This window comes from Mustela nivalis, assembly GCF_964662115.1.
Source record: "Mustela nivalis genome assembly, chromosome: 18".
Classification (NCBI taxonomy): domain Eukaryota; kingdom Metazoa; phylum Chordata; class Mammalia; order Carnivora; family Mustelidae; genus Mustela; species Mustela nivalis.
In genome coordinates this window covers 28035506-28107422 of record NC_139037.1, presented here as the reverse complement: position 1 = coordinate 28107422, position 71917 = coordinate 28035506, and the positions used below count along the sequence as shown (strand labels likewise).

Genomic DNA, 71917 nt, shown 5'->3' with positions numbered 1-71917 from the left:
TTCCGCCACTTTAATGATCAGAGGACCTGGGCTGTGGGAGAGGCTTCAGGAAAGAGCCAAGAATCAGCAAAGGATTATGGGCTAGAGACTGAGTTTTTAATAATAAATAAACGCCCATATTGGGTCCTTCACAGGGAGAGCTTGGGGTGCCTCTAGCCAGCATGAGGTGCCCAGAAAGCCACCCGCCCTTGGCCCACAGGATTCTTTGCTTATCCTCCAGATGGTCGGTGGAGCAGGGTCTTGGGGGACCATTTTCAAACCCCAGAGGGGAGGAGAAGTGAATATTTGGGGATGATCCTTTTTTTCATACAAATAAAGAGGCCCTTAGAAGTCATATCGAGTGTCTGAATTTCCTGACCGTAGATTAATCCGCTTTCATGTGAATTATGCAATATTGTCGTGGGGGAAAGGAGCAGCTGGACGTTAGATGGGCATGCCGAATCAAAGAGGACCCATGCTGTGCTGTTGTCTCTGCAAAGAAGCTCACGGAGGCTGGGCGGCTCTGGGGCGCCCCATCTTCCTCAGGCCCATGTGGCCCACGTGTGCCCAGAGGGAGCCCAGGAGGTCAGGGCTAATGGGCCACCTCCAAACTACAGCCCAGTTGCAGAGCTGACATGCTACTCTAGTGAGACGAGAGACCTTCCGATTTTTCAAGAGGAGCCAGAAACCCAGGTTTTTACGGGAAGTCTTCCAATCTTCAAAAACTGGCGACACATTCAGGTTTCTAAAAGACACGACGTGAGCCAAGAAAAAGCCTCTGAGAGTCAGGATGTCAGAGGGGTGTCTGCGTCGAGGCTTGGAAAGTACGGTCTTTTGGACTTTGGCTGAAATTACCCAAAGACCTTGGTCCCTATCCTTTTTCTTCTCTTTTTACCCTCCTCGGATGCCTCTTGTTACCAAATTTGGCTTCCAAGCAGGCTAGAAGAAGCACCAGGCTAGAGGCCTGTCATGGGCTGAGTGTTTGTGTCTCCCCACATTGCATAGGCTGAAGCCCTACCCCTCAGGTGGGCTTATATTTGGAGATGGAACGTTTATGAAAACCCTTAAGGTAAAGTGAGGTCCTATGGGTGGGGCCCTGACCTACAGGATTAGCATCTCTCCTTATCACTGTGCACACAGCACCCAGAGGCAGGGCTGTGGGATGACACAGAGAGAAGACACCATCCAGAAGCCAGGAGGAGAGCCCTCGCCAGAAACAACGATGCTGGACCCTGATCTGGGACTTCCAGTCTGCAGAGCTGTGAGAAAACAGATTCGTGTTGTTTAAGCCGCTGAACTATCGTATTTTGTTACTGCAGCCCAAGCAGACTCATGTCCTGGGGACCAATGTCTCCAACCCACTGAATGGAGATCGTATCCACCTCTCGGGGTTTTCTGGTGGGATCAGCCATGGCCAGGAAAGAAGCTGGGGATTAGGTGGGGAGTGCTGACAATACCCGAGGACCCCAGCTTCCTCAAAAACACGTAACGCGTATGACTCTGTCTCTATATCCAGGTGTGCAAGGAGGGTGATCTTAGTTTTCCAAAAAACAGCCGAGCCTCCTCTCTTTTGGGTGAAGGCCATACTCTCAGGCAGCTTGTCTCACTCAGGGCTCAGCAGGCAGCCAGGAACTTCTCAGGGTATGTCCAGTAGGGAGGATTTCATTTCAGGAAATGGGGAAATTATGCAATTCTGGAAAGGTGGTAGGGAGGACGGGTTGGGAAGGTTGCTGGCGACCTTCAGGAACTCTGGACGTTCACGGATGGGGAGCAAGCTGCTGCCGGTGAGCTCAGCTGCACGTGACCCCGGCATGTGTGCTTTTCTGGAAGTCAAGGGAAGCCCGTCACTGCTAGTTCACAACTGGGGAACTTCCCTCCCCTTGCTTCTCTTACTCAGTGGATTGTAATGCCTATACCTGAGAACTGAAGCATTATTTTATTTTTATTTTTATTTGATTTTGAGAGAGAGAAAGAGAGAGAGGGAAAGAGAGAGAGCTGGGGGGGGGGGGAAGGGACAGAATCCAAAGCAGGCTCCATGCTCAGCATGGAGTCCTAAGTGGGGCTTGATCTCATGTCAAGAGTCCGATGCTTAACCGTTGGAGCTACCAGGTGTCCCTGAGTCCTGAAGTTTCTCAGGCAATGGTTGGAACAGCGGCTGCAGCTAGAGCACGGGGCCCCGAGTCATGTCCAGGCTCCCGGTCCAGCCAGACAGCCTGAACTGGGGTCATGACACTGTCTTGGTCCAGTCTTGGCTGGACCAAGAAGTATCTGGAGGGTGATTCTGTCCCGAGGAGTTGAGGACGCCTCTTGCTTTGGCGTCTTGCTCGGTTTTCACGGAGTCTTCCGAGGGCCGTCTGCGGCCGTGCTCCACTTCTGTGGGCGGAGTGTTTCCCCGCCAAAGTGTCTCCCTGTGGGACACAACAATCCACAACTCATCCAGGTGGCTGATTCCAGGGCCAACCTCCTTCTCTCCCCGCCTCCTTTCTCTTCTTTTTTTACTTTTATTTTTTTTAAAGATTTTATTTATTTATTTGACAGAGGGGAGGGGTGTGAGCACAAGTGGAGGGAGGCACAGAGAGAGAAGCAGACTCTCCACGGAGCTGGGATCCTGATGCCCGGCTCGATCCCAGGACCCCGAGATCATGATGTGAGCTGAAGGCAGACTGAGTCACCCAGGCGTCCCTTCTTTCTCTTCTTTATTATTTTTTTTTTAAAGATTTTATTTATTTACTTGACAGAGAGAGAGAGACAGCAAGAGAGAGAACACAAGCAGGGAGAGTAGGAGAGGAAGAAGCAGGCTTCCCGCTGAACAGGTTAGCCTGACACGGGGCTTGAAGCCAGAACCCTGGGATCATGACCTGAGCCAAAGGCAGACGCGTAATGACTGAGCCACCCCGGCGCCCTTTTCTCTTCTTTATCCCCTCTGTCTGTAAGTCAATATTTGTAGTGGAAGCCACACCAGCCGATAGGGTCAACCCAGCCCTGGATTTGAACCCGTGGCTCTGACTTTGGCCCTCACTAACCTCAACTTACTTCCTCTACCTACACTGGGCGGTCACAGAGCACATTCAAAGGGTGCCGACCTGATGGATGAAATGCTACCTCCTCTCAGCGGCATCTTCCCATGTTGGGTCCCCTTGAGTGCTCAGAGTGTGAGGGGACACTGTGGAAAGGCAGCAGATACAGAGCAGATAACCTCTGACCCTTTCAAGGAGCACCGCCACCCAGCTCTTTGCCATCATCCGAAGGCCTCTTGGCTCGAGTGGGGCCAGAAGGCTGAGGAGCAGGAACTTGTACAATCTGCTCGTCCAGTAGCATCTCAAACGCTTCATGGGGGCGTGAAGTGCTCTTACATCATAAGCCGCACAAATCCCGCAGCCTCGGAAATCTGCTCTGCCTCATCTAGCCTGGGTCCCGGGCTGCTGGTGTGAGCTGCCTTCCCCGGCTCTGAGTTTAAGCTCATTGTTATTGGATGCTCAGGCTGGGTGTCTGCGTGATAACCCCAGAGCGCGAACACTCAGGCAAGGGGCAGATGGGAAAATCCCCAACATGTGTCTGTTGTCAGATGATGACTAAGCCGCCCTCATCACCACCAGGCCTTGTCACAACAGAATCGTGTATGTCAGACCAAAATTGGAACCCTGAGGTTATCGCATAGGGCCAAGGGGTAGATGAAGAGTGTTTGCACTGTCACCTCTGATCACTTCTCCTGGAGGCGCGGAGATCCACGGGGGTAGGACTCTGAGACCGATCTTTCCAGCTCCGGCAGAGGCGAGAGGCTGGTCCTGGGGAAGCCAAAGCTCTTCCATGAATTCTTTGCAGAGAGGTTGATGGATTGAGACATATAATTAATATACGTCTCTATATTTATATATAAAAACCCTTACAAATCACATCCCTTGAGCCAGGTCTTTTAATAATGGAAGATGGTAGATTACTGCTTTATTAGTCCCTTCCAAAAGCTTATAAAAATTATCTTTTGCCTCTGGGAAGACATTTTATCAGAATTTATAGCAACTCAGAAAGTCTTGAGATATCAGATTCAGAAACGAAGAAGCTTTCTACGACTCTTTCTGCTGCAGACAGACCCCGGTCTCCGCTCTCCTTGTAAATTAAAATCTCGAACATTATCTACTTTATGAAATAAGACACTTGGCTCTCCTATCTTGAGTCAGCTCTTTAATTAATATAGACTCAAGGAGGCAAACGCCATCAATGCACATGAGTGGCTCTGGAGGGTGGGTTTGGGGGGGGGGCAGAGGGAGACCTATGGAATCTACAGAGAAGCACATTCAAAGCACACCCCTCCAGGGACAAGGCTCCTATGGGGGGCCACGCAGTCCACTAATGGCTTGGAGTGATTTTCTTGGGCGCGTTCCGTGGCCATGGCGGGAGGGCTCCATTATTCATCAGCCCAGCTTCTCCAAGGTCCTGCATCTTCCACATATTTCTTGCAAGGGAAAAGCAGACCAGCTAAACAGGGCAGGGCGTGCAGGGACCAGAGCCGAGCCCCAGACCTCCGTAACGGCTCCACCACGAGGTGAATGCAGAAATCCACAGGAGCGCTTAACTTCCAGGGCAACGGGACCCCGCCACGGTCTCGGGGTGCTCGATCCACGGAATGGTCTCCTTCAGTAGGATTCCGGCAAGTTGTGATGCCCTATGTTTCGTTTTTTTAGTCGTCCTTTTTTATTGTGGTTTGCAGATACGCACCACAAATTCATTTCTATGGTTCTCTAGAATATGTTCTGTCTGATTTTATTCATTTTTTATTTCTTTATTTATTTATTTTAAGAGGGAGAGGAGCCGAGGGAAAGTCTTCAGCAGGCTCCCCGCTGAGCACAGAGCACCACATGGGGCTCAATCTCACCACCCTGAGATCATGACCAGAGCTGAAATCAAGAGTTGGAAGCTTCACCCACTGAGCCACCCAGAATTTTTTTTTTTCCTAGAATATCCTCCAAGCAATTTTGTGTTTACTGAACTCTTTTCTAGGTATTTCAGGCATGGCTCTTGTGTTGTTTTCAAGATTCCTTTCTGGATTGGACAACTTCTCTAGTCATTCCCTTTTATCATCTCTTACAGAAGTCCACCACGAGTCAGATTAGAAACAAAACTGGCCTCCAGCCACAAATAATTTAGAATCATTAGAATTATTAAACCCCACTGGCCTCAGTGGGGACCCAGGGAGTGTCCGTGAAACCCTGAGCAAGAGCCAGTGGGTGCTGGTGACCTGATCCTGGGAAGGAGGGAGCTAAGCCCCTCAGTCCAGGACCAGCTTCAATCTAGCAGAGAAAGTAACCCAGGTGGGCTTCTGTCACTCACCCCTGTCTGCATACCCAACTTTTTCTTCGGCTTCTTCCCTCTCGCCCAGAGCATGCACGACCTTCGTCCTGTCCCATGGGAAATTTCATGGCCCCACCATCTCTGCTCTTGCTCCCTGTAAAAATGAACTAGTGACACAGAAAATCACTCTGGCAAATAATAATAACAATCCAGTTGTAGGACTCTTTTTACAGCAGGGATGCTGACAGCTTACCAAATATCCATGTGCTCCTCTCCACACCCCAGCCTCTTTGCCGTTAGGCAGAGTTGCGCCCTCATTCCAACCAACGGGCTACCAGTGGAAATGACAAGGGTCATTTAGGTTCAAAGCATCTAAAGTTTGGTGTGAACTCTCCAGACCTCACACCTCTGGGGCAGTGACTTGGGAAGCCATGATTTGAGATGATGAAGCCAAAAGATAGAACTCTGCACGAGAGAACTCATTCCGTGTTAAGCCACTGAAATTTCGGGATTTTTTTTTTTTTTTTTACTAGGGTACATCCTAACCTCATCTGACTCCTACAAGTTCACGGCTTCTAAAGTAGTTTTTCCAACCACTGTTTAATCGGATCTTCATAAGATCTCCAGGAGAGAGGCCCTGTAAAGACAACTAACTGGTCCCCACGGGTGTCTGAGACTCAGAAAGGGGAAATGATTTGCTTGATGACTCAGTTTATAAATGGCAAATACAGGAGTCTACACCCAGGTTCAACACTCTGTCCTAACCCACACTCTGAACTGGAGTCTTCTTGCTACAGGTGTTCCTGTTTTAAAGCAGGTGGCTTGCAGAAAGACGACCCACAAGAACCAGTGTGGAAATATGGAATTAATCCCTGCTTGGCCAAGGAGAGAATAATGCCCAGGCGGTAGATTTGTTGGTGGGGCTATAGGAAGGTAGAGGTGATTTAGGAGGTCCATATGACATGGACATAATGCTCCCTCCTGAGCCACACCAGGAAGATTTTCCATCTGGTCCCCATGTGTTGAACAATCTGTGGTGCCCAGCTCACAGCATCAGGAACTCAGATACCGCTTCTAGGGAGCCGGCTGAGGTCGGGGGTGGGGGTGGGGGTGGGGCTGATCCATCCGACGAGAGGTATGGAGGATTTGCAGGCAAACTCCATCTGACCTTGGCCAGCACTGCCCAGCGTCCGGTCCCACCTCCTTCCCCAAAAAGGGTGTCGGGCAGCCTTCCAAGATGGGTTTTATTCCTTTTAATAGAGAAATAGGAAATGAGCCTTAAGAGAAGGTGAGGAATTATTGCTGTTTAATTGCTCTAAAAATATCTCACCAGGGTTGGCTGTGAGTTCACTCCTCCTAGGTGCTGATCCATGGTTCCAGTGAGAAGTAGCCAGAGGCCGGGTGCAGCGCTGGAAACCAAAACGGCCGATCCAGCTGAGACCTCTGAAAAGGAAGGGCTTGCACGTGGCCAGCCCAGTAGGAGCAGGGCCCATTCACCTGACTTGGCTCAGCCCTGGGCATGGCAAGTTTCCCGGAACAGGACGTGTGTAACCTGCTCTGGAAGGTTCTGTCTCGGCTCCAGTCCTGCCTCTGCCTTAGTTCACAATGAGACCCCGGGCACAGCTCTCCCACCTTCACTCGAAACCCCCTGTACCCCTGTCTGTAAGAAGGGGTTGTGTGCTTTCTTAGGTCCGTTCTGTAGTAGACACCACTGGTAGCTTTCCCAGCACGAGGACAACACAGATACCATTCGGGATCCCTCTTCCCATTCCCAGGTCCAAGACAAGACTTGGGCTTCTCAGAGCCGGTCAGCAGGTGACATTCTGCAGGCTTCTTGCTGCTCTAGAGATGAGCGTTATATCTTATCTGCTCTGAAACCTATCACCACCTTTGTACCAAAGTCACACTTCCCACCAGCTGCTCCCAGCCAATGACCCTGCGTGGCCAGGGTGATGATTTCCTGAGATGCTGATGCTCAGACTCTATATTACCGGGTCTTGAACCCAGATCTTTCGACTTTCACATGACAACTCTTTTCCCTAAAATGCGAGATCCCAGAAACTGTGACTTCCCCTCCCCCAGCAGTCTTTCTTCAGCAAATGATACACAATTCTTTAAACAAACAGGCACTCACTGATAGACCCAGTGAGTCACCGAGGGCTGCTAGAGTTGGCCTTCATGCACGAAAATTAGCATGTTAGAAGTTTCTCGAAGACTCGATTCAGCACTTGGCTAAGAAGTCGGGCGACCATGCAGCCCTTGGCAGCTTTGCAAAACGCTACCACATGTTGCCCCAGGCCGCGATGTCCTCCGAGAGAGGTCCAGGCATGGTCGGGGCTGCGTCGGCTGCTCCTGGTCTGTAGTCGCTGCTGTTTTTATGTTTTAATTACGAATCGCTGTTGGTTTGGTTCCCTCGTCATCAGCGCAACTTGTGGCTGGCTGTCGGTTAACCCCACAGCATGTAGGGATGCATATTTGCACCAGCGGAGTGTGGGGCCTATCATTTTCCAATAACGACTAGACTCAGAAACATGTAGGTGTTGCCGTTTGGTTATGAATCACCCCCGTGCCCTTATTTCTGCAGCAGATGGCTGTGTGGACTCACTCCATCCAGTACTTCCACGGGGCTCCTCAGTGGTATCGCCGCTCTCTCTTTCCCTCCTCCTGCAGTGGCTTACGATGAGATAGACGGCCTGGGGGCTTTGGTCTGGCTGAAGTAGGCTGTGGACTCAACAGGCGGGAATTGTTCTAGAAGATTCTAGAACTGAGGTGCTAGACTGTGGAGGAGGGGGCAAAGAGAGGAGGAAAAAGTGGAAGGAACAAGGCTCTTGACTTCCACCTCCCCGTCAGTTAGAGACCCTCCATGATAGCTTGCCATCTGAGCTCTTAGTCCTGCGGGGGCTGGGTAGGGCAGGATGGGACCCGGGGCTGACATTCAGCAGGAAGTGTTTATCCCTAATACCTGCTGGGAGGTGACCCTGACCCGATCCTGTATCATTGAGTTAGGGTTTCCTTGTGGCAAGCAACCAACAACAGGGACAACGACTAGTTCAAAGACAGACAGGAGAGTGGAGTTAGGATGGGGCTTAAGATAGAAAGAAATACTCCCGGTGCTATTATGGAGATGATGATACTCATAATGGGCAGTCTTTCAGATGTGCTATAAACACTTGATGCATTTTTACTTCAGTCTGACAACAGTCCTATGCGATAGGAACCATCGTTATGCCCATTTTGCAGATGAACAAACTGAGGCACAGATAAACAACTTGCCCCACATCACACAGTTAATAGATGGTGGGGCCAATAGCCTGCCTTGGGATGGTCCTGCCCCCTGCCCCCAATGAAAGTCACTGCCAGTGAGCGTCCTCAGAACTAACGCTTTCCCAAAGCTTCTGGAACCTTCCCCCCGCCCATTTCCTTCTTGAAGTCTGGAGTCATAAAAGTGTTTCTCTTATTAGTCCCAGGCATCTCACTACAGCAAGTGGTTTCCTTACATCCTACTCACACCTTTGTGTTCCTTTATGAAAACCTCTTCTAATTATCTTATTTTGAATGTGCCATCTGTTATAGTACTACGAGCCGATTTCGGAGAATCCTAAACACCTTCGATCGGAGACCATACCACGAGTTCACGTTTCATTAAGTCAGAGGAAAAAAGCAACCCACGGAACAGTGCCACACTATTGATTGTAAGGCCAGTGTCAGTGTGAAAACGTGGGTCTAAAAACCAGAGAAATAGAGAATGACTCCCACTTTGTGGATGAAGGCATGGCAAAACAAAGCAGATAAACATCTCGCTTGAGTAACCCAGCCAGCTGACGGCCAAGCCAGGGTTTAGACCAGATAGTTTTGTTCTAGATCCCACACCCTTGCTGCCCCCACGCTGCTCTGAGTGTGTGGAGCAGAGTTCCAGAAACTGCTGTGGAGGCAGGGGGCTTGCAGCTGAGGCCAGCAGGGACGGGGGAGGGCCGGCCCCGACGACATGCTGAGGCCGAAGCTCTGGGGGAGTCAGGCCAGGGCTGCTGTGCAGTTTGGGGGGAAGAATGGGGGACAGAAAGGGCAGCTCCTCCCTGGCAGAGAAGCCAAACACTGTCCTGGACAAAGGGGAGGGCTAGGATGATGGCCCAGCCTCCCCAAAGAGGCCCTGGTCCCTCCGGCCTCTGCCTTCCAAATTCAGCGTGTCATCGGTCGACAAATATAGAGTAGGAGAAAACGAAGTAAATGAGTGGCTGTTCGAAGCCGCGGGACAGCTAACCATAATGGGGGTTTTCGGTTTTCTGCTCGAGACACAAACAGCACATTCCTCAGCTGAAATAGGCGGGTGGAGAAACAGGGCATCGTCAGACGGGAACACCCCCCCGGGCCAGGATGAGCCAAAGGAGACAGAAATAGGCCAAAGCTACCACATGAAGGGAGTTCGTCTGTGTCTGGCCCAGGGGGGTGGGTGGGGGGAGCACCAGCCCAGCCCCGCCCTGCCCCAGGGGAGGCTGTGTCACCTGGGGAGGCTCTGGCTTTGCCCCCAGGAGCAGGCACCCGTGTGCACGCCTGGGATCTGGGTCTATGGCAGCTGGGACAGCAGCCCCCTCCTCAGACAAGGGCGCTGGGGCATTGAGACGCGGTGTGGACCAGCTCGCTTCGCCCCCACCAGGCACACGCATGCACATGCCCTCATGGACTCGCCCACATGCACAGCACACATGCCCTCACAGATCCACGGACACCCAGCATGTACAGGCAGATCTGGGAACGTGGGCATAAGGCCACGCACGCACACAACACAGAGGCCCACACAGCTGCGACATCACACCCACATCCGTGTGCACATCAACACACACCCATGCACACCAGCGGCATGTGGGCACTTGGAGACCCACGAGACCGTGTCTGCTGAGCCTTACAGATACACAAACGCAGGAGCAGGTCTGTAGCACACAACTGCAAGTGCATACACGTACACCTGCCCACACGACAGGTACACACATACAAACACCCACGTGTGCAAGCCCGCACATGCAAGCCCACAGTCTCAGTCCCACTGTCCCTGGCTCCAGGGACCTCCTCTCTCCCTGGGTACGGTCAGCCCAGAGAGACCTGGGCTAAGGCTGCGGTCAGTTCATCTGAAAGAGCTTCCAAGGGTAGGTTCAGGGGGCTCTGGGATGGAGGATCAGGGAAAAACTACCAGAGAAGTCCAGAATCTCTCTTGTTCCATTCCCCCTCCTCCCAGCTCCCAGCCAACCTAACCTCACTGCATTCCCTGGCTCATCTCTGGGAAGGAGGAAACAGCAGACCGATTCCAAGCCTTCCCCGTAGACAGGGCCTTAGCATGTCCACGGCTTATTGGTACCCCATTTTCTGTGAACCTCCCAGAAGCTGTGGGTCTCTGAGCCCTGCGGGTCTCTACGGTGCCTGTGCTTGGTGCATAAATAAATGAATGAGCGAAGTACAAGAGCTTGGATTGGTATTCCCACTTCGCAGCTAGGAAGACTGAGGCCCAGAGAAGGGCAGCACTTAGCCAGCTATCCTCAGCAGAGCCACACCTTCCTGCTCCTCCTCCTCCTCCTCACACTCAGGCCTGGGCAGTGAGACCTGGACAAGGCCGGTAGGCAGTAGAGTGTCCCTGGAGTCCCATCTGGGCTCTGTCCTGGCCCATCCCCAGGGCCCAGAGAGGGCTGGCAGCTCCAGGACCAACACCTCCCATGGAAGGGCTGGCTGCCAACTCTTGCTGCTTGCTCAGCTCCCCTGCCCTCTCTCAAGGCTCCCCCAGACCTCCTCGTGGACTGCAGTTTTCTGGCCCTGAGATGCAGGCTGGGGGAGAGGAAGAGGAACAGCCGGAGACATAAGGAGTCAGTGTTTGTTTAGCGGAGACCATGCAGGGGTGTGGGGGGAGGCCTGGTGTCTTCCAGGCAGGGCACCCAGCAGACGTGCAGACATGGGTGTCAGATCCATGTGCCACACCCCCAGCCACAGCGCGGAGCTAGAAAAGGCAGCGGCAGACTCTGCCTGGGAGCCCACACTAGTGGGGAGGTGGGGGGCATGGTAAGAGACCTTCCGATTGCACTCAGTCGGGGATTTTCCAGGTTTTGTTTTGGAACAACAAAACCTTTTCTCGGGATGATTTTTTTTTTTTAAAGTTCTAAATTAAAGTGCAATTTACATTTTGTAAAATCCACCCTTAAAGCATGCAGTCCTGCTAGCTGAACAAACACAGTCGTGTCACTATGACCAGAGTCAAGGTGTAGAAGAGGCCCCTTGGCCCCACCAAAGTGCCCCAGGGCCCTCACCCCCTCCCTATAGCATTTTGTCATTTTCAGAATATTCTAGAATTGGGATCCTGCAGGATCTAGCCACTTCCTTCAACAACATAGGTAACCCTGCACTAGGACTTACCCAGGGCGCTGGGCACATCAGCCATCACATCAGCGCATCTCAACGCCCCATTTTTAATTGCTGAGTAGTATTCTATTCTGGGGATGAAGCCGGGGATATTTGTCTATCCTCCACACGGGGGCAGGGGGTGCATCTAAGCTGTTGGTACTTTCTAGCTATTCCAAATAAAGCTTCTATGAACACGTGTATACAGATTTTTATGTAAATATATCTATTTTTATCCCTCCGTGGTAAATACAGCGGGAATTGATGGGTCTGGGGTAAGTATATATTTAACTTAACTTTTTTTTAGAGTTTTACGTATTTATGTATGTATTTTAGAGAGAGAGAGAGAGAGAGAGAGAGCGAGCACACATGAGGGGGAAGGGGAGGGGCAGAGGGAGAAAAATCTCACACAGACCCCCTGCTGAGTGCAGAGCCTGATGTGGGGCTCCATCCCACCACCCATGAGATCATGACCTGAGCTGAAACCTAGAGTCAGACACTCGACTGACAGAGCCACTCAGGCGCCTCTATGTATTTAAATTTCCAGGAAACTGCAAAATTTCCGAAGTGTTTATAGCACTTTGCCTTCTCCCCCCACCAACACCCCGCCCCGCCCCGCCGGCAATGATGGATGGTTCCCATCACTTGGCATCTTTGCCAACAATGGGTACTGTTCCTTTCCCCCACGATGTTATAGGTTGTGTCAAGTGAGGTCTTACCGGAAACCCCAATCTACAGAACAGGAAAGTAGAGCTGCCCCGGGGCGAAGCCAGGAGACAAAAGTAGGGGGACTCAGAGTCCTGCACTGGACCCTCCCCACTCACGGTGGGGGCTCCCTAGTATCTCTTTGGGGCCAAGGCCAGAAAGTAAAGAGGGATGGCCCAAGGTGACACACCTCAACGAGAGGGAATGGGGCTAGGACCAGACCTTTGATACCAGGGACTTGACCGTGGGTGCATCCTGTCACTGATGGAAAAGGGGGAGTGGGACCCTCCAGCCACCTCCAGGGGCCTCTCCCCAAAGGGTCCTCTTTGAGGCCGACGACCAAGCTGCCTCTCTCAGGAAGTGGTGGGGGCCGAGCAGCAGGTCTGCATTCGAACTCCTCTCCAAATGGGGCCCGTCCTCCTCGCGGCCGAAGCCCTAGGTTGTTCTACCAAAGACCATGATTTACACAGTACCATCTGACACCTCCTCGCTTTATCTTCCCATAATTAAGCAAAGCCAGGTGGTGACAAATGCGCCCCACGCCCATGGCATCACGGCTCCCCGGGACCCTGCTCTCAGCCACAGGCCTCTGAAGCTAATTCATCCTTCTCTGGCTGCCCAGGTTGGAGTTGATAAATCAAGCGAGTGTGTGAGCCAATTACAAGGTCATCACTCAATGGAGAGAGAGGATTGCCTGGAGTTTCTGAACTTCATATTTTATTGGAAGAGCTGGCAGTGCTGGGCCACTGACCTCAGGAGAAGCACGGCTTCCAATCTGTCAGCACAGCCCACCTCTTGGACAAGGGGAAGCCTCTCCTCAAACTCTACAGGGCTTGGTGTTCAGCCCTCATGGAGGGGGTGTGGACACAGGGGTGGCAGGGTCCAGACTCCCTCCACTCCCTCCCAAAGCTACCCCATAGCCCTCTTGCTTTCTTGTCCCTGAGAATACAGCTGAGCATAGCCTAGCCCAATGCCTGGGGGCCGGGGGAGGGGGCTGGATCTTCAGCCTCACACAGATGTTTGTGGAGTATGGTGTCTACAGTTCAAACCTTGACTCCACGTTAACTTTCTGGCATAGGAGATGACATATGATGGGCCTGTGCAAAGTGGGTCCCTGCAGAAAGGCGCTGGGACCACCCAGTCTCCTTTGGGGGTCAAGGCTGTCTTTAGTGGGGGTGGGCAGGCTGGCCATCATGGCTTTGCCCTCCCTTCCAGCCCCTTGATCTCCTGGGTGCCAGGAGAGGAATAGGTAACACCCCTTACTATCAATTCACCCCTATAAAAAAATAGTAATCATATTTCTTGAGTGTGAAGCCCTTACCTTGCTATGTAAGTTGAGATTGGGTTTCAAAAATAAAAACTGGATTGATGATGGCTTGAACCAATGGCTCTCAAGGAGCGGTACCCTCACCCCCACTGTCAGCATCACCCAGGACCACGTTTGGAACAAAATTCTCGGGCCTCACCCCAGGCCGACCAAATCAGAAACACTGGGCACTGCAACCCAGCAATCTTTGTTTTAACCAGCCTTCCACGTAATTCTAATGCATACTAGAAGTTTGAGAACAGCTGTCTTCAGCAAACATAGATGTCAAGTCTCTACCCCTTAGAATAAACCCAAAAATAGACAGTCCAGAGGCCATGAGGTATCTCCACCTTTTGGTTCCACCATCTTCAGCACAAGGATCCATTCCCAAGATCACTTTGTACTCCAAGATGGTGGCTGGAGCTCCGGCCATCGTGTCGGCCTTCCAGGAAAGACGGAGAATGAGGCAAGGAGGAAAGAGCAATGGGCTCTGTCAAGGCAGACCCCTGTAATGCTCCCAGGAACTCTACCACCATGATCAGCAACTTTCACTTACATCTCCTGGGTCAGCCTTAGCTGCAAGGGAGGCCAGGAAAAATGATCTTTTATCTGGGCTCTTTGTTGGCCAAATAAAGAATGTTGAGGTAGGTAACAAGCAGACACTCCTGTACACCCTCTCCATTAATCTCCCAGCGACTCTCAGGGGGAAATGAGATCACTTCCCCCACCTTCCAAGTGACAGAAATGACCTTCAGAGAGACCAAAGCCAAGTAGTTAGAAGTTGCTAATTAGCCTGGGCCAAATGACTTCCTTCTCTTGCCCCCTACCCCTAGGGGCCTCTAAGGGCTGGGCTTATGTAATATTTCCCCTTCTCCAGACCCCAACGATTTACCTGTCCGCCCTCCCAGTGCCAGAAGGTTTCCAAGCCTGATTGAGTAGGGGACAGAAAGGAGAGAGGGGAAGGTTCAGGCCCTCTCCAGAGACAGGGAAGCCCCTTCTCTTTCCAGAGGTAAATAGTAAAACTTAATTAGCAGCTCACACTTGCCAGGCAAGTAATCCGCAGGCTTTCAGAGGCATCTGTTTCCATGGGCTCAGAGGGAATCTCGTGAGCTCCCTTCTGCCGGGTGTCGAAGCTCATGCAGCCTCTACCAGTGGGGCTCGCTCAGCTGGAGAGGGCCGGGGCCGGGAGCTTCCTTTTCCAGGCTGCATCCACGGGGTGCTTTCCCGTGAATCCCTCTGACCTAGGCCCCTTGAGGAGCCCAAGGTGTGGCCTCAGACAATACCGCAGTCAGAGCACTAACCACCGGAGACTTGTCCCTCGTCTCCTATGGACCCACTGAAATATTCCTAGAAAATGGGGCCGACTGGGAGTTGGGAAAGAAAGCAGGTTTGGAAACAAAGGGAACACGTCGGGGCCTCGGTTTAGGTGGGGGGTCGGGGGAGCCCCAAAGAGGTGAGCTGCGGTTGGCGAGCACTGGCAAGGCCCCCTCCTCTCCTCTGAAAGTTCTTCCCTTCTCTCTTGGCCTTTGACCAACTGTAGGCTTGACAAGTCACTCCTTGGAGTTAAGGCCTGACCTAGCTTTTGGGGTTAAGACGTACCCCATTCCAGGGCGACTGGGTAGCTCAGTCGGTTAAGCCTGGACTCTTGATTTCAGCTCAGGTCATGATGTCAGGGTCGTGAGATGAAACCCCGCGTCGGGTCCCATGCCCAGCATGGAACCTGCTTGGGATTCTCTCTCTTCCTCTACCCCTCCTCCCTGCTTATGCTCTCTTGCTCTCGCTCTCTCTCTAATAAATAAATAAAATGTTAAAAAAGAAAAAGACTTGCCCCATTCCTACCTTGTCAGAGTTGTACATCTAGTCCCCAAGTATACACTGGGAGGGAGCTTGGGGATGTTTTTCTGGATAAGAAGGCTTGAGTCTCTTTTCTGGAAGGATACACAGGATAAGAGACAGACACCTGAATGGGAGAGGTATACGGACCTGGGGGAACAAATACAAAATCAGAGTTCAAGTTTCCCTGCTTTCCCTTACCAATTCTGACCCTACATAAAATTTAGTGCATCCGGGCCTCAGTTTCCACCTCTGTGGAAAATGGGGATGCCCCAGTCATGTGCCTGAACTGTCCTAATCTTTGTTACCCACTTTTAAGTGGAACCTGTGTATTGCATATATATATATGCAATATATATATATATATATATATATATATATATATATATATATATTTAATTTTCTGTATATTGGGGGCACCTGGGTAGCTCAGTGGGTTAAATCCTCTGTCTTTGGCTCAGGTCATGATCTTGGGGTCCTGGGATCGAGCCCTGCATTGGGTTCTCTGCTTTGCAGGGAGCCTGCTTCCTCCTCTGTGCCTGCCTCTCTGCCTACTTGTGATCTCTGTCTGTCAAATAAATAATCTTTTAAAAACATTTCTGCATATTATGATGTTTTGACAACTTTTTTTTAAAAAGATTTTATTTATGTGACACAGAGAGAGAGAGCACAAGTAGGGGAAGGGGGAGAGGGAGAAGCAGGCTCCCTGCTGAGCAAGAAGCCCACTGCAGGGCTCGATCCCAGCACCCTGGGATCACGACCCGAGCCAAAGGCAGACACTTAACTGACTGAGCCACCCAGACACCCCTGATGTTTTGACATCTTAAAAATACCTTTCTGCCTGGGAGAAACTGCTTGTCTCTGGGCCAGCCAATTCTTAGAGGTAGCACAGGGCCCAGCAGGAGCCTGTCTTTGATATGCAAACTAGGCGATCCAGAGCTAGGCCTGTACCCCCACTTTCTGCCCCTGCCCCCGGGAGGCAATATTCCTCTGTCTTGATCAGCCCTGGGCCGGGCGCCCAGCAACCAGAGACCATGCCTACAGCCCAAAGCCCACGGAAAGGATCCGAACTACCCACTCAAGGCTGCTCACCTTGCTGGGCTTTGCCTTTCCCTCCAGCAGCCCCCTCCTGTCTTCTGCCTCTTGGCCACCCTGCTGTCTTTTCCATGTGATCCTACATGGTATGCCCTGTCTCCTGTCTGTAGGACCTGTGAGTCTAATCGACATTGCTCTTATGATGCATCATTATTTATTATCAAGCCTCTCCCATACCTCCTCTTGTGCTTATGTCCAACGGACCATCTCAGAAAGACTACAAAGCAGCCTGCCCCGAAAGTAGAGGGCATGGTGTCTCTAGGTGCAGCCATCCTGGGCCTTCAGCCGAGGCGGGTCAGGGGAACCTGACGGCTCAGAGGAGAAGTAATCGAGGCAGCAGAACCTGGGTTTGGGGCTTCCTGCTTCTCTGTTCACCTCCGCAGAGACCTAAGGATGGTGGGGCTGGAATACACGGTTGGGGGATCCTAAGAGTGAACGTCTCCCTACAGGTGTGAGCCTGGTTCCTTCCCACCTTGGCTGGATGCAGAAGCCCAGTGGGGGGTCCCGCCTCAGACACAGCCAATCAGCTCTGCAGCTTCCACTGACCAGAAGACCCTTCCACGCAGCCCACCCAAAGCCAGGCTCCAGATGCCGATTCCCGGAGGCCAGCCTGTCAAGCCCCAAGGTGAGTGCCAAGCTCCAACTCCCTCCCAGGGCTCCTCTTATCTTGTTCCCCCAATCCCAGTGCCTCTGCCCAGCTGCCTCAGGCTCCCTCCAGCCTCTGGTGGCATGGCAGGATTTTAAAATGTGTGCCAGGACTCTTGACCCCTGGTTATTCAATCAAACACTAGGCGAGATGTTGTTAAATCAGGATTTGGCCGATGGGATTAAAGTCCCAAATCAGTGGCACTTAAAATACAGAGATTATGAGGATGAGGCTGACTTAACCACAGGAGCCCTTTAAAAAGCAGTTTTCTTCCACTGGCTACTGAAGGGGAAGTCAGAGACTTCCAGAACGCTGGCCTGGGAGAAAGCAAGCATCCTTGCTGGGAACTGCCACGGGGAAGGGCATGTGTCAGAGCCCAAAGCAGCCCCCGGGTCACAGCCCCAAACACCTTTGGTCCAACTGGTGAGACTCTGAGTAGAGACCTCAGTACACGCCAGACCCAGACTCCAGACTCCAAGACCTGTCCGTTAATAAATGCATGCTCTCCAATCTGTTATGTGTGAGGTAACTGGTTCCACAGCAGTGGGAGAAAATACACGCTACCTGGAGCCCCTCTTTCTCCATCACCCAGGCTCTGCCCTCCTTTCCAGGCCCAGGATTAGCCTTCATTTGCAAATCTCCACATCTACTCAACCTCCAGGAGGGCCCAAATCAAATACCAACGGGGCTGTCCGTTTCCCCCAGAATCCACCCGAAAGCAGAAGTATCTTTCCACTCCCGTCCCCACCCATGCCCTGTGCCCCATGTTGCAGCCATGTTGGGCAAATGAACATTCTCAGGACGTATCACCCAGTTCTAAACTCTGAGGCCTTTGCACTTGCTGTGCCTTCTGTCTGGAATGTTCTCCCCTTACCCTGACCCCCTCACTGCAAACCCATCAGCATCGTCATCAAATCCTCACAGAAGCCCTCCTGAAGAATGGAAAGTGACTGCCACCTGGGTCCCATCAGTATTTGTAACTCCTTCGACTATAGAACTTTCCCCCTCTCTCGGGATGATTTGTCTGTCTGCCTACAGGAGGGTGGGAGTTCCTGAGCTCAAGAGGCCTGGTTTCATCCCTCTTTCTGGGCTGGATACAGCCAGCTGCTGCTGGACAGACTGCCCAACCCGACTAGCTTCCCCACGGAGCTGCATACTCAATTCTTGGGTCCTGAGTCAGGATTTGGCCATGCAAGACCCCACACCCCTGGTTATTTAGCTGTGTATCAGATTCAAAGAGGTCCCCGCTTGTCTGGCCTCATGGAGTACAAAAACAGCCTTCCATCAAGTTGCAGGGGAGCTGGGACAGGAAGGATCCCTGGGGAGATGGCTTGTCTTCCCAGGCCAGAGAACCCAGAGCCCACTGTTGGGTCGTCCCACTGTTTCCAGCTCAGCACCAGGCCTGCTCGCCTGAGGTCCACAGGGCCCGATGACATCCACAGCCAAATCCTCGGGATACTGGGGCCGGATTGGAGCAGCCGGTCAAGAAGCATCCAACTCCAGAGATGCTGGGCCCACTGAGGGAACATGCCTGGTGAGCCCAGTGCGGAACAAGGTCTCCAGGGGAGCAGAGGTCCAGGGCTTGCTGGGGCTAGCCACCCTCAGCTTCAGCAGGAGAAGCTGCAAAGGATCCCCCCTGGAGGCACAATGACCCTTTCGAGTTGCCTCCTGCACAGCCCAGGGCGGGGGGAACCAGTGACCTGCATGTAGCAACATGAGCTTGAGGGTCTGACTGCCTAAGCTTTGCCAGCTATTGACGGAGAGACTCAGGCAAATCATTTACTTTCTCTGAGCCTCAGTTAATGTGCCAATAAACACGGAATGCGTAATAGTCACTCCTCAAATGGCCATTGAGAGGAGGAAAGGAGATAATGCATGGGAAATTTAAGCACGCGCCCGGCATGTAAAAAACACCGAATAAATATTAGCAATGATGATGATGATGGTGATAGAGATGATTCTTTGATCCTCTGCTTCAAGAGTCTGGCATCTCCCGGTCTGGCCCTAACAACAGGCTCAGAAGGGAGCTCTCCAGACCCTGCGAAGAGTCCATGAGTCCTTCCAGGGATCGCCAGAGTTCTGAGATGCAGGAGGTGGGATGGCTTGTAGTGGAAGAGTTTCCCGCTCCCCTAACAACCCACATGTTGCCTCTTATTTCCCAGATGCTGCCCTCAGCTGATGTGATCAGTCCTGGGCAATGAGCTCAAGAGCTGAGTGTTAGTGATGGACAGCCGATGATTCTCAACCTTCTAGTTGTTTCCACTGTGATCATGGAGCCATGTTTTTGAGACCGTGCAAGCTGCTGGGATCATGAAGTCAGGGCAAGGGGACCAGGCTCCCCCCTCCTCCAAGAGCCCCTTCATCTGCAGAGGACTTTTCATGGGTGACAAACGAGCTCCTGTTGTGTCCAGGCGAGGGTACCTTGCTGCTGCGGCATGACCTAGCCCCTCCGGATCATGACAGGCTGGCTGAGCTACTGGACGCCATGCTGGCCATCGGTCGGTGGGAGGGGGAGGTGATTTCTAAGTGTAATGAAGCGTCAAATGAATGCTTTAAGAGGCAGACCCTTTTAAGAGGAGCCAGCGCCATTTGTCTTCGATGGAGTCTGTCCACTCCCAGGTTCCCAGGGAGGAGCGATAGATGATATCACTACGGGAGGACCAGGAGCCTACAGGGGGAAGGTTAAGAGATAGGAAAAAGGGAGCAACACCAAAGAGTGCAGAAGCAGCCCAACTCCCAGCGCAGGAGGCTTCATGGCTTTCCTTTCCCAGGAAAGGAAGAGCCAGTGCTGTCGACCCTCTTCTGTCTTGGGTGATTCTGTAAACAGCTTGTAGGTAAGATGATAATGGCCTCTACTCTCACTGTTTGATCACGATTGAGGGCATAACCAAGACTTGACATAAGGGGGGCCCCCATGGTCTCCTTTAAAGAGCATTTCCATCTTTAGAGTCAGAACAGGAGATGAGAAGGAAATGCAATCTCCAGCTGGCATTCTGCTACATGGTCGGGCCCCTGACCCCGGGGGTGGGGGCGGGTGGCAGGGGAGGGCACCCAGCACCGAGTCCCCCCACCAGGCCCCTCCTCAAGGCTGCCAAGGAGGGCAGCTCTCCACCCGTGGCCACCGGCCAAGCACAGCTCATTTGCTTCAAAACCTTCACAACAAACACACAAACTCCGAAAGCCAGGGCCCTCTGTCTCCCTCCTCCCTGGGCTGATGGGGGAGCGGGAGGAGGCTGAGGTTATTGAAATGCTATTTTAAACTCCAAGTCAGTGTTAACCAAAACCTTGAGGCTGATTAAACACGACCTTTGGGCCACGGGGCTCCAGCTCAAAAGGCAAACAGCTTCTACCCTCTCAACAGCTCCAGGCTTGTTTATTGGTTTGAAAGCCCTTAAGGGGCCCGCCAAGCAGAGGGGTGAGCAGGGGAAACTTTAATATCTGAAGGGAGAGATCAAAAGCAGTTGACATTTCTGGCAGAGAGCAAGCACGTATGTATCTTTATATGTATAGTGTTATAGCTGAGCAGAAGGGAAAAGGCATTTCTTCTCTGGGTTAAATCAAATCAGGCCACATGTTCTTGATCTTGACTGTGTTGTCTTATAATCTAACCAAATTTAACTGACATTGAGAATTTCTGATCTGAACAGTTAACAAGGAAATTTGGCCCAAATAACTTCATACACATTCTGAACATGAACTTGGTTTAGTCATCAGAATTGATGGGAAAGTGCCCTCCCAGCTCCCCTCTAGGGAGACTGGCAGAGGGGTGGCTGGCGGGTAAAGCTCCCGATCTCTGTCGTCCCTCCTGCTGATGGAGTCACTGGGGAAAGCAGCCCCTCAAGTGAGCAGGCTGTTTCCATGTCTGATCCTGGGGCCCAGGGATTATTTCCCAGTCACCCCAAAGAAGAGAGATGATTTTGACTTGGCAGAAGCATCTACAGGGCCACGAGGTCTGGGAGGATCCGTGAAAGGTGTCTTTGGGATTTGTCCACATGGAGGTTCCTGATAACCTTGTTGAGGGCAGTTTCAGTGTGGAGTTCAGTGGGAGGCAGGATGGCCTTGGACGATAGAAAAGATGCCCCTCCTTGAAGCTAGCCCAGCGCCTGGCACAGAGCAGGTGCTCAGTTAACATTTGCGGAATAGATTTTTTGAATAAATGAGTCTGTGATCAACTCAAGTAGCTGGTAACCGGAGAGCCATCTGCACTCCTTGCTCTTTGCTCATTGAATGCTGCTTTAGTTCCAGAAGGCAATGTCCTCAGTCCCAGGTGATGAGACATGATGTATGTAAGCTCATCATGACAATCCTCGTGTTCTCCCAGCTTCCTTTGTAGCTAGGGATGGGCCGGACGCATGAGCCAGCTCTGGCCAATAAGACCTAAGTAGTCAGTGCTAAGTCAGTGCTGGAGGGGTTGGCGGGGTCTGGGGGTGGGGTCCTACAAAAGCTTTTGCATCTTGGTTAAATGAGACAGAAGACATTGCAGGGTCCACTCCTTCCCCTCCCCCTTCCTCCTACCTTCAGGGAGAACTTACCATGACAAGTGACTAGTTGTCATTCAAATCCATCCTTTTCATTCTATGCTGCAGAAGTGTCCCTGAGAAGCACCTGCCTTTGTCTCCATCTGGATTTGGATACATCCCTACTTTTCATCAATGGGATATGAAAGGTGGCACTGACCCTGGTGGACCAAGATTCCCAGGAAGTGAGTGTGCCTTCTCTGTGTTCTCTCTCTCTCCCCCTTCACTGGATGGATACGATTGACAGAGATGAGGCCTCGGGAGAGAGCAGAGCTGCAAGATGGAAGGAGCCTGGATCCCCAAAGCACCACATAGTGGCCACCAGCCGGGAACCAGAGACACCAGCGCTGAAGTGATGAGAGGTCTGCAGGTAAATTGCCATTGTGCTAAGCACTAACATTGGGGGGATTATTTGTTACAGACCTGGCGTGATGCTGATGAATACACTTGATTTCTATAAGCTTGTAAACAAGTTATTTAAACTCTCTGTACTTCATTTTCTCCTCTGAAGTTGGAGATATCTGTAGTACCAACCTCCTAGGATGGTCAAGAGAAAGACATACAAAAGGCAATCAGCAGAGTACCTATTACACAGTAAGAGCTTATTATATGCCAACTAATCTCATGACCATTATTACCATTTCTTTTTTTTTTTAGAAGATTTATTTATTAGAGAGAGAGACTCTCGAGCAGATTCCGTGCTGAGCCAGATGCAGGGCTTGAACTCATGACCCTAAGCTCATGAGCTGAGCTGAAATCACAAGTCAGATGCTGAATCTGCTGAGCCACCCGGGTGCCTCCATTACTAGCATTTCTGAATCGGGAGTGGGCTAGATGAAGTCCTTTGTAGCTTTGAAAGGGTACGATTCTCTAGTCAGATCCTGCAAGGAAAGAGCAAAGAGAGGTGTATCTGAGCCTTTGCTATGTCTCCAGAGGAGGAAAAAAAAATGCCTGCAAAGGGAGGGAGAGATAAAGTATGAGGCTCTAACTTCTTTCCTACCAGATTCTCTGTCTCATCCGCGGGAGGACTCCTGGACCACGTTCATTTCTTAAGCTGATGAAATATCGATTAGAGCTGAGATCCCACATTCTGTAATCAATCTTTCCTCCCCATTTTTGCACAATTCATGCTATGAGTCTAGGATGCTTAGTTTTGTTGTGGTTTGTTTCTGTCAAGCATTCCTGGTACCCTTTTACACCCGGAGGGTGAGATGGGAATCATCGGGAGCTCTGGAACAGACCCTCACCTGATCCTGTAGTGGGGTGATGCCTCCTCACTGAACAGAGGGACAGAGAGAACCCCGATGAGGAGGCTGGAATGCAGCATTCCAGTAGTCCAGTCTTGATTCTTCCCCTTCACAGCTCTACTTGGGCCTCAGTTTCCTTGTCTGCAAAATGGGAACCATAATGTTTCCTACTTAAAAGGATTATAGCAAGAGGTAAATGAATTAATGTATGTAAGGTTATTAAAACTATAGCTGGCAATTAGGGGTATGTCCAGCTACAATTAACAAATACTCCTTCTACAGTAGCTTAAACAGGTAAGAGTTTATTTTTATCACCTAACCAAATGTCTATGAACAGGCATCCTAGAACTGTAAGTGACTCATCAGCAACATCAAGGACCTTAACTGTATCCATCCACCTTTTGCTCCACCATCCCTATCACCATGACCTTCATCTTCCATCCTGTAACCTCATAGTCACAATGTGGCTGCTCTTCTTCCAGACTTCTAGCCACATTCCAGGCAAGAGGAAAATGGAAGGAAGAAAGAGAAAGAGGTAGTGCATGGATTGGGTCAGCAAAAATTCTCCCAGAAACCCTCAGCTATGTCTCATGGGCCAGAACTGTGTGTATGGCCAACCCCAGCTTCAGAGAAGTAAAGGAAAGCCATTGCAACCCGGAACACAAAGTGGGGTTCAGGCAGGCAGCACAAAGGAAGAACAGATCTGGAGTGGGGAACCAGCAATTCTGCTTTAGAGGTGGAGGGTCAAAAATTATTAACCCCCTCCTGACAACAACCCCTGACTACTGGTGCCCCACAGCTCGACTGGAGCAAACCATCGACTAAAGCAAACCGAGAGCCAAGTATTAAATAGTTAGCATTTCACAATCACACACTTAAGAAGCAGCCCTCTGTTTTCTCTGCCACAAGCTATTTATAGAGCAGATTTCTAATAAACACAGATTGGCAGCTGGGGGTAGGGGGAGGTCAGCAGTGCACAGACCCGGCTTTATTGATGCCTTGTCAATCAACGGCTCTTATTTTGTTGTTTAATTTTTTTTAAGTGCATGTAAGCACTTTCCCTGCTAATAGCAGATTTATTGAACAGCCCCGCCATGGAGTTCATCTCTCCCGTAGACTGTGGCAGCTGGTTATCAACTTTGTGGCTTCGGGTCGGAGGGTAAATTAACCCCGTATCCGCGGCCCCTTCCAGGGGAATTACAGGGGTCTAGACAAATTCAATAGTGTCCAATAAAACGTCCCACCTCTCCCACTCTGGGCACCTCACACCGGGCCTCAGCTTTGCTGTCGAAGCAAAGGATGTAATTTGACAAATGGAACTTTCAGGCATGTGGTCATGCTGGCCGTTGCGTTCAGACCGAAGGAGAATCCCTTTATCTGAGAAGTTTGGCTTCTCTTAGAAAGCAGGCTTGCTCTTCCTGAGTGCTCACACTCTCCGCGCTGATCAAAAGAGGTCTCCCGGTTTAAAACCACATCCGCCCCACCCCTTGGCCTTGACCCTGCCCTTTCTGCCGGGCTCAGCCCCCCTCTTCTGTCTCATTTCCCCATCTCCGCATCTCTTATACCCACCCCAGCCAATTCGGTACTCGCTAACCTCCAAACTCAAGTGGGCATGTCCCTTGGCCCCCTCCACCCATCCTCCTCCCTGACCTGCCATCGCCCCCCACAACTTGGCCACTTGTCCAACTTCTTCCCATTCTTCAAGGCCCATGTCCAAATCTTCATTATTTAAGAAGGTACCTTTGCTTCTCAACAGATGAGACTCAGTTCTTAGGAAGGTCTGCTGCTCCGCGTTAGTGTTTCTGGAAGCCCAGATGACAATGACCAGATGATGTCGATGGTGATGGTGATGACAGTGATGGTGACAATGATGGTGATGATGGTGACAAAAGACAGAAACAGCTCATCTATCGGCTCTTACTAATGTGCCAGGCAAGGAGCTCTTCCTGTAAATCCTACCTTTATAAGAGCTCCAGGAAGTCGATGCCAACAGAATTTCCATTTCATAGATGAGGAAACAGGGACAGAGTGAAGCTCGGTGGTTTGCCCAAGGACCCTTCAGCTGGGACACAGGAGCCGTGTGCTCTAAACGATATGGCTCAAGGCCCATGCATGTGGCTTCCTGTCTTTGTGTCTTTGCCCAGTTCCCACCACACATCGCAGCTCAGTGTAACTACATCCCAGAAGGCAGGAGCTCTTGGCCACATATGACGGGCTAGCTCACCCACTCTCAGTCTACAGCATCTGAGGAAGAGGAACAAGATGAGAAAGGGTCAGGAAAAGTTTACTTGACCCCAAAAAGGTTGCCTGTCAGTTCTGTGCCCAGGGGGAACATTCTGCTCAGGTCTGTGCAAAGACCAGGGGGAAAAAAGTCTTGGCTGGCACCTCTGGCAAAATGAATCCCCAAGGGGCTTGGGATATGGTTCTCAACATTTAAAAGCCCCAAACTACAGATTTTTTGGAAGAGAGATTATCAACAGGCTCTCTAATCTGAAAACAATAGCCATCCGCACAGAGTTTACAAGACAGATTCTCGGAACACAACAGGTTTATGGTGAAGAATAACTCCCCTCCAGGGACAGTCTGGCAGAGAACTTGCCCCTTTCAGTCCGTATGTATTGCCAGCCCTTTTATTCCAGGAAGTGGGGCCACAGAGGCGATCGAGGCCCATTGCCTGGTGTCTGCTGTTCTTCCTCTGGTCTGCAAAGGGATGCCAGCGAAGATGGAAGTACTTAAAAAGCATCATTTTTTATGACCCAGATCAGGAGATTTGACTTAGAAAAGTATTGTCAACACCCCCTCCCAACTAACCCCCCTGCACCTTACCACTGAAACCAGTTAGCTGGTTGATCTTAGAGTGGACAAAAGAGCAGAGGACTTGAAGAAGCTGAATGTTCTGGAAGGAAAAAGCAAGACTGGCTGGATGGGGAGAAGGTCATCCCCATGTGGGATCTGGGAAAGCCACCTGCCTTTCCCATCATGGGACGGTGAGCAGTTACCTGGATCCAAGGTCCCCCAAGCGCACATTATCGTGCCAACCCAGCATTGAGAAGTCATTGAGTCAGACTAGGAGGGGGATGACAGGCCATTTCCTTTTGTGTCAGGGCTGGACAAAATGGCTTAGAGCAGAGGTGGCAAAGCCAGACATGTCACAGAGGCATAGCAGAAGCTCCTCGCAACCCACTCTTGGGGTGGGACTTACCTTTTTAGTTCCCTCTGCCCTCTCCCCTGCTAGGATCGGCCTCTCTCTGCCTCGGGACTTTCTCTGGCCACCGGATCTCTCGCTGCTCAAACAGACTGCACCCAGGACTGCACAAATACCCCATTCCCTCTCTGCTCAGGAGGTAAACTGAGGCACGTTCTGCGCTGACTCTTACAGCGAGCCCCTGCCAGATTAAATGCTAGCTGCCCACAATAGGAACTTGATTGGCCCGTGTCCCCACCCAGGGCACCTGTGTCCTAGGCTCACCTCCTAAGTAAACTACCTACTCTCCGATCCTGGTGTCATGATCTGCTTTGGGGGAAAGCCAGTCTCAGACAAGGTGAGAGTGGGTAACCAGAGTGGAGGTCAGCAGGGGAGGCAGACGGCGCCCTGCTGGGAGACGAGCCCAGGCTCCCGGATCCGAGTTTAACAGAGAAACTGAAAATCCACATTTCTCACATGAAGTGCCTGATTTAGTTTGGAAGCGGAGGGATCACAAAATAAAAATAGCAGTAACTTCCTGGTCAAACCAAAAAAAAAAAAAAAAGCCCGTGGGCAACCTCTGGCCTAGGGCAGAAAAGCGAGCCTGCAGGGAGGGATGAACAGGCACTTTTCAGGAGGTACGTGGTGGGGGTGACAGCCGGTCAGTCATATTTCCTCATAGGACTCTGAGACTTCCAGGGAGGCCAAAGGGACAAAGAGAGCTCCCTGGGGCCTTTCCACATGGCCCCTGTGTAAAGCACTGTCTCCTTTTCCATCTCATCAGGAGTGGTCACTTGGCTTCTCCTTACACACCTCTGGCCATGGGGGACTCACTATCTTTTGCATCATTTCATTCCGTGGCTCGGATGGCTCTTTTAGAATGTCTTGCTCTCTGTACTGACATCTCCCTCCCTGGAACTCATCCCCATTGGTTGAGTTTTATACTTAAAACAGCAAAATTCAGAGAGGAAGTGCAGAATCAGACTGGGAGCGGCAAACAGAATTTCCCGGACGGAGATGGTGTCAGGGGTGTCCCTGGTTTGAAAACACAAAATTCAAGTTATGATACTTAAAACCAAAACCTGAAAAATAAATTCTATTTTCCACAAGACCAGTAAGACCTTGGTGACACCTGGCTGATGGGACACCCACAGGGCAGAGCCACGGGTACCCGAACCCCCAGGAGGGACAAGATTTTTATTTTTATTTTTATTGAAAGGAGACACAGTGTTTCTCAAGACTGAAGACCCCGGTTTGATCCCTCCCTCCGTGTTCTGGTCACAATTCCTTACGCTTCTTCTCAACTCTACTCATCATGTACTTTTCAAATGGGGCACATGTACCAAAGACCATTGGAGATAAGGTCGAGATTGGGTAAAACTTCAGGGAAAATGTTGTTTTATGTATTTTACAAAATTTTAAAAAAATTTTATTTATTTATTTGAGAGACAGAGAACATGCATGAGAGAGAGAGAAAGAGAGCATATGAGTAAGGAGGAGTGGAAGAGGCAGAGGGAGAAGCAGACTCCCCACTGAGCAAGGAGCTCCATGCAGGACTCTATCCCAGAACCCTGGGATCGTGACCTGAGCCAAAGTCAGACACCTAACCAGCTGAGCCACCCAGGCGCCCCAGGAAAAATGTTATTTTAAGTAACAACTATTTTCAATATTAAAACAAAGCCTGCATTATCAAGTCAATTACACCAGAATAATTTTTTTTTAAATAGTTCAATTTCAAAGACAGCCCTGATACCCCCTTCTATCTTTGTCCTTACATGGCCTTTCCTCTGAGTGTGAGGGGGCTCTCTGCATTTCTATAAGGACACAAATCCTAAAAGATCGGGGCACCATTCTTATGACCTCATTTAACCCTACATCCTTAGAGGCCCTATCTCCAAACACAGTCATATTGGGGATTTAGGCTTCCACATAAGGATTTGGGGGAGACCCAACTTAGTTTAGTTCCTAGCAGCACTGCTGACCTTGGGGGCCTCGGGGAATGCCCCTCAATTGTGGAGATAATGAACGCACACTTCTCTGCCCTTATTGGTGTTTTGATTGGCAAGTCTGAGAAGTCCTGGGCTGTCAGTGTGTCACCTCCTGTGCAGATGGGGGGTGACGCCCAGAGGAGGAGCCAAGTAGAGGGGCCAGTAACCTCCCCTCTGCAGGACATGTGTAAGCTGTGTGTGCCTCGTCACACTCCTCTTCATTATTGGTCAAAGTCAAGCCAGGCTGGAGCCAGCTGTGGGGTAATACAGAGGGGACATTTAGAGTTTGGGAAACTTGAAAACCAAACCAGTGGAAATCACCCAGCCCAAATCTGGAACTCTGGCCCATTTTAACCCCTCCAGGTTCCAGACGGTGACAGGTCAGCTAATTTTTGTTTAGACCTCCAAATATTACATTTCTTTCAAAACCTTCTGTAATCCCAAGAGCATGTGGTGACTTCTACAGTGACAATATGTTCATTTATTCATTAATTCAACAAATATTTATTGAGTCTCTACCATATGCCAGGAACAGTGTTTGGCAAATAGTGCTCCCATAGGACCTACTTTAATGACTAACTAAAATCCCGTGTATTATTAGCAAACCCACCATTGTGTGTGTGTGTGTGTGTGTGTGTGTGTGTGTGTGTGTGTGTGTGTGTGTGTGTTTGGGGCTGGTTTCCTTAAGCAGGCCAAAGGACTGGCTCTCTTATTTATATCTTTCCTCTGTTGAACAAAGCCATTTCCTCATGGTTTGAGAACATTCATAAATCCTCACCTTGAGTCTATATTAATGAAGTATAATGACTGATGAACTTCTGGCAGTCCGAGTTGGGTTGACCTCAGTGATGCTAGGAAGCATCTTAACTCCATTCAGTCCCAGTCCACCCTCTTCTTTCCCCATCCTCTCACCCCTCCTAGGCAATGCATTGGGGGGGGGGGGGATTCAAACTCAGTGTTCCAACAATGAAGATCCAATACTCATAGTTCAATTAATCTTTCCCTTTTTCAATAAGTAATTCACTCAGGTCAGTAGCTCTCAATCCTGATAGCATCTTAGAATCATCTTGGGAACATCTGAAAACTAAAGATGGCCACGTCCCAAACCCAGAGCCCATGATTTAGTTGGTCTGGAATATGGCCCAAACATCAGATTTTTTTTTTCTTTTTTTCCAAAAGCCTTCCTCAGTAATGCTAAGTCACAGTCAGTATTGGGAAGCATTGATAGTCATTTCCCCAAGACAGCTTCAGGAGTCCTCTGAGGACCACAGCTGGGCCATGGGCATGCATGAGTTGGACTTACCAAGTATAACCCTGGTGCCTAGAACTTTACTAGATGCTACAAGGAGTAGTTACCTAAGCTCTGAGCCTCAGTCATGTCATCCATACAAAGGGCTTTATCCTTCGCCATGTAGCATCGTGTGTTGAGCTACACAGAGTGAGAGGACTCCAGTCGTGGGACACAATGCAGGTGGGCAGGGACTGGTTTTGATCAGGGCAGCTTTAGGGGAGCCACCAAATCACAAGGTCTTCACCCACTTCTCTTTTTATTGCCAGCCCCAAACAGGAGAGAGAATTAAGAGGCAAGGCACGGATGTTTCCTGCATTGAACTGAGTAATAAAGAAGTATTATTGACTAGCTTCTCCTGCAGTCGCTGGGGCCATTTTCGGCCATGACACGGTGAACATCATTTTTCTCAAACTGTTGGTGTCTCGGTGGCAAAGAGCAGAAACCCAAACTTGCACAAGCAACTAAAACGTCAACCATCTGATGATGCACCAGTCAACACCCAAGGAGAGACCATGAAACCGTGCCTTAAGGAGGGACAGGAACCGAGAACCCCATAACCAGGGTCTCTCTCAAGTTCCATTGCCTTGACTCATGTCTGTCCTCTGGATCTACTTCATCTTCCTTTCTCTGTAAAAGGCAGCCAACCATCACACCCTGAGCTTTGCTTCCACGGTTTAAATAACACAGAGAAACAGACCAGCATCTGCAAACGCTAGTTCCAAACGCCAGGCAGAGAGAATCTGATTGGCTCAGCCTCGGTCAGGTGACCACGCCTGGCCCAATCAGCTACGTCCAGGGCTTGTGCTTGAAACATGGCTGGAAGGGAGAGGGAGCGGCTGTGCTCAGAGAAAGGAGACAAAGAGAGACACTCCACTTGGTGTCCTCTGTAGTCAAGACGCAGGGTGGTTTCGGTGACAAGTCTTACAGATGACCTGAGCGGGTCTGAGAGTTTACTGGTCTCACCAATCATCCAGCTCACTTCAGGGCAGGAAGGCAGGAGGTGAGGGCTCTCCCCTGGTGCCCTGACTTCCCTCCTCACCCTTCATGCAGCTCTTGGGAGCTCTTGGCACAAACAGTCTCCAACCTAATTACCAGCCGGAATTAATCAAAGGTATTCCCAACTGCATGAGCGATGCTAGCCAGGAATGTCTCTGAGCTGAAATTCTTAAAATACTTTTGTTTATGAGCAAGTTTTACATGTTAACTTTTTCCAAAAGCCTGTGAGAGGAGCAGTCCCCACAGACATCTGAGAACACTTTGGCTGTCTTAATTCGCTCATGATGTTTCATTAATATCAATTTTCTCCCCGCATCCCCGCCTGGCAGGTTCTTTTTACAAGTGTTCTAGTCTTCCAACCTCTTGTTTTTTTGTTTTGCTTTAACTTTTTTCTTAGAATTCTTTCTCCATTTTCGAAGAAACTCTCTTAAATCTCCATAAAGTACACATCTTTTGGCTTTAACAGCTCCATTTAAAAAATGGAGGACATCATGCACTTCTTGGATTCCCCCCTACCTTTGGAAGTTACAAGAGGGAGGTTGGAGGGAAAAATAATCTAGAGAAACAGATTTTAATCTTGCTTCTTAATCCTGTCCTTGGGATTAGTAGTATGGAAATTCCATCTTCTCCCCAACCCTTCCAAACTCCAAGAGTCTTGAGTGAGCACCAACTTCCTTGATCTTCTCAATGCTCAGAGACAGAGGGCCAGTGAGGAGTCCTAACTCAGAGCGACCTTGGCTTGGTCAGAAGAAGTCATTGGAGATCAGGTCTGTCTGGCTAGTTTCTTGCGCTGTGACAGTCATTGGTTTATTTGCTCTAAGATCCACTCATTGTCATTCCCCTTCTCTGTATACCCAAGCTCCTTTGCCAACAGGCTTCTAGATTCAACAATGGAAGGCTCTGGCAGAGTATTGGGGATGGAAGGAGAAGGAAACTCGAGGTATATTTCTTTCTCTCTCCACTTTCTCCTGTGGTATCTGTGGCAGTGACTCTTCCATGGCACTGATTCCTGGGCGGAAGCCCAGCCATGTGTCTAGCTCCCTCTGGACAACCTGAATTTTGTTTTGGGTTGTGACTTCTCATCCTGTTGCCCCTTCAGCCCCAGGACTGGTAGCAGCTTCTTGATGTAGCCAAAGTCTGAGATATATCATCATCCCTTGTTTGGCTTCTCAGACCTTCCCCTGTCTGTGTACTCAATGCCCTCTATCAAATTCTCCGTGCTTAAGCCATGTAGGGCATCTGCCCACTCGAAATTAAAGTCCTCTGTCTTCCTATAAAATAGTGTTTTGCAAACTATCTGTTGCAAAGGACCATTTTTAAATATTTTCAGTCCACCATGATTGACACATAACTGGTACACAGCCTGATCCACATGCAATGTGCCCACCAAATGCAACTGTACTGGAAATGATCTATACCCTGTTCAATGAGATAAGTCTACCCAGCATGTATTTAGATGTCACAGCAATGTAAAATTGCTATAAAAATTTCAAAACTTACTTTCATTTGTATCATTGTCTCCTCACATCTCTTGCAAAGAGTTCGCGAGCTGTTATGGGAGCGTGGGCCATACTTTACGTAACACTGTTCGGGGGTCCTTTTATTCATGTGTAGGACCCTTCTATGATTTGGGAAGTCTGAATGCAGCATTGGTCATTTTTCCTTTGGGTTATGCACAATTCCCAGACAGAGCTGTATTTCTCCTCTAGACCATGTTCCCCACAATTTTCCAATGCTAAAATATAACATACTAAAGACGGTGCTTCCCAGAGACTGATTCCTTTTTCAGACAGTTCATTTAATCCTCACAATGGCTTCATGATGAAGTGCCATTGTTATCCCCATTTTAGAGAATGGGAAAGTAAACCTCAGAGAGAGGTTACGTAGCTTCACCAGGATCACACAGCTTAACCCTCACTCAAGTATGTCTGACTCCGTGTCCACGGTCTTAGCTAAGACACATATTTGTTTGATCTATCTTGTGTCTCAGTACTGAACACAGAGTCTGACACAACAAAGGAAATTATGAAGGATCAGAATGACCAAGTGAAGTGATGCCTGGTCTGTTCCTTCTCTCACTGGGGGTAGGGCTTTCCGTAAACACACTGCCATTGGAACCCACTCTTTCCCAGCCAAATCATCCCCATCAATATCCTCCTCAGAGAAACCCTGCCAACCCTTCCAGGGCACCATTCTCTGCTTCCTATGGCTCTGACTGCCTGCGTGTCACACTCTCAAAGTCACGCTGAATGCCATACAATCCTATTGTCCCCAGACTGTACTTTGGAGCACTTCTTGTCTCCCCATGTGTTTAGAAATTCCTCAAGAACAGAGGCTTTTATAATAACAGTGGCTCCTGGCACAGAGCTAATATTTATTAAGTACTTCTTGGCGCCAGGCGTTACTTTAATTAATAATTGTTTTATATTCACAGCAATGCAGGTGAGGTGTTTTTATTATACCCTTTTGAGATATAAGGAAACTGAGATGAAGAGAGCTTAAGAAAGTTTCCCCGAGTCCCACAAGTAGGGGCTGGGATTTGAGCCCTTGAACTGTTGGCCTTCAAAGCCTATACTCTTAGCCACTGTGGGATTCTTGACTTTTCCAGATACTTCCACCTCTGTGAACTAAGTAGGTCCTCCCAGTTACTCAGGGGAGGAAGGAAGTACTGTCTCTGAGAGAGCTTTAGAGCCAGAAAAACAGTTGGAGGGTTTTTCACGTCTCCACTGTGTGCATGAGGACGTGGAGTCTTAGGGCAGGGTGGCTGGCTCACGGTCACACGGCAAGCCCATGACAGAAATGTGAATGGGTCCCAGGTCCCAGCACGGACATCTCCTGTCTGCACCAGGTGGACTGTAGTCACGTGGATACTCACTTGACCACTGAGCTCCCAAGGGTGGCACGCAGTGTCTTCTGGGAAGCATGAGAGGCAAGCACTGATTCCAGACAGGAAAGCATAAACACCACAGATCTTGGGAACTGTATGTAAAGGTGAAGGATTTCAAGTAAGGAGAGGCAGCTAGGAGTACAGATGGGAGGCCTCGCCTGGGAATTAGAAGACCCGGAGCCCCAGTTCTGCTGCATGCCCTCTGGCAAGTAACTTAATTCCTCTGAACTTGTTCAAGTGTTCACTCTCTTGAGGAACTTGCAACGTTCTCAAGACGGATCTAGCCCACCAACCCCTTAGCCGACAATGAAGCCTTCAGCAATGCAGGGAAGGGCCTGGGTGTGGGGTTGCAGAGAGGACTGAGGTCAGCATGGTCCGGGAGTGGCCAAGAACTGGTTCTCATAGAATGAGCTAGAAAGATGGGGAAGGGGCGCCTGGGTGGCTCAGTGGGTTAAAGCCTCTGGCTTTGGCTCAGGTCATGATCTCAGGGTCTGAGATTGAGCCCCGCATGGGGCTCTCTGCTCAGCCGGGAGCCTGCTTCCTTCTCTCTCTCTGCCTGCCTCTCTGTCTACTTGTGATCTCTGTTTGTCAAATAAATAAATAAAATCTTTAAAAAAAAAAAAAAAAAAGAAAAGTGGGGAAAATATTTTTCATTTAGTTATTTTCTTTTTCCAATAGCAAAATAATGCTGACTTGGGGTGCCTGGGTGGCTCAGTGGGTTAAGTCTCTGTTTTCAGCTCGGGTCATGATCTCAGGGTCCTGGGATCAAGCCCCACATCGGGCTCTCTGCTTAGCAGGAGCCTGCTTCCTCCTCTCTCTGTCTTTGCCTGCCTCTCTGCCTATTTGTGATCTCTGTTTGTCAAATAAATAAAATCTTAAATAATAATAATAATGCTGACTTACCAATGAATGTTCTAGAAGTCCAGCAAAGAACAAATTCAACCAGAAAACAAATACCTGTAATCTTAACTTCCGAGCATCCTTTCCATCTTGTTATTGGTCATGTTATTGGTTTTATACACAGGCAGGGAGCCAGGCAGTGAAGAGTGCAGTTTCTGGGGGTTAACTCCCTAATGCAAAATCCCAGCCCTTGTTTATACAAGCATGTGACTTTAGTGGGGACACTTTACCTCATGTATCCTGCCTCAGTTTCCTCCAATTTAAGCAGGGACAACAATAGTACTTCCCATAAAAGGTAGGTGTGAGGAAAAACCTCTAAAGGGACTTAGAATAGTACTTGGCACATGGTAAACACTAGACAGTGCTTTTTCTTGACATTTGATTTAAAGTCTTTTCTGATGTGATTAGAAGTTCTTCACAAGTAGGTTTTTCTGAGCTGACACAGTATTCCATTAATGGATGTATCAGCAATCACTTGAGAAGAGTTCAGAAAACCAAGGGAGACAAAGAGCAGAGCCTCTTGTCAGTGGCACAAGCCATATTTCCAGAACTTTCCTTTTAGGGTCCACTCATGGGGCATCACCATCTCCCAAAACATCCATCCCTCCCTCTGTCTCAGACAGATGGCTCTGCTCACACCTCTGGGTCCTTTTCCCCAGTTCTGAGAATTCACTCTGCTCCCCCTGCCTGTTTGGCTGCTGACAGATAGAAGATTTCAGGCCAATCATTTTGTAGAAGGCCCTCATTCGGATTTGTTTGATGTTCCCCTTTGATTAAATTCAGGTTATGCATTTTTGGGAGGAGATCAGTTTCATTTTCTACAAGGAAATATTAAATGCATTTGGAATTAATTTTAGTATGATATATTTTTCTTCACTTATATGAAACACCTCCTTTATCACGTAGCAAATACGTAATTGTATATAGCTTCTCTTTCTGTGATTCAAAAGCTGGTGTCACACTGTTTTAATTACCATGGCTTTGTTATATGCCCCCAAATGTGGTAAGGAACAAATTCCTGCTTAATGATGATCCTTTTCTCAAAAACGTCTTGGTTCTTCTCTCCCAGGTGCACCTTAAGATCGTATGATCGAATGATCAGGTTCCTCAAAAAATACCTTCGGGACTTAAGTTGTTTTAAATGTCTAAATCACGGTAGGCAAGACGGACAAGTACTAAAGCTTTCCATCCAGGAGCATTACATACAGATCAATCAAGCCTTTTGTGTCTTGGGAAAGTCTCATATTCTTTGTGAAGCTCCGGCCCATTTCTTGTCGGGCCGTTTACTATTTTTGAGTCTCTTATGAACGGACTCTTTGTATCTCTTGTTCATTGCTTTTTCTGGCTGATTTCAATTAGCTGATAGAATAACAGAGTGGTTCAGTTCATCCTCCCTTAGACTGACGACGCAGGGTCAAATCCTAAGTCGTCACTCATTTTTGCGTGCCATCTAAGGCAAGTCACATGACACTGTGTGCCTCAGTTTCCTTACCTGTGAAATGGGGGTGACTGATGGTATCTGCCTCATAGGCTGTTCTAGAATGAACTAATAGAAAAGTGCCCAACACATATGCAGTACTAACCAGGGCAGTTTCCTAAACAAGCCCCTTTCTGACCTCTGCGGGCCTTTCTCATCGATACAGTAGTGAGCGAAGGGGAAGTGGCCAGTAGTTACCCTGGGGAAAAGGGCTTTATTTAACAACTTGACATTGACTCTGTGGTGTCAGGAGCAGTTCTGAAGGGAAACTTCGCTGGGCTTCTTCTTGCTCTCAGGCTCTCCCCAACCCAGTGCCCTCCTAGTCTCATGTTGCACCCCTCCTGATGGTGACTCTGGCTCCGAGTCTCCCTCCCCTCGGTGTGCACAGATGGAGTTCTGGCCCTCCTTCCTCATGGCTATTTCCAGGTGCAAGAGTCCAATAGGCAGCCTATGGCCAGGCCAATCTTGGAACAGAGGCCAGTCATCCTGGGGGAGCACAGGCATCTGATTTTAGCAAGTTGGCTGGGGTAGGAGCAGATCCTCTTTGGAAGGGGTATGGGCCACAATGAGCATAGGCAGCACCACGGGCGTGGGCATTTTAGATGAGGTCACGCCCAGCAGAGCCCAATAATCCACGAGAAGAGATTCTGCGCGTATCCAGGAATGGATACCAGAGGAGGGGTGAAAAGTAGAATATTAGAGCTCTGCTCCTGTCCTATATTATTATTTGGAATGTTGAGTGGAATTCCACTGGAAAGAAAGGATTTCAGCTTTCTTAAAAACAAACAAACAAACAAACACACAAAATACCCTCTTCCTATCCTCTCTGCTGATCTCCCACTTGTCCTTCAAGCTTTCCCAAAAAATCCTACCCAAGGAGGTCCTCCCCTTACATTCTCTCGAAATAGTTCTCCCCGTCTTTTGGAGAAGTCATCACAGCTTGTAATAATGTATTTATTTTTAGAGGCAAGTTGTTTATCGTCTGTCTTCCTCCTCGGACCAGAGGGGCTGAGCCAAATCCTGGCTCCATCAGTTCTAAATGAGTATCTTTGGAACTTTCCTGAACACCCCCGTGCCTCGGTGGGTTTATCCAGAAGAGGAGCTCATAGGGTCCTGCCTCGCAGGCTTGTTGCGAAGATACGGTGAGATCCTCAACGAAGGAGCATGGCAAGGGCGGAGCGCTTTTACTACAAGCTGAATATGGGGGCCGTGATCATCGCCCCCATCACTCGTTTATCCCATCCTTAGCGCTGAGGCTGTGTCCTCGTTCACGGCTGTATCTTTAGCACTTAGCAGGCGCGGTAAGACTCAGGAAATGCTTACCAAATGAATGACAGGGAGAATGAACGGGGGAGTGAACGTTTCTCCGCAAACACACCTGCCCTTCTTCTAAGGAGGCATTTTCTTTGCGCCATTAGGGCTGATCTTTCTTATTTTTCAAGTGGAAAAACACAAAACTTTTCCCCAGGTGAAAACACTTAAACGTAGCCTGTGAAGGAATCCCAACATGTCGTGTGTTCTCAAAGATGCTTTGCCAGGAGACTTTATGGGGAAGCTTTTGAGGTTGTGAGGAAGTGTAATTTTCCTTGTGAAATGTCTAGGTTTCTTTTCTGGGTCATTTTTCATGTGCTTGTCACTTTCCCAGACTAATTGGTAGGCTCCTTTCCCCGGCTGTCTGCGTAGGCTCTTGCCCACCTGGCACAGAGCACTTGGGTGTCGGGGGGAAGCTCCCAGGAAGGGAGCCAGGACGTGTGAGTTCCATGGGGCTTTGGCAAGATCTCTGTCCTTCCTTGGGTCTCAGTTTCCCTATCTGGAATACAAAAAGGTTTAACTCTATAAGCAAACAAAAGACAGTTCCAAGGCCTAAGGGAAGCCACTGACTCAGTGTTGGGCAAATTCCAATTCCAGAAAGATCTTTTGGCTTTGCACACTCAGCATTTTCTCCTTCCACCATCTATGGGGCTCACAGTCCCACAGTCCCCCGAAGTCTTCGAATGCAGTAACTAGTAAGACAGCTCCTTTTATGGGGGTAATTGCACAACCCAGAGCCATAAATCCATGCCCAGGGTTTAATCGGGGGTCCTAGTTTCAGCACCGAGGGGGAGATGGGGACATGCAATTCAGTTCTTTTGCACTGAAAGGTTGATGGTCAGCCCCTCAGGAATGGGAGGAGGGCCAGCCTTCACTAGAGGTGCTAGGCTCCCACTTTTCCCGATAAACTCTGGGGGATGGCCAAGAAATGCATTTGTTGGCCCCAAGGACCTTCCAGGGGAACCTGGGATGACCTCTCAGCAGGGCAGGCAGCCCTGGAATAATGCCCTTGAACACACTGCAAGAGGGAGAGACTTCACAGGCTTCAGGTCAACCTACAAATGTGGGCCATTTTTTGGGAGGGAGGGTCAATCTCAGATGTGACATCAAGGAGGGCCACTCATAAGATCCCTTTATCCAGTCTTCAGGGATTTCCTTCAAGTTTCTTAGAGACATGGCCAAAAGGGTTAAGTGAAACAGAAGTTGGTGACAGTGGAAAGCTTGCAGCCAGAATGGCCTGGGTGCAAATCCAGCTCCATCCCACTTCATGTCCCCTCGGAAGCTACAGGGAGGAGAACAGGGATCCCTTCTCCTCCTGAAGACTTGCAGCAAGGATCAAAATCAATCTTGCATGTAAAAATGCCCAGCCCATAATAGGAATTCTGACCATGTGTAAACTCCAGCAAAACATGTGAATCCTTAAACAGAAAATGCATAAAAGGAATTTGAGGAAAAGGAAAGAATGCCCTCCATCCCTGGCATCCTGGGAGAAAGAGACAGATCACAGGAAAGAACGATGTCGGTGTCCGTGTAGTGGGCTGAATGGTGGCCCCCCAGGAGTTATGTACACGTCCTAGTCTCTAGAACCTGAGAATGGGACTCTATTTGGAAATAGAGCCTTTGTAGATAAAATGAAGTAAAAATCTTGAGAGAAAAGGGTCCTCCTGGAAAATCTGGCTGGGCCCTGAGGCTGACAACAAGTGTCTGTATCCCCAAAAGGCAGAGTGAGCCTTGACACAAATAGGAGAGGAGAAGACAGACCAAAGAAACGTCAAGAAACGTCAAAAGAAGTTGGAGGAGGCAAAGAATGGGTACTCCCCTGGGGTCACAAGAGCATGTAAGCCTTCAGTTTGGACCTCTGGCCTCCAGGACAGTGAGAAGATATATTTCCCTTGTTATAAGCCATCCGTTCATTGTAACGTGTCATGGCAGCTGCAGGAAGTTGGCACCACAGCTCGGGCTGGAGAGCCAGCTTCTGCCATCAGGAAGGAGCAGAATGGAGGAGGCTATGCTGGCCCCCAGTCCAGGCTGGGGGAGGCTCCTACTGGCTACCTTTGCAAGGCTCTGACTCCACGTATGTTCTGGTCTCCACTGCCCGACATCCATTTTCCTCTTCTTCTGTCCTCTTTTTGGATATTCTCTCTCCTCCACTCTGTGGGTCTGTAAATCAAGTCCTTTGTGGTCCCCTATGAAGAAGAGAGCATGTAGCCCAGAGCTGTTCAAACAGACCCTCTGTTTCCCAGGACCCAGAAACTTGAGTGGAAAACATTGCAAGGGCAGTGCCCCCAACATGCCTGTTCCATCTCAGTACGCTGAGCTCCAAAGCCCCTTTTACTGAACCACTTTCCCGCCCCCACCCACCAACCTCAACCTAGGGATCCCTTCCCTCCAGTTTTCCTATCAGTTTCTTTGTTGCCTGGGTCCATCGCCATTGTGATAGCTCATCAAGGAAAGGGAAAGGCTCAGGAGATAAGGGGAGTGTCCTACTTTCCTGATTAGCTGCTCCCTGGCGTGGATAGAAAACTCAAGGGGACACCGGTGGCCTTCATGCTTTATGTTCCTTGTCTGTCCCTTAAAAAAAGAATGTCCTTCTGCATTGTCCCTGCTCACATGAAGCTGTTCCCATGGCCTATGGACATTTGAATCCACAGTTCCTGGTGCAAAGTAGCATTATTGATATTTCGCAATTGACATATAGAACTTGGAGCACGGAATCTCTTATCCTTGGAGGAGTCCTGGTCCAGCCAAAGCTAGCCACAGGGAAGGGTGAGAAGCCATTTATGGAAAGCCTGAGATCCTACAAGTCAGAAAGGAGACAATCCACTCAGACTACTAAAACTTTAGTCAACCTGCGAGAAATAGAAGGGACTTTAGAATACATTTACTCCAGAATCACAAATGACTAGCTGTCAGGGTGCTTAATCCATGCTCATGGCAGACATTACTAATCAACTGCAGCACTCCCTCCCTCTGAGCCCTGCCATGGTTTCAGAATCCTTCCCCATGCAAGGCTCCACCCAGTACCTACTGATTGAGTTAAATGAACACAAAACCTGTTTATCTTCATTGACCGTGCCCAAATTCCTCCTTTGACAAATGGAGAGACTAAGAAGAAAAAGGACATATTGCAAAGTCATCGAACACATGAGTCATAGATGCAAGACCCACGTTTCCCAGATCCCAGCCCCCAGCACTTCCCATCACCCCACCAGGGCTCTGGGGTGGCTGCCTCCTTGCAAAGTATTCTCTGCCCTTACACTTCTGCTCACTCCATCCAAGCAAGCCCTCAAGATTGTAGTGTTTATTTTAGCGAATGCACAAATCTGGTCTCTAAAGGATGAGCATTAATAAAATATGCCTTCTAACTCTATGTAACAAGGAAAATATAGAATACATTTTCCATTCCCATTGATCCTCAGGCCACTGGCAATCCACCAACAATTGATTTAGCCATTTGATTAGTTTTGGGGGAAAACATTATATTTTAATGGGGTATATATAATTCTAAGTTACTGCTTTGAAGTTGAACCAAATATTAAAATTACCTCTTTTATGGATGCTGGATAGCCATGAAGCTTTATAATTGCAGCCTGGGCTTTTGTAAGGGATTTGAACCAAGGAGGTGATTTCTGCAAAGCCAACTGCGTGGTCCTGGTGACGGCCAGGCTAGCCAGCCCTTTGACGAGCAGAAAGACACAAAGGACAGAGCTCGTGATCAGCCTTATGTTTGGCCCGCATTTCACAGTTTTTATAAAGAACCCTTCTGGAATGCTTCCCTTCCAAACAGGTCCCCAAACTGTCACTTCTCTCCTCTGCTAGCTCCCGAGTCTGAGACACCACCAACAATTACCGGGACATCTGCATTTGTTTTTTTACTACAGATATTCTTCCTGACCTGCTGCCATCCATTGTCTCCATAGCAACTAAAGAGATTCTTTTAGCAATGCAAATCAGATCGGGTCACGCCATGGTCAAGCCATTGCTTAAAATCCACCCATGGCTTCCCATTACTTAGTGTAGTGTTGGCAAATTACGGCCTGGGGTCAACTCCAGCCCTGCTCACTGTTCTTGTCAATAAAGTTTTATTGGAACACAGCATCCTCCATTTGTTTGCATATGGACTATGGCTACTGAATAAGCATAACTGTCAAGCATGTACAACAGAGAGCTCATAGCCTACAGGGTCTAAACTATTCCCTGTACACCTTTTGACATAGAAAAACTTGCTGACCTCTGACCTACAAGACAAAATTTAAGATTTTTATTCCTAAGCCCACCAGGCTTTCTGTGATCTGGCCCTGCCTGTCCCTGAACCCTCCTTTGGCACCGCTCTCTCCTCTACTCAGTTATATGATTAGGCCACCCGTTCTTCCAATACCCAATGCTTGGTGCTGCCTCAGGACCTTTGCCTTTGCTGTTCACCTAATGCTCATTCACCTGACTGTCACATGACTAACTCCTTCCCCACCGCTTAGGTCTTCATGAAAACGTCATATCCTCTGAGTGGCCATTCTGGTCCATTAATGATGATCCCCCCAGTCACTCTTTTACTCACTGATGTCTTTAGTTTTCTTCAGAGTGAAGATGAATTAGAATTAGTTTTCCAAACAAGACGACATTGAATGCAAAAAGGGTTTTAGTCATTGTGCTGGGACAATAGATGTAATGGGGGGGTCATCTGGTCACTCGACCCACGGCATCTGTTCTTTGTCTTTATCCCCCACACTGAGGGAACCCCTGAGAGCAGGGGTGGACCTAGGGTCTGGAAGGGTTCTGGCAAGTTTGTGTAGAGACGCTCTCGAACTCCTCACAGCAGCCGTGTGGGGAAAGGGCCGCTGCTGTCTTCGGTCACCGTCCAGCAACTGGCACCAAGCTCAGGGGCAGAGAGGCAACCCTGGCGCCCATATCCTCGCTCCAGCACGCCCCCGGCCTCTTGCACACACATTACCTCGAGTGGCCCTTGTACATCAGTAGTAAGGGTCAGTGGCTAACAGGAGCTCCATTTTATAGATGAGACAACTGAGGCTTCACATGGTGAAGAGACTCTCCTCCAGAGGCCTGAACTCAGTCAGACCAGGACTCCATCTCCTCTCACTTGCCCATGGGCTCTTGGCCCATCAGGCATCTGCCTTCCACCTTGACAGTCCACGGTCCTTATAGGCATTTGCAATCTTCTAGACAAAGAGGATGAGGCACCTTTACAACGACCCTGTTGAGAGACAGGCAGGAGCCACCAGGAGCCAGACCCAGGCCCGTGACTGCCCTCCCTGCCCTGGGGCCCAGCTCCCAGGCCCTTCTTGATTTAGAGCAGAAGCCTGACCCTGGCACTAACCCCCACTGCTGCCCTTGGCCCAGGAACCTTGCTTCAATACCCTGCTCAGGCATCCCAGACCCTCTCTGAAGCCTCTGGACGTCATCACTTCAGGCCTCGCTGTGCTTCTTCCAGAAGACACCTGCTGCACCCCCGCCCCGGCCCCACTCCACCACCGCGCCCGCCTCCGCAGCCCGGCCCTAACAGGATGGCTTTCATCCTCATTCAGATACATATTGTATTGGCTGAGAAACATCAAAGGGGCCGTGTCGTTACATATTCTATTTCTGAGAGGAGAAAAGCAGCCCCTTGCTTTATTAACGTGGCAAATGTTGACTCTTGTAATGAAAAATGCACAAACGCTGGGCAATTTTTGATGAATAGGTAATAAAGAGGAGGGCCCCGAATGGCGAGAATTAATTTCTCTTCGGGGTCTCCATCGCGAGGAAATGGAGTCCCTGTGTGAGGTCACCCAGCCTTCCAGACAGGTCCACGTGGGTATGGAGACGGTGGAAGGCCAGATGGGAGCCCAGTCCCAGGACACTTGTCGTGTCTAGTAAGAGGGTTCCAGCAATGGCCTCTTGACTTCAGGGCAGTGGTATTTATCAATAATTGCAGTAGTCAAGTCATAAACATCTCAGAAACTGTTAATGTGTGCTCAGCTCTCACAGCCATCATCTCAGAGGAGCCCTAGGAGAGGGTACAACTGTTCTCATTTCCTGCAAGTGGAAACTGAGGTCAGAATGACTTTAACAAGCTGCCCCAGGACAAGCCATGAGATTTTTGAGCCTGGAACCCAGCCCCGGGAGACCGCTGGAGAGAAGTTCACAAGTGTAAGATGCCCTTAAGTGCGTAGATGTTGTGATGGAGGGAAGCAATTGTGACGGTCTTTCTGTCTTATCTCTGGGCCTCACACAGTCCTCAGCACCCAGCACCCATCAACACATGCTTGTTGACCCCAGAAGACTGGTCTTGCCCAACTGAATGAACTCATCGATGATCTGTTGACTTGTGCCCTCTCTGGGGTATTGGTTTGGCAGCTCAGTAGTGTCAGGGCTGTAGGCCAGCTTCTATGTGATGCTCTTGGTCTTTTCCTCATGGCTACAGATTGGCTGCAGCAGCCCCAACCAACCATCACATCTCCACACTACAGCATCCAAAGTTACTTGCAAGGGCAAGAGAATGTGAGAGAGGCCATTGTTGGGATGCTCTTCTCTTTTAGTAAGATGAGAAAAAAACCTTTCCTAAAAGCCTTCCAGGGACATTTAGATGTAAGTTTGTATTCAACCTTTTCACATTTGATAATGATAACTTGAAGAAAGGTAAAGGGGGGACACTATAGAACAAGGAACCCCCAGCATCTGACCCCAAATCACAGCAGGCACCTCTGTGGACTGCTGAGCCCTGCAACCCCCCCCTCCCCCCCCCCCCCGCCCAGACCTGTCCACACGAAAGCAGAGAACGGGATTTTAACGTGACCAAGATCAGCTCCTGCACCTGCCCAGGGGAATGGTGCTTGAAATAGAAATTAAAGTAACCTATGGAAAATGGAGAAAGGTATTTTCTCTGCCTACCCAACAATGTTTTGTGTTTCTAAAAGCCACCCAGGAGTCCCAGGGGATAATGGATAACCAGCAAATGAGAGAGGAAGAGGCAGGATGATGAGACTCAAGAGAGTTAGGAAGGGATGGGACAAGCTTCAGAATGTTCCTGCTGCACTGATAATGATGAAGATGATCATATTAATAATACTGTTTGTTAGGCTTCTACTGATGATGTCCCATTGTGGACACTTTACAAAGCACATTTTCTCACTTAAACATTACAGTGACTTATCACGGGAATGGTATTAACCCATTTTACAGATGAGGAGCCTGAGTCTCACAGGGCATAAGTTGTCAAGGTCACATAGCTAGCAAGAGACAAAGCCACAGTTAGTCCACTGATGATAGGTCTCGGAAACCTGGTATGAGGGAAACAGGGACAGGTGGGACCAGTTGTCTTCAGCCTCAGCCGATCCCATAGCCAGGATGTCCCTGGAGTCCTCCAAATCTCCCCCCAGGCCTCCCAGATGCGGTAGCCCTCCGCCCCCTTTGGAGGGTCACTATACTGAGTGTGGACTCACACTCAACACTAGGGATTGAGGGTGGGACTTGGGCCTTAGACTAGATCAGAGTTTCCCTGGTAGCATGAGTGTGATAGAGCAATAGGGTTCAAACAATGATTTAGTCATGACATCACCCCACATCTGCTGCCAAACCCTAGCCTTCCGACAGTTGCCATGGCTCCAGAGATGGGCCCTGCTTCCAGCCCCACAAGCCCCCTCTACATGGCTGGCCTATCCCCAGCACCAGGCACACTCTGCCTGCTCACCCTCAGACCTGAATCCCTCACCTGGATCTGTTCTTCCCACTGCAGTCTGGGTGCAGAAAACCCTCCGGAGCCAAGCCCTACCATTCTATAGCTTCACTCTCATCCTGCTTCAGCTTTTGATTTTAGCAAATGCTGCCAGCTTGCTAGATAGAGCCTAGATATGGCCTTGACTATGCTGGTGCCGACTCCCCACATTCCACAGGGAGTAGACTTTCTCAGATTGTCATGGCAGGCTGTCATGTATGGTTGTGCAGGTTGTGCACTGCACAAAGACTTCCAGCATGAGGGCATGAGCAAAGCTAAACTCAGCCCACACACTGCACATCAAACCATGTGACCTAGCCTGGGGCTGTATCTGCTCAGAGAAAGAGGCATCTGCTCTTCATATAAGACACCATAAGTAAGCCAAGCCACATCCTAGCTACAGGGAAAGGGGCAACTTTCTATACTACTTACGATCGTGTTATATACACTAGCATGAACCGAGTCACTCTGTGATTTTAGAAGACACTGTTTCAAGTCTCAGTTTATATAAGCTTTGAGACCTAGGAAAAGAGGCATTACCTTTCTGAGCTGCCTCAGTATCTTTGAAGGTCATTCTAATCATCACAACAGGACGAGTGGCTAAAGAGTGGGTCCCGGTTTTCAACAGGCAAAGGAGAAAACAACCCAGGCTCCTCTGATTTCAAAGACAAAAGCAGACACCACAGCTTAATTATTTTCCTAGCCTGAGAATGATATTTGATGTAGACCTTCTTTTGGACAAGACAGACCTGAGAGCAGAGAGAGAAGGAAATTTATTTTCCAGGAAAACTTGAAAGTATCTGTGGCATCCTGATGCTGTCGCTGATTGAGATAATTCAAGAGCATTATTTATTCATTATCTGGGGGTTTTTGGACTCTGAACTCAGAGGTTTGATTTCCCTCCCTTCCCCTTCTCTCTTTTCTCCCGAATATTTGTTACAGTTGCATTTTTCAAACCATTTACTGTTGAGAGGGTAAGTGGAGTGACAGAGCTCATAATGTGCAAATAAATGGGAACGAAGCTCGTCAGCTCGAGTGGAATGAATTACTGTCGCCAGCGAGATGCCATGATGGGGAGCAGCTGCCTGACGCCGGGTGGGGGCTTGAGCAGGTACGTCGCTGGAGTGGCCGGAATAACACTTACTATGATTTATCAAAGAGCACTTGAAAGCCCCTCGGAGGCTTTAAATAGGCATGAAAAGAGGCTTCGTGGCACTCAGGCCCTGGCAGAACAGAGTGATTAGCGGGCTCAAATGCCTGACCCTGTGTGTGGCTTCCGGACTGGAGAAGCCGGAAATCTTCAAAGGCACTCAAGAAAGATGGCCAAGTGGGGGCAGTTCCAGGCGAGGGGACTTGGAGCCAAGTCCCAAGGAGGGAGGCGGGCTGGGGTTGGTGGGGGGACACTTCTTAGGATGAGGTGAGCAAACGGGAGGCTTCAGGAACTCGTAGGTGGTATAGATGCTTCACAAGTCTGGGGGACATGGGGTCTGGAAAAAAGAGGGGGCAACCGTGAGAGTAAGGTTTCTCAGTCAAGTTTGCACATAAAGCATGCATCAGAACTCTAAGCCTGTGGTCTGCCCACTGGTAATGCTTGGAGTCACCCCAAAAATTCTCCCTGCCCCAAGTATTCTCCCCCATTTGCTTGCAATGGTGCCTAAAATGTCCCCATTAAAGAGGACTCCTTTAGGACAAACGGCACCCTACTTGCACAGCTTTTTCATGCACGAATTCCTTTAAGAAACATAGCACAAGATGTCACATTTGAATAAATCCTGGGAGGTGTTTGGACTAAGCTGCAATTTCCCTCCTTTCTGACAGTTTGATATCCATCCTGACGGAGCAGGAATTTTCAACCTTGGCTCTGTTGACATTTTCGGACTGGATAATGCTTGGTGGGAAGAGGGGAGAAGTTTCCAAGTTGTATTGTAAGATGTTTTCAGCCTCCCTCGTCTCTACCAATTAGATGCCAGGAGCACCCATTCCGCAAGTCACGAGAGTCAGAAATGTTTCCAGACATTGCTGCACGGCGGCCCCCAATCCCACCTGGGGATGGACAACCCCTGCTCTCCTGTGACACTCTCAGACAGTGCTGGAATGATCTCTTGTGGATCTGCTTCCTTGCTTTGAATTTAAAACCATTTTTAAAAAATTAATGTTTTTCCTGAAAAAAAAAATCAATTTTAATTGAATTGAACAGAAAAAAAAAAAAAAAGGAAGTAAACCTGAAGGAGTTGCTGAGCTTCCGGCTATATGTTTTGTTATGACAAGACCTATTTAAAGTTAAGGAAACAAAGATTACGAAAGCTGAAGGGTTTGGAGTTACTTGGTTTGGTAAGCTGCACACTTGAGCTTTAACGATGCACGCCCGTCCTTTCCCTCCAGTCTCCACCCATTTACTGGTTAAGGCTTTCATGTCCTCCAAAACTCACATGTTGAAACCCTCAGGCCAAGTACCTCAGAAGGTAAGCTTATTTGGAAATAGGATCTTCCCAAAAGAAGTCTACCTAAAGTAGAAGTTAGCAGAGTGGGCCCTAACCCAGTAGAACTGTTGTCCTTATGAAAAGGGGAAAATCTGGACATGGAGACAGGTGCACACACAGGGACAACACTGTGTGAACATGAAGGCACAGATCGGGGACACCGGGCGCTGCTGGCAAACCACGCCTTTAGGAGGCACCAACCCACCAACACCAAGATCACAAGCTTCCAGCTTCTAGAGCTGTGAGACAAGGCATTTCTGTTATTGGAAACCCTCAGTCGGGTCTCCTTTTTACAGCAGCCCTAGCACACTCATGGAACACTGGATGTTTTTCTTTTAGTTATCATTAGCTTTATAGTTTAGGTCAACAACGTGGGCATTCTCTTCTGTGCCCTAATCCCTAAAATCTTCAGTCTGAACTTATGTATCGAAATGGGGTAAATGGCCCCACCTGGGCGCTCTCCATTACTTCTCATTCCAGAATTCTTCTTTACTTTGACTCATCCCTAAGTTGGCTAGATTCCATGAAGCCTACCTTCCTTTCTTTCCCCTCCCTTCCCTTCCTTCCTCCTTTCCTCCCTCCCTCTCTTCTCTATGTCTCTCTCTCTCTTCCATGAACGATCCCTAGTTCCTACATAATTAAATTCTTGCATGCTTAAGAGTATGTGTTGTCTCTATACTTGAGTGGTAGTTTGGTTGAGCATAAATGTGAGGGTCTTATTTTTTCCTATGAGAGCATCAAAAACATCATTGCCTTATGAATTACAAATTGCTACAGAGAATTTGAGGTACACCCAGCTATCTTCCCCTGGACTTGACCCTCTTCCCCAAATACCTTCCACACCAGATAATGGCATCCTATGTCTTCCATGTTTATCATTTACACTTCGTATTTACACTTCGTATTCTCTTCTATGTCAGTGTTATAATGCTCTCCGACCCATTTGCTCACCACCTTCCTGGCTGAAGCTTTGCTCATTGGACATCTGTGTGGTGGTTGTTTTCGGTGGTGCTTTGGACTCTTGTAAAGCTTCTGCCTTCTCTCCGTTTCTTGCCTGAGCTTTGCAGTTTGCTTTTTCATCAAGACTCTGATTTCCTTTTTGCAGAAAGACCGTCTTGCATATAAGTCCTTTGAGGCTAGGGAGGTCCATTTTTCCACCTCTCCCTCTGTTGCATTGATTCTCTTCGTGCTGTAAGCTCTTCAGCAGCTTTGCTTGGATGTCTTTCCCTCCACCTGATTTTGATTTTTATACCACATTTTGTTTATTCATTCATCCATCGATGGACACTTGGGTTCCTTTTACCTTCCGGCTGTGCTAAGCTACTATAGACGTGCATGTCCACATTTTTCATTGAGACCCTGCTCTCAATTCTACCGTGTAGCTCCCCAGAAGTGGAACTGCTGAGTCTTATAGTAATTCTGTGTTTAATTTTTTGGAGGAAACACTAGACTGTTCTCTGCAGCAGCTGTACCATTTAATATGCCCACCAACCATGTCCAAAGGTTCTACTTTCTCCACATCCCTGCCAATACTTATTGCCCGGGTTTTTGTTGGCTTGTTTTTGTTTGTTTTTAGATTTTGTTTATTTATTTGAGAGACAGAGCACACGCACACGCACACGTACCAATGGTGGGGAAAGAGTGGAGGGAAAGAGGCAGACTTCACACTGATCAGGGAATCTGATGTGGGGCTCCATCCTAGGACCCTGAGATCATGACCTGATCCAAAGGCAGACGTTTAACTGACTGAGCCACCCAGGCGCCCTCTCAATTATTCTTATTTGCTACACAGAAAAGGCATAGCAGGACACATCTCCCCCTTGCCATGGGGAGCTAACAGAAACCACCCCCCTTGTGCATCCTGTCTTCCTACTACCCTGTCCCAGGATCCTACCTGGCCTGGAAAAATATGACCCAGGTGTCTGTCATCAGGGCTCTCTCTGGGTGATAGGAGCATAGACCTCCTCTATATCTTTTTTTTTTTCCTGTTTTATAAGCTTTGAAAAGTGAGCATAATTGTTTTCTAATCATAGCTATACGATATAATGATGACATTTTAAATGAGCACAGACTTCTAGCTAAAAATAAAGTCATTTTTCTCTACTCGTCTCCAGTAAAAGCTACATAAAACAAGCACAATTAAGCCAAAATAAAGATAAACTTGGATTTCAGTGGAGCAATGATGTGTCTACATCCCCAGACCATCTCTCTTTATCTGTAAGAAAACTCTTCAGGTGAAGAGAGCTGGCACAGCTGTCATCATACTGGCGGGGGGGGGGGGGGGGGAATCTGCTTTCTCTGAAAATAAGGTTCACCCCCTCTTAAAAAGGCAGGAAATTCTAACACTTGCTACAATATGGATGGACTCTGAGGGCACTACATTGAGTGAAATAACCCAGCACAGGGAGACCAATACTATATAATCCCACTGATACGAGGTTCCTAGAGAAGTCAATTTCATAGGGATAGAAAGTGGCACGGTGGGTGCTAGAGGCTGGGGAAGCAGGGAGCAAGGAGTTATTATTTAATGGGGACAGATCTCCAGTTTTGCAAGAGGAAGAATGTTCTGTGAATGGAAGATGGTGATGGATGCTCACCAGTAAAAAAAAAAAAAAAAAAAATTGCACAAGGGGCTCATTTCTTAATGCCACAGAACTGGACACTTAGGAGTGATTACAATGGTACATTTCATGTTATGTAGTTTTCACCACAGTTGTAAAAAAAGAAAAAAAAAAAGAAGAAGAAAAGAAGAAAAACTTAAGAGTTGGAGAGAAAACTGAAGCCCAGAGAAACGGGCACTTGGGGGAGGCGGGTATCCCACCACTAAGGATGGCATATGCATCTAGCTGGTGTTGGGTCCCAGGCTGGCTGCAGGAGAAGGGTCTGACCCTCCCTGCCTCCTTGGGGGCTCTCAGTGCAGCTGGGGAGTCCAGATCAAAGAACTTGGAGATAAAATGAGACAGAATGTGATCACAAGCCACAAGGCAGAAGGTAGAGTAGGGGGAGCAGATTTTTTTTTAAAGATTTATTTATTTACTTGAGAGCAAGCACAGGAAGGGGCAGAGGGAGGGAGAGAGAAGCAGACTCCCCTAAGTGCGGAGCCCGACTCGGGGCTTGACCCCACGACCCTGAGACCCTGACCTGAGCCAAAATCAAGAGTCGGGCATTTAACCAACTGAGCTGCCCAGGCACCCTGGGGAGGCAGTTTTTCCAGAGATAAAATGCCCAGTGACTAGAATGTAGACTGGCAATGGAAGAAAGAAGGGGGATAATTCAAATCAATGCCATTCAGTGTCATTTTCCGCAGGCTCACTGGGCTCTCTGTGGTCCATGGCAAGGGTCACAAGTGAGATTCATAATCACCCACACCTGGTGGGAGGGCAAAGGCACTCCCAGCAGGGGCTGATGTTGCTTCCTGCTGCAATAAGAATTGAATCTTATGTTTATCATCCATGCTCTAATGTATTCATTCATCTACAAGCGGTCCCTTCATTCATGAAGACAGAGGGAGAGAGAGAGCACTTAACTGGGTTGCAGGTCTAGGAAACAAAGCAGTTCCTGCCTTGTAGAAGCTAACACTCTAATGGGAGATACAGACATTTGCAAGGTCATCACGTGAAGAAATGTAAGTTTCAACTGTGACCAGTGTTGCGCAGTAGAGTCTCGAGGCATAGGGAGAACCCATGAGTGGTGACATGTAATGGTATCCAAGTGGGACAAATAGCACCCACAGAGACCTGGTAGTGGGAAAAAACAGGGCGTCCCAAAAAATCCACCTGCCTAGAGTGGAAACTGGCAAAGCATTTCGATGGGGTCCTCTCTTGTGCCCCAATTGCCTTGCTTGTCCTCAAGTCTAGCCCACCAGCCCTCCCCGCCCCCCCCGCAGCTTCCCCATTCCCTAGGGAGGCCTTAGATGGGCTCCAAGTTTCTGGAACCTGGAGCTTGGTTCATCTCTCATGTAATTGAGAACACGCTAGCTCACCTGAGCTCCCTCTTTCCCCATCACCGTTGCCTGACTCAAGATTTCTCAGTCTTCATTCCACCTGCTCTGGCTGAAAAGTTTCCTTTTGTCCAACACCAGATACTTATTGGACTTCACCAATTTTGAGATGCGCTTTTTTCTTTAAAGATTTTATGGACTTTCAGGGAGAAGGAGAAGCAGGCTCCCTGTGCGGGACTTGATCCCAGGACCCAGAGACCGTGACCTGAGCCAACGGCAGCCACTTAAATGACTGAGCCACCGAAGTGCCCCCTTTCCCCTCACATTTTAACATCATTGAAACTGGGAGCAATATGACCAGGAGCAATCGCGATATCACTGGTGTGACCTGCACATGTGTGTCAAAATTTGCACAAGGGGCTTATTTCTTAGAAGGAAAATTCTGAGGACAGTAGTGCAGGACTCTTTTAAGAAAACACAGACATCAATAACAGAGCTCAGAAAATCGTTCTCTGAATATGAAGATGGTTAAGGAATATCTTCACTAATTTATTTCACTTAGGTTTTCCTTTTTATGTGTACAAATGAATGATCTCTGATAAAAATCTATGTTTATGTAAGTGTGAAAGAGCGCTCTCATTACGTACAAAATACAAATTCTAAGTGATTAAAGAAGCATTATAATATTTGAGTTATCAATGACTTTTTACTTTCTTATTATATAAAATAATGATGCATTTTACAATTGATGGAGTCGATGAAATTCGATAAAATGCACTCATAAATGTTAACACTGTTTTTCACCTCCCCCCACCACACCATACATCCAGGATATCCTTTGCTCATTCTTACGCATCTAGATAGAGCTGAATAAAAACTTCTAGAATGACGTGGATGAACAACCAGATACCTGCAAGTGATAATTACATTCTCCAATATCGGCAGAGAAAATGTGTTTGGTTCGCTCAGAAAGTAAATCATCGAGTGAACACACAGGAGGAAGTCTGAGTCAATACGGGAGGATAATTTATTGAAATATTAATTAGAGTCTGTTCTCCCTCTATCTTCTGCTTCAAGCAGGTAGGCGGGCTTTGTAATTCTTGGCCTCTGGAGTCTTAGCAGGGCTGCAAAAGGAAACTGTATGAAGTTGAAGGCTCTTCTGATCCTTTGGGGGAGGAAAGCCATTGATGAGAGGGTATGCAACTGTTGGGAGTGGGCTGGGGGTGCTGGAGTGGGCCTTTACGTGAGAAGCAGGGAGCTGGCCTGAGCCCAGAGAAGCAGTTCGTGGAGACTCATCTAGGTCAGGACCTGATCCCCATGGATGCACAATCTCAGAGTTCTAGAGTCTGGACCTTACCTCCACAGCTCCTGGCCTCCCCAAAGGTGTTTGGGTCTCATGCACGGAAGGGGAGCTCCCGGCTTTACAACAGCCTGAGGGGACTGTGCAGGAGGAGACAGGAGGGGCTTTGCCCTGCATGAAGTCCTTGATGTTCATCCTTCTCAAGAGGTGGGGCAGAGAACTCAATTGATCTGAAGTTACAGGTCCCACCAACCTTGGAGCATGAGACTCCAAGTCAGAACCAAGTGACGGGATATATTGTATCTTGTGCACTTGAGTCTATAAACCGACATCCACAGAGCATCACACCAACAAAATTATTCTCCAGGCTTGGGCAGCTAAGCATCCCCTTCCTTGAGCATGGAATCAGGGTCTCAGGGAGTCTGAAGTGCTCAGATCCTGCTGGAAGGAGAGCACTTCTGGAAGCCTGAAGGCTGGGGCTCCCCATATGTCCGTCACTCCGGAGACAGCTTTAATGGGCTTGCTGTCACGTGTCCCTTGAAGACCAGCCCCCCTGGACGGGGCTGTTTGCAAACTCCTCTCCAAAGCAGCTTCCCTTGAAGAGAGTTGCTACACAATCATTACAAATTGATTGCAAAAGAGCTAACAATCATGATTAAATCATTAAATTCTTGTCTACGCTTCAGAGAGCGGTGAGAAAATTAACTTCCCACCAACCTAATTTTTTCCTGAACATGAAATAATGATTTTCTGCCCGTCTAATTACAAAGCCAACATCTGATCAAGCCAGCATCCAGAGGGGATTATCGCATGCACGAGTATTAGACCTCATTACCAGCTTGAGTGCAAAATTATTACATCTTGTAATTGGATGGTGAGATTTATATACAGATCGGCCCGGTTTCTGTAAGATTGTAATTACAAGCTTCGTTGGTTAGCTACTTATCACTCAGCACAGAAGAGAGGAAAATAAGCAACAGAAAAGGCATTTCATTAACCCATAACCCTATCAAGGGAAAGCCACTGTAACACCCATGTCTGCATTAGGGAGAACAGCTAAATTCACAGATGAAACAATTTATTATACTCTTTGCAAATGGGATTGCATTTTGTTTAACCCCTAATGAACTCTTTGGGTAAAGTGTCTGAACAAACCATTCATTTTATAGACAACTAGGTTCAATACAGTAATTATAAGGGGTAACTGACTGAGATAAATGCTCACCTGCTCAGAGCAGTTGATTAGAGACACAATTGGTGGGCGCTTGGTGCCTGCACAAAGGGCCGGGGGCTTCCTGGACTGGCTGGGAGGGAGCAGGATCCTGCCTGGCAAATCCACCGGACTCGGCGGAAACTCCGCTCCTGCGTTCGTCAAGCTTGGCTGGATTTTGCGAGGTTTAATAAAGCCGCAAGGACGACACAGTTTAACAATTTTAGAGGCACTGGGGTGGAAAGCAGAAATTTAAATACAGCCTGATGAGGGCTCCTCTTGAGCTCCAGATGCGCAACCTAAATTAAATGTTACCTTTTCGCATGTTTATAGCACAACAATGGGCCTCACGCAAAGTCGGTGGTGTGGCGGGGGTGTGGAACTGAAGGAGGGTGTGACGCTCGTGGTGGGTTATTTTTCAGCCTACTGACCTGCAGCACTGTCTGCCAGGAGGCAGCAAACTACAGCTAGTGTCTCCTGCTGAGCGCGGTGTATTTCCAGACACGGACACGTGAAATCTACATGACGCTCAGATTTCAGTGTGCATAAAGTTTTATTAGAACACAGCCACGTTCCTCTGTTTGTATTGCCTGTGGCTGGTTTCCGCAGCCAAAGCAGAGCGGCAGAGCCAGAAATATTGACTGTCTGGCCCTTTAGACCATGTCTGCCTTTGCTTTTTTTGTATTCCAGCACCTGGCCCAGGACCTAGCACATACTCAGTGCGGAGTCAGTGTTTGTTGAATGAATAAGTGAGTGTGTGGAGGAATGGAATAGGAATCAGCAGACACGATCTAAAGGGCCAGATAGTCAATATTTCTGGCTCTGCTGAAGAAGCAGGAAGATGTTGATTTAGCTGAAGCTCCATCCTGTTCAGGTCTACTTCCCCCCAGGACCTGTGAAGACTCAAAGAGAAAGTGGAACAGGTGATGGATGAGACTGGGTCCCAATTTCAGTGTTCCAATCCAACTGTCTTTGAAGTTAGTCTTCCCCTGGACTTTTCCACCTTATGACCCAATAAAGTAGCTTCTGGGCTTGAACCTGTCTATTGTCACAACAGAAAGAATACACCTAAGTTGTACAAGAATAACTATAAAAGTAGGCAGAACTAAGTGTCATGTGCATGGTGTTAGGAGAGATTGCTTCTCCCAGAGACTCAAGGAATCCTTCCTGGAAGTGGTGGACTTGGCACCTGGGCCCAGAAGACTGTCAGGGTTTTGATAAATAGAGAAAGAGAGTGACTGAGCTCCAGGCTGGAGGCTGAGCATGGGCAAGAGCAGGAGAGCAGGGAGTATGCAGGAACGCAAGAGACCAGTCAGGACCACATCAGGCACACTGGTCTCTTCTTCTGCACCACTTCTAAGTAGCTGATTCTCAGAACACCAGGATACATGAACCCCAGAGCTGGGTGTTCATCTGCATTGGGAGGTTGTGAAGGTCACCACCACCTAGAGATGACAGCAGACAGACTCTAGTTGTCTACAATGATCTTCTCCTCCTCATGTCCATACCTTGGTCTACTCCCCTTCCCGAGAGTGTGGGAGAAACCTTCACTTTGCTTCTAACCAATAAGCTATGGCAAAAGCAAAGATCTGTATGCTGGAAACTATAAAACACTGATAAAAGCAATCAAAGAAGACCTAACTAAATACAGGTAGGCTATGTGTCATGATTGGAAGATTCAGTAGTTTGAATGTGTCCATTCCTACCAAATAGATTTATAGATTAAATACAACTCAAATAAAAATCCCAGCTGGAGTCTTCACAAGAGCCCGCAAGCTGATTCTAAAATATACATGAAGAACAAAAGGAACCAGAATAGAGAGATATAGGTCCGGCCCCTCTTGCCTTAACTCTGAAGGACCGTCTGGTTCCAGAGCCCCCCATTAAGTGATCCGAGGCCTCAGTTGCAACTATTTGTGGGGCAGTTTCTTCTGCCCAGTCTTCCCTTTCTCACCTCCTCACAAGGGGTATCTGCTGGGACCAAGACCTACGGGGATGAGCCTCCACCTTAAGACTCAGTTTCCAGGGAATCCAACCGAATTCAGTGGATTTCAAGCCATTTCTTTTTTTTTTTTTTTTTAAGATTTTATTTATTTGACAGAGAGAGATCAAAAGTAGGCAGAGAGGCAGGCGGGGGTTGGGGGGGGTGGGCCGAGCAGAAAGCCCGATGCGGGGCTTGATCCCAGGACTCTGAGATCATGACCAGAGCTGAAGGCAAAGGCTTAATCCACTGAGCCACACAGGCATCCCATCAAGCCATTTATATAAAGAAAAATGTTGACTGCTTACGGAGTAATTTGATAGTAAAAAGAAAACCAGACTAACGTGACACAGAAAGTGTGTCATTGGGTCACTTTAGGAATATTATCTACAAATTTATTTCTGATTCCTGACAAAGCTTAGGGGGAAAAGGAGATTTTAAAAGGTATGTGTATACTATAGGATTACATTTAGGTAACATTGTTCAAGTGACAAACTTGTGGAAATGGAGAACAGGTGCATGGTTGCCAGGGGCTAAAGAGGGGGTGGGAAGGGCAGGAAGTGGATGTGGCTACTGGGGGAACATGAGGAACCCACATGATTAGGGGAAATTTTGGTATTTTGACTACATCGCTGTCAGTTTCCTAGTCGTGGTATTTCAAGATGTTGTCTTTGGGGGAGACTGGGTAAAGGGTACATTGGATCTCTTTGTATTATTTTATTATTTCTTCCAATGGCGTGTGGACCTACAATGGTCGGAAAAGTTCAAGTTTAATTTAAAAAAGAAAAAAGAAGAAGAATATGGCAAAGGGGATGGGATGTCACTTCATGGTTAAGTTACATAAAAATATGGATTCTGCCTTGTTAGTGAACGGTCCATATTGTTTTCTAAGCCTGCACGTGTTGCTGAAGCAAGCCACTACGTCAAAGAGACCCATGTGGCAAAGGACTGAAAGTGGTCTCTGGCCAACAACCAGTTAGAAACCAATGCCCTCCATCTAGCAGCTGCTAGAAACCGAATTCTGCCAGTGATCAGGTGAGCTTCGAAAAGGATCCTTCCCCAGTCGAGGCTTCAGATGAAACCCCAGTCTGGCCAACCCCATCATTCAATCCTGAAGCAAGACCTCCAGCAGCTGTACCTGGATTCCTGACCCACAGAAATGGAGAGACAATAGATGTCTATTATTTGAAGCTGTTCAGCTTGTAGTAATTTTTCATACATTTAGAGATCACTAATGTTTACACCAAAACAATCAAATGCTGGAATTTTGAAATTTCATTTTGTTCAAGATAATGCAAGAGAAAGAAGGTGGATGGAAGGAAGCTTCAGGAAGGGGCAAAGGATGCTGAGTTATCATTATTCTGGAGTTAAATTCAATGTTAGTACCTCTTGAATTTTTCCTTCAAGGCATCATTCTTGTCAAAAGAGCATGTTTAAATATCTATACCTGTGGTTACCAAATTTTAATGATAAGGAACCACAAAGAGAAAAAAAAATGAGCTCTCTCTCTTTCTCTCTCTCTCTCTCTCTCTCTCTCACACACACACACACACACACACACACGTCTGTACAAATATGTATAATGGACAATATATTCTATATGCTTTTTCTTCATTGTCAGCCTCTCCCCATGAGAATGTCAGATCCATGAAGGCAACATAATTGCATTGCTTATTACCACAGCCCAAGGGCTCTAGATCAGTGACTGGCTGAATAAAGGAATGAATGTATATGAATGCACATATAAAAAAAACAAATTTTGAAATGATGAGAGGAAGATAAAATGAGCAGTTATTTTTAATATTTTTCTGATTGTGAGGCTGTCATGCTATCATTAGCTAATTCCTTATAGCCTACTATCTTCTATTATTGTGTCAACAATAAGGATGTTTTAAATTATGTTTTTGTTAATTTCAATTGGTTTTAACCCAAGTTCTTTCGGATCCTATTAGATAACCATCGTTTTTATCTCATGCAATGGGCGATCAAAGCCCCGTGTAAGGAGAGGGAGTGACAGCCTACTCTTCACTTCTACTGGTGTTATTATTATGAACTTTAATTGTGGTTTCTTCATGGGAATCTTCTTCAGCAACTTGTCCTTTTTTTAAAGGCTGATTTAGTTAAATACGATAAGATCATCTATAAATCCAATTAAATTGTTATGTGGAAAATACAACTCCTTAGAATGTACTGAAAGAAAAAAATATCTATCCCTCCTCATGGTGACAACCTCTCTTCTCAGAACTCCTTGTAGAATATGTAGGACATACAATCTGTGACATAAGACAGAGTGAGTGCCAATCTGTAAATGTAAAAACTGTTAAAGTTTTATTTATTTCCTGAGTTTTAGATTTTAAAAATAGATTTATTTAAGGATTTGATCCTATTACCAACAATCTATTGTCTGTCCTGTATCAATACCACACTGTCTTGATTACCATTGGTTTGTAGTGAGTTTTAAAATCTTGAAGAATGAGTCCTCCTAGTTTGCTTTTTTTCAAGATTATTTTGGCTATTTGGCAACTCTTGAAATTCCTTATGAATTTTTAAATCAGCTTGCCAATTGCTATAAAGAAGTCAGCTGGAATTCTAATAGGGATTACAATGAATTTGTAGACCAACTTGGGGAATATAAACATTTTAACGATGTTAAGTCCTACAACCTATGCACATGGGTATTTTTATAATTATTTAGATCTTATTCAATTTCTTTCAACAATGTTTGTAGTTTTCATAGTGTAAAATTTCCACTTACATTATTATTTTAATTATTTTAATTATTTATTAAGTTACTGCATTTTAATCGTTTTCATTATCTAATTATTTCATTTATGTTATTCCTAAGTGTTTTATTCTTTTTGTTGTTATTATAAATTGGACAGTTTCCTCAATTTCATTTTCAGATTGTTCACTGTAAGGGCATCTAATGCAACTGATCTTGGCATACCGATCTTTCACCCCGTAACCTTGCTGACTTTCAAAAAGAATGTCAAGACCATCTGAGGGGCACCTGGGTGGCTCAGTGGGTTAAAGCCTCTGCTTTCAGCTCAGGTCATGGTCCCAGGGCCCTGGGATGGAGATCCGCATTGGGCTCTCTGCTCAGCAGGGAGCCTGCTTTCCTCTCTCTCTACCTGCCTCTCTGTCTACTTGTGATCTCTGTCTGTCGAATAAATAAAATCTTTTAAAAAAAATAAATAAATAATTTGTTAAATTTTTAAAAAAATAATACAATGTAAAAGACCATCTGATGGGGGAAACAATAGTCTTTTCAAAAATGGTGCTGGGACAACTGGTTAGCCACAAGCAAAAGAACAAAATTGGATCCCTACGTCACTAGATTTTTAAAAATTAATTCAAAATAAATCAAAGACCTAAATGTGAGAGCTAAATCTATAAAACTCACAGAAGAAAACATAGGAGTCAACCCTCATGACCTTGCACTTGGCCAGGAACTCTTAGATATGACACCTAAAGCATGAACAACAAAAAAGAGAAATAAATAAATTGAAATTCAGCAAAATTAAAGATTTGTGCTTCAATGAACAACCATCAAGAAAGTGAAAAGACAGCCCACAGAATAGGAGAAAATATTTGCAAATTCTATACCTGATAAGGGACTTGTATTTAGGATATGTAAAGACAAATATATAAAGACTCACAAAGACAAATAACCCAATTTTTTGTAATGGGCAAAAGAGATGACCAAACACTTCTCCAAACAATGTTATACAAATGGCTAATAAGGACATGAAAAGCTACTGGACATCAGGAGCCATCAAAGAAATGCAAATCAAAACCTCAGTGAGATACAACTCCATACCCACGAGGAGGTTATAATAAAAAAGTCAGACAAAGAAGAGTTGGTGAGGATGTGGGAAAATCACAACCTTCACAGCCTGCCGATGGGAATGTGAAATGGTGTAGCTGTTTTGGGAAACAGTCTGGTGGTAGAAGACCACATGTTACATGATTCTGTTCATGTGAAATAACCAGTATAGGGAAGTCTATGGAAAGGGAAAGTGGATTAGTGGTTGCCTAGGGCTGTGGGAGGTTGAAGGTGTAGGGGCTACTGGCTAAAACCTATCTTTTGAGATGACAAAAATGTTTTAAAATTGATGATAAAAAGTGGCACATACCTGTGAATATATTACAAGCCACTGGATTGTCTACCTTAGGTGCATGAATTGAATAGCATGTGAATTACATCTCAATAAAACTGTTAAAGTATTTAAATATATATTCTTTCCTGCTGGTTTGAATATAAACATAATGGCTGGAGCTTGAGCAGCCTCCTTGGGCCATTGAGGAGAATCATGATAATGGAGCAAGATGGTGGAAGGACGCTAGATCCTGGTCACCGTGCAACCTCACCCAAGTTCTTGACTTCTTATTTCTGTACTTCTATTCCATGACAGAGAAGTAGTCTTCTACCTTGTTGGGTCTTTAAAATGGTAGATATAGAAATTCTGATACTGTCTTCTCATATCTGATTGAATAATACTGTTTTCTTCCTTGTTAGATTGCCAGATGACTTGAGAAATAGGGTGAGTCTAAAGGCAGAGCCCTAAAACCACAGTAGCTGTTATGCCATTCCCCAGATATTCCTGGCCCCTACATTTCAGGCCTATGGAAGGATTTCTCTTCCTGCTCCTTTGTGGTTGGATGGGACAATGGAATTCACAATAAGAAATACATATTCTAATCCAACCCAATATACACCGATGTACTTGACCACATAGAATCTTGATACAGATCCTTATCTTCCCGATGCAATACATACGATTTTTCTATTCTGTCCAGTGCGTTTCTTTTCTGCCCCATTTATTTTAAATATTGATCTTGACTCACTAAATTCATTTTCTTACCCACTGAAGAGTCGTAAGCTGTGGTTCAAAAAACACCGCTGTGTGTAGCTTTTACAAAAGATGATTTAGAATGTACACCCACTGACAAGGAAAGGTGTCCAGAGTGTAACACTGAGTAAAAAAGAAGGTTAGAAAATAGAATGAATAATATTGTCCCATCTAGGTTAAATGCGTGTATGTGTATGTGCCTGTATTTCATCCAAATAGAAAAATAGCCTGAAGCCATAGATGACCAAATAAACAACAGGAGTCCTCAGAAGTGTGAGAGTGGGGATTTGTGGATGATTTCATTTTCTTGTGGTTTGTCTTCCAGCTTTTTCTATGGTAAGCATCTATTACTTGTATACTTTAAAATAGATTAGTTGCCTTTAAAAAATCAAGAGTAAGGGTGTACGAAGTCTTGTCTAAAATGAGTAAATGTCGTTGTTTTGATCCATAGCAAGAACCTGAGAACCCCACTCTGTTAAAAAAAAAGCTCAATTGTAAGGTCCTGGGTGGTGCAGTAAGTTAAGACTATGACCCTTGGTTCAGCTAAGGTCATGATCTCGGAGTCACGAGATCGAACCCCACATTGAGCTCCACACTTAGCACAGAGTTTGCTTAAGACTCTTTCTTCCTCTCCCTTTTCGCTTTCCCTGTCCAAAATAAATAAATAAATCTTCAAAAAAAAATAATAAAGCTCAACCTCATGTGGACTTAGGTCTCAGCTAACATCCAGTCTAAGTAAGGGCTGGGATTAGGTTCTGGTCTCCTACAGCCTGCAGTGTACCAAGTAACTTCCTCCTCCCTCCCTCCCTCTCTTCCTTCAACCCTTCCCTCCTTTTCCTTTTTCTCCCTCCCTTTCGTTCTTGCTTGCTACAAACACTGATGGAACATGCCAGGCACTGGGGATTCGCAAAGGAAAAATAACAACTCAGGCATAGGGAGGGCTGAGCTGAATTTACTGGTAGGCACAGCAGGGAGGACCTGATCCAGCACAAGGGCTTCGGATCTATGCGACAGGGCCCTTGGGGGGAAGAGCTGGCATAGGGTTTTTATAGCCAAGTAACTCAAAAGGTTTCCTAGCCCAAGTTCAGCTGTGAGCATCTGCTGAGCAGCACCATCTGTTTTCTGAGAAGACCTTACCCCATTTTTTTTGCGGGAAGGGACCCTGACCACCTGCCCTCCTGCAATTTCTCACACCCTCCAGGCTCATTGTCAAGCTCATCCTCCTTTACATGAAAGTCCAAGAATCCTTAGAATGGAGAGGTAAATGAACAAGGCTGAGACCAGACTGCTGTCTTCAGGAAGCTCACATTCTAGAGCGAGAGTTAGTAAAAACAGGGGAAGTTCTTTGGGTTACAATAAGTCTGTGAAATAACAAAACCAAATACTGTGGCAGAGAGAACTGGGTGGTACTTTAGTGCATGGGAAATCAGGGAGGACTTCTTGGAAGAGGTGACATTTGGAGTCAAATCCCAAATGAAGAAAAGAAGTCAGCCTCAAGGAAGAATACATTGCCAAGGGACTAGCAAGTGCAAGGGCCTTACAGGAACAAGATCTTAGTTTGCTCCTGGACCCCAAAAAGGCCAGCTGTCTTGAATGTGCTGCATGCTGGGGCTCCAGATAAGGGCAGACAGGTCTACCCTACAGGCTCTGGTGGATCTTGCTAAGAGCTTGGGACTTGTTCTGAAGTACAGAGAGAAGCCAGTGAAGGAAAGTGGCACTTTGTCAAAAGAGGACACCTCCTGTCTGTTACCATCCACGAATGCCACGAATGTCACAAACACCCCAGTATATTGCACTGAAAAGGACACAGCATTGTTAATGCAGGATTTTTGCCCCGATGAGCACATGTTAGACCGGTGCTCTTCAAATGTCATAAAACACTGAGGAATTGTCATAGATAGGAAACTCGAAAACCCTAGATGTCATGTGGAAACTGGAATTGCATCCTGGGACATTAATGTCCTAATGTCAGGAGAAAAATGGATCAAATTTGAGTAAGGTCTGTAGTTTGATAAATAGTTTTGTATTCGTGTGAATTTCCTAGTTTTGATCACTTACTATGACTCTACAGGCTGTTAACACAGAGGAAAGCCAAGGGAAGGGTCTATGTAAACACATACTATTTTGATAACTTTTTAAAATCCAAAATTATTATTACTATTATTATTATTATTATTATTATAGAGAGAAAGTGCATGCACAAGAATGGGGGAGGAGGCAAAAGGAGAGGGAGAGAGAATCTGAAGCAGACTCCCAACTGAGCATGAACTTGGACCCGGGACTCTATCTCATGACCCTGAGATAATGACCTAATGTGAAATCAACAGTCAGCCTGAGTCACCCAGGCACCCCCCAAAGTTTTTTTTTAAATAACTTTTTTTTTTAAGGGGATTTTATCGTTCTTTCCAGCTGTAGAATGAGCCTATGCTCACACCTGGTTCATGGTAAAGTGGCTTGGTCCACACCAGCATTGCTTGCTGTGGTTTTCCACATCAAGAGCCTGGACCTGGGGCCTGGGCTGCTGGTCGTGTCTTGTTTTCACTGCCTCCCACCCTCTTCGCCCTGCTGCCATTCCAGCCAGCGTCAGTAGGAGATGATAGCCCTGAAAACCAGACTCTCCTGGGCACACGGTGCTTACCGCCGATTGACGTGCAGGCCTCGGGAAACGGTCCCAAAACCAGCGAACACGAGCCCTCTCCTGGGGGCAGGTGGTCAGCTCGGCCACGTCTGCAGGGCTGTGTAAGATGATGGAGCAGTGACAGTCGGGGCGGGGCTGCGGGTCAGGTGAGCCCCTCTTTTTCTGGAGCGACAAGTCATCTGTGTTCTTGGAACACATGCTGGGTTAATCCTGCCCATCGTGACGCTTGTGGCTTCTGACCGCACGTGAAAGATGGCCAGAGGTATTTAAAACTGAACTTTTTGCCCACACACTTTAAAGTCTCCACTTACCCACCCAACAGAAAACCATGTGTGTGTCTTAATGTCATGCGTTACCTTGATGTGTTTCTCTTACTGACAAAAATGAAAAGAAACACAAAAACACTACTAGCCATGCCCATTTGTGGTTGCCTTCTCCCCACATGCCTGGCCCTGTGTACGCGTTAGCTCATCGAATCCTCTTCGAAAGCCTCTAAGATGATTATCGTGATGACCCCCACAAGCAGAGGTTCAGAGGGGCTGGGGACGCAGTCCGAGGTCACACGACTATCATTTGGCAGAGTTAGGGTTTGAATCCAGGTCCATGGGAACCCAAAGCCCCAAGTGTTCTGACAGGTGTAAATGTCCTTGGTAGGGAAAGGCAGGAGACTGGGGGCATTCAACTGGGGTTCAGAGACCCACTCCCTATAACCGTTCAGACCAAGGATCCAGCCTCGGCCTCAATGCCCCAACCTCTGATGCTAGTGGGGGCAGGGTCATCAGGGGAGGGCGGTGGGGGAGACCATCCCTATACCCCCTCCCAGCCCCCCTCTGTGTGCCACAACAGCCAATCAATACTGGCTTACATTTTATGAGACAAGGAGTTAACTTGTTCAATTATGGGGGAGACAGCTCTATTCTTTCGTAACAAGTAATCTGAGTAGGAAAATCGATCCTGAGAGGCTCCATGCACGCTGGCTAATTTTATATTATCCTTAGCCAATGGGCGAGCGCAGAGTAATGGAGTTGTTGTTACAGTTCATTATGGGAGGGGGATCAATAGTGGGGCAATCTGAGGCTCAACATCACAGCTGTAGCAGTAAGGGGGGGTGCAGAGGGGGGGCTGGGAGTGCAGGGTGGGGAGCACCACCTTCTTATGTGCTCCCACCCCAGACACTGCTGCTTCCCGCCGCAGCCCCTCAGCAAGGAACCCCTCTCGGGATGGAGACCAGGGGACTCCCCATGACCCAAGCCCTGGTGTCCCACAACAGCCAGGCTCCGGCTTGTTGGAAAATGAAGGAAAGCAAGGCCTCTGTCACCACAGCCTGGCTGGTGATCACCGCATTTTCCCTGCTGTCCTTGCAAGTGGCTTTTGGACAGAACCCAGGTTTGGCCTGGCAGGGAATTCTCCTTGGCATCTTGATGGCCCCAAACGCTCATTCCTGGTTTTCTTCCTAAATACATGGCTGGCATAGACAGGCTGCCTCTGTCTTCTGTGTGCTCAGCAACCAAGAGAGGCTGTCCCAGCTCCCCCTGGCCCTCGGGCAGGAATTGAATCTCCCTGGGGCAGTGTCTTCACTAGATCTGACATTTGGGCTGTTCCAATTTTCTCCCTTGCAACAGCATGGCTAGTGCTGAATCAGTTCTTTGTAATCCCAGCTTGTATGGACCTCTACAAGCATTTCAGCAGCTGGGCTTCTGCAAAGGGCAGGTACCCTGGCAGCCTCTTTGTCTATAAGAGTACCTTTATCATCTGACTATTTAATTTATTCACAGGATGATTTCATATCTATTATGTGTGAACCCATTATATATGTGTTATCTTAATCACCCCTTGGAGTGTTTCCTACTAAGTGTCCCAATATACAGATGAGTAAACTGAGGCTCAGAAAGGAAAAGTGATGTGCTGAGGATGCATAGGTATTAAAAGTCAGAGCCAGGATTTGAAAGTCAATCTGGCATGCCTCCAGCTCTGAAATACACTCCACAAGGCACTCTCGGAGGTAGGAACTGTGTGCCACGGCCTCAAGACCCTGAGGTGATCTGTTCTCACCCTTCAGAAAAGCCTATGGACAGTGAGGGAGGGAAAAGGTGGAGTGGCTGAGGGGGCTGAGGAGTGTTCTCAGAAGGACAACTGTTTGCCATGAAAACCAAATATCATGTTTTAAATAATAGCACACATGGAATAATTACCATCTTTGTCCTAGACCAGAGGTCAGCACACTGTGGCCCTCGGGCCAAATTCAGCCTATGTGTTTTTGTCAATAAAGTTTTATTGGGACACAGACATGCTCATTTGTTCACACATTGTATAGGGCTGGGTTGTTTTTGGTTTTGTTTTTGTTCTACAACAGCTGTGTTGAATAGTTATGACAACAACTGAGACTGTATAGCACCAGAGCCTGAAATATTTACTATCTGGTCCTTTACAGAAAATGTTTGCCAACCTCTGCCCTAGAAACAGCATTTCTGTAACAATGGTGGCTGGACTTTCTAGGACAGCTGCAGAATAGTGAGAAGGATTTCATCCATTCAATCATTTGTCCACTCAGTCAGTCAACAAATATTTTCCCAAGGGACAACCATGTGCCAAAACCCATGCTCAGTACTAATGATTCAACAATGAACAAAGAGTCATGGTTCTCTCGCCAAGGCACTTACCGTCTCGTGGGAACACAGACATTCAACAAATGATCACACAAACGTGCTGTGCTAAACTGAGATGAATTCTGTGCTAGAGAATGTGAAAATCTATTAAACCCTATCTTCTCTTTCCCCAGAAGCAGACGCAGAGATAAGGATTCAAATGCAAATAGCTTATTTGGAAGATAGTTCCAGGAAGTACCCGGGGGAGAGCAGGGACGAGAGGCAAGGCAGGGAGGGACCCCACAAAGAATGCGTAATCAAGCAGGTGCCCCCGTGGCCCTCTGAGGACCTCAGGAACACTGTGGGGAATGCTCCTCAAGGTTATCCCACCCAAGGATAAGATGGCTGGGGCACCAACTCCCCATCTGGCGTTGGTTGGGGGCTGCTCCCTGGTCCATGAAGTTTCCTGCCCTTCCTGCTTATCCTCACTTGGTAGACCTGGGGTAACAAGTGATCCCTAAGCAGGCTGCCCTGTGCAGGGGTGAATACAGTGGGGACGAGGGTGTCTGGGGTGGAGGAGGCACCTTGAGGTAGAAGGGAGCCTTGGGAAAGAGTATCCCTACAGAGGGAGGCTGTGGTTCCTGACCCAGGCACAACAAGCTGCTATCTCCTTGGGTTCCCCAGCACCCTTTGCTTTAATTAAAGCACCTAATTAAGAAGGTGTGGTCAGTCATCAACTTGGAGGGAATGGGTCATGCCATATCCATGATTTTGTCCCCAGAGCCTGGTTCTGAGCCCGGCACACAGCAGGTCCACAGTGAATGACGGGTGAGCACCTTCCCGGTGCTTTCTGCAGACAGCTCCTAAGGGTTCTGGGGCTAGATACTACAGAAGCCCTGCCCACATTTAGGGCAAAGAGGTGGAAGGAGCTCAGCCTCAGGAAGGTCATGTGTGCAGAGGACATGACCTAGGTATTGGATTTTATCTAATCACTGAAGTTGCTCTGTGTGTTAGGGCAGTGGTTCTCAAAGTGAGGTCAAGGAACCCCCAGGGGTTCCCAGAGCCTCCCCCTTATGCTCACAGTAATACTAAAATATCCTTTGCCTCTTTTTATTGTCCTTTTCTCATGAGTGTATAGGGGAGTTTCCCCCGAGACTATTTTACATTTACAAAAATGTAAAACAGCACCAGGCTTCGTTATGGTTATTTTGAAAATAAACTAATGAATACATATTTCTTTTTTTTTAACTTCTAACATGGTAAATATCAATAAGCCATCTAAACAAAAAGTTTTGGGTTCCTCAGCGACAATAATTCTTGAAGCGCCATGGGGTCTTGAAACCAAAAAGTTTAAGAACACCCATGCTTGGGACTTCTTCACCATATCAGGGCTCATGGGGCAGAGGGCACAGCTAGCTGTGGAAACAGTCACTTTCCCAGCTGCCCTCGTGTCTGGGAAGTGACCGTATGACCTAGGCCCACCCAAACCGATGCTTCTTTGCCTATCTTTGGAAGGGGATGCTTGTGATCCCAAGTAGGGCATAGAGTAGAGGGGTGTCTGGCATCCTGATCAAAGATCAGCTGAGACCACAGGGACTGCAGCAGTGACCGGGTTTTAATAGCGATAGCGGTGTCTTCCCTGGCCTGAGCTTGTGGCACGATCCAGCTACGCCCTGGCTGCTTCCTGGCCCTCCTGCTCTGAGCCATCATCCCAGTCTTTCCCTTCAGGCTGCCTGCCAATGCTGTGTGAGCTTGGGCAACTTGCTTGTGTTCTCTGTGCCTCAACAGACATAGTATGATAATAAGAAAGTATAGGAAGGACAGTAAAGAATCAACGAGGTAACACATGCCAAGGGCTCCGTGCCTGTGTCAGCAGCCACTGAGATGGGGATGATGTTAGAACCGGTGACAGTTATTGAGAGGAATCACTGTCACTGGTTGTGCAGTGGAGTCACGGGGAGCCCCCTGAAGCCTCACTCCTGACCTTGGTGCTCAGTGCAGAGGAGAACGTGGCCCCAGACAGGAACAAGCTTCCAATAATTCGCCTCCTTAAATTGGGCATGATTGGCTTCTGTTGCCTGCAGGACTGAGAGCAGAGATGGATCTAGTGAAAGAGGCCAGGCTCTATCACATTCTGGAAGTCTCCATTGAAGAGCCAGTATTTGAGCATCTGTTGTATATTTACATAACGCTCTCTCTCATATCCACGCACTTCTCTATTTAAATAAATTTGCATCGAAAGGGCTTGATGTGCTAGTTCTCATTTTCCCCCTTAACTCTCTTTAAAGTCATAGATAACTGTACAGTAAAAACTCCTTGTCCCCGCACCCCCTAAAATCCTTTCCTGTACCATGAGTTCCCTGATCCGGGGAAATCTGCCCACACATTCTCGACTCCATGAACAGGGTGGCGGGCCGGGACAGGTGCATGGCATCAGGATGGTGTCTGAGCACTGACTTCCTCACCACGAAAACGAAGCTACTTTGAAGATGTCTCATGGTGACTGGAGAGAGTCGAATCAGGGTGTCCGACCTGGGTCCCGGCACCCAGTAAGACCAGGACGCGGCTTTCCTTCTTGCAGACCACACAGGTTTCAGGGCGAGGTTCTGGCCTCGCGGCTACGATGAGATCCCAGCCCCGTTCCTGAAGAAACAGAGGAGCTGGTGAGCAGAAAGAGGCGGAGCTGGGAAGCTCAGTGTGGGGAGGAGGGAAGAGGAGCGGGAAGGGAGCACGGAGAAGGAAGGGAGGAGGGCAGGACTCCCCAGCCTGCCGCCCTGTGCGTCCTCGGCTCCGCCCCTTCCCCTCGCCACCCAGCATCTACTCAGATCTTGGCTCCCTTTCCAGAAATGCGCAACGGTTCACATTTAATTACTTCATAAAAAAACTGGAAAGTAGAAGAGGAAGAGTTAAATGTTCTCCTAAAAGGAGGAAGCTGTAGCTAATCCCAATTAGGAGGAAGTCCCAGGCTATTGAAACGCTACAATCCAATTACATCAGGTAAAATGAATTACTCCGTTAATGCTGACTTATTATGAAGACACCTTCTTATTGCTCTCATTAATAATCTTTAGACATCATTTTAGCGCATATTGGCTGCAATAACATTTCTATTAGCATCATGGTGGAGCAGGGCTGACAATTAAAATAAAAAATAAATCAACCCAAGGAGCGAACAAACGTAATTATAGTTCAGAAAGAGTTTTATGTGTATTTGATTAGTCAGTGGAACAGTGCCTCCTTTCTTGCCTTGAATCTGTGTTAGCCCCAAACCATGCAGAGGGCTGCGGTGGGAGCAGAGGCTGAGGAGGTGTGCGTGAGTGAGACAGCCAGACAGACAGACAGAGACAGAGAGACCGAGAAGATAAGGCAGCTTGTCTGTCAGGGAAATGGTCACCCCCGTTCCAGGCTCTCCGGTGTAAGCTCCAGCTCTACTCTGGACCTCTGTCTCCCTGTTTCTGAAACTGGAATTTTGGAAGATTTATCATTTCTGGATTGTATCTCCTATAGCCCAGAGCTCTATAAAGTTTTCCTGCTGCAGAGGATTGAAGATCCTAGACACCCTGAGTGCCAGGGGGCAGAAGCCTAAGAAAGAGAAGAATTGTTTTTGCCAAAACAGCTACTGTATGCCTGAAGCTTGGTTCCCCCAGAGCAGGGGTCCTCAACTGGCCAGTCTGTCCCCCAGGAGATCGCTTTGATTGTCGTGACCTGGAACGGCCTTGGGGAGATGCTACTGGGATCTTGTGGGTAGATGCCAGTAATCCTACAATGCACAGGACATTATGTGACCCCAAGTGTCAGTATGGCTGAGTTGAAAAACCATTCTCAGACTGCACATTTTTGCATGACTGGAATCAGATTTCCAGGGCAGCCTTAATGGAAAGCAAACCTCTTTGGCCTCCTTGGTGAGATGATCTCCACAAAACACAGAATGAAACGTCAGCAGAAGAATACAGTAAACTTAAATATGGTAGCTATTAAATTCTCAAATAATTGTACATTTATTCTCCAATTATTCTATATATAGACACATATTAGCCTGTGTCCCTCAGTGCCCTTAGGTCCAACCACCTACTCAGGCCTTGGCTTTCTTTCCAGAAATAGACACACATAAGTAAATGTCAAATACACACACATACACACACACTGCCTCATATATATGCATACATAAAGCTTCATGTACATTACATACATATATAATGTCACACACACACATACATGCATACATGTGTGACTGTGTGGAGATACTTGTAACCTAATGACCTTCTAAGGTAGTGTGAAGCAAGAGGTAAGATACTCTAACGAAAGTAATTACAGATCAATAAAAAAACACAGCGAGAAAGTCCCTGGGGAAATTGCCAAGTCGGGGATTTTGCCTGTGTCTTCTGGAACACGGAATTTGCTAGAAGTCCTTCAGAGGTTTCCCAAACATTTCACTTAAAATTATTTTTAAAACATAGTTCTAGCTATTTTTAAAAGTAATTTTTTAAAAATCCCCACAACTCTCCAGATGCTGGATTCCAAATTTAATACCCGTAGGACTACCAAATCATTAACTAGGGCTGACAGGCAAAATCACTCGGGGACAGACCCTGAAGTTAAGCTTCTCCTTCCAGCTCTGTATAATTAAAGAGCACCCAGAATTTGTAAACTGAGCTATTAATAACTACTTATCTGAGGGGATCTGGGTCTTCTTCTTCTTTTTTTTTTTAATAACATTTTATTTATTTATTTGACAGAGATTACAAGTAGGCAGAGAGGCAGGCAGAGAGAGAGAGAGAGAGAGGAGGAAGGAGGCTCCCCGCTGAGAAGAGAGCCCAATGCGGGGCTTGATTCCAGGACCCTGGGATCATGACCTGAGCCAAAGGCCGAGGCTTTAACCCACTGAGCCACCCAGGTGCCCTGGATCTGGGTCTTCTTGACACTCAACAATATTCAGGATGAAGCTGGACGCAAGACTAAAGTAAAACTTGGGATTCTCAGCCATTGTTTCTCCTTTCAAATGGGGAAAGGAGTCAGTCCATCAAAAGAATCTTACTATAGTCCTTGATTGACTTTTAAAGCTTAAATGTTGCATTTTAACCTTGTGCTAGTTTTTGATTGTTGCAAAACCTACCGCAAACATAAAACAACATATGCTTATGATCACAGAGCTTCCCGGGGTCCAAAGTCTGGACCCAGCATTGTTGGGTTCTAAGCTCAGGAGCTCATGAGGCTGACATCAGGCTGTTGGCCACAACTTGATTTAGTATCTTCTAGATTCATTCAGGTTGTTCATGGAAGCCAGTCTCTTACAGTCATACGCCTGGGGTTTCTGTTTTCTTGTTGGCTGTTAGGCGAGGGTTTCACTCTCACTAGATAACAGGTTGTCCTCCTTTTAAGAAGTCTGATGTGTGTAAGAAAAGACTGATGAAAAAGGTTCTAGCCTCTGGCTAATGTGCTCTCCCCCGTCTTCTCCCCCACCAAGTTCATCCTTATAAACAACAGAATCTCACTTTCAAATTTCAATGCTTTAAATTTATATTTTCAGGCTGTAACCTTTTTTCTCACAACAGAGTTTACATGCTTTGCCCAATTAATGCTACTTGGGCCCATACTGTCCATGTAAACATTTTTAAAAACTTCTCTGGATGAATCACCCTTTGCGGCAAAATGAAATTCCCCAAAATCTAGCACCTGAAGACCACAAACATACATTGTGTCGCACAGTTTCTGAGAGTCAGGAACCCAGCAGTGGCTTAGCTGAGTGGTTCCAGCCGGGGGTCTCCCGAGGCTGCGATCACACTATTAGCCAGGGATGCAGTCATCCGAAGGCTCAACTGGGGCTGGTGTATTGGTTCCCAAATTCACGGCCTTGGACATTGGCAGCAGGTCTCAATCATTTCCTGGCCACATGAGCCTGTCTGAAAATAGAATTATCTGTGACATGGCAGATGGCTTCTCCCAAAACAAGGGGTCTGTAAGTGATCTGTAAGAAAGAGAGGATATGAACCAACAATCAAGACAGAAGCCAAAAAACCTTTTTTTAATGTAATCTTAGCAGTGACAAACTGTCACCTCTGGCATAGTTTAATGGTCATTCAAGTCCAGATGTGGGAGGTAAATGCAGGAAAGTGTGAGAACCAGGAGGCAGAGAGCATATGGGGCCATTTGGAGGCTAGCTGTCATGCTCCCTGTGCCTCACTATTCATCTGTAAAATGG

The 71917-nt window shown here is 47.7% G+C and overlaps 2 long non-coding RNA genes across 2 annotated transcripts; one reads left to right on the top strand and one right to left on the bottom strand.

Annotated features, from left to right (window-relative positions):
* Nucleotides 1–33109: 33109 nt before the first annotated feature.
* LOC309852269 lies at nt 33110–46962 on the top strand. The gene is made up of 3 exons (XR_014305144.1): nt 33110–33544; nt 45674–45842; nt 46695–46962. It is a non-coding gene; the product is annotated as an uncharacterized lncRNA (long non-coding RNA).
* Nucleotides 46963–52177: 5215 nt separating this feature from the next.
* On the bottom strand, nt 52178–53939 carry LOC309852270. Its single transcript, XR_014305145.1, has 3 exons — nt 53677–53939; nt 52509–52704; nt 52178–52275 (listed from the first exon to the last, which is right to left on the bottom strand). It is a non-coding gene; the product is annotated as an uncharacterized lncRNA (long non-coding RNA).
* Nucleotides 53940–71917: the final 17978 nt, after the last annotated feature.